The sequence below is a fragment of the Zea mays genome, chromosome 1 (genome assembly GCF_902167145.1).
Source record: "Zea mays cultivar B73 chromosome 1, Zm-B73-REFERENCE-NAM-5.0, whole genome shotgun sequence".
NCBI classification, from domain to species: Eukaryota; Viridiplantae; Streptophyta; class Magnoliopsida; order Poales; family Poaceae; genus Zea; species Zea mays.
Window position 1 is genome coordinate 81,722,113 of NC_050096.1, and position 72,089 is coordinate 81,794,201.

Here is a 72,089-nt window from a genome sequence, read left to right on the forward strand (position 1 = left end):
CCTCTACATCTACTGTTGAGCATGTTTCTATTTGCACTAGATGTAGAGATGTTGATATTGATGCTATTCATGATCATGTGGCTTTAATTAAACAACAAAATGATCATATAGCAAAATTAGATGCTAAAATTGCCGAGCATAACTTAGAAAATGAAAAGTTTAAATTTGCTAGAAGTATGCTCTATAATGGGAGACGCCCTGGCATCAAGGATGGCATTGGCTTCCAAAGGGGAGACAATGTCAAACTTAGTGCCCCTCCTAAAAGATTGTCTAATTTTGTTAAGGGCAAGGCTCCCATGCCTCAGGATAACGAGGGTTACATTTTGTACCCTGTCGGTTATCCCGAGAGCAAGATTAGGAGAATTCACTCTAGGAAGTCTCACTCTGGCCCTAACCATGCTTTTATGTATAAGGGTGAGACATCTAGCTCTAGGAAACCAACCCGTGCTAAGTTGCCTAAGAAGAGAACTCCTAATGCATCAAATGATCATGACATTTCATTCAAAACTTTTGATGCATCTTATGTTTTGACTAACAAATCCGGCAAGGTAGTTGCCAAGATTGTTGGGGGCAAACACAGGGGGTCAAAAACTTGTGTTTGGGTACCCAAAGTTCTTGTTTCTAATGCCAAAGGACCCAAAACCGTTTGGGTACCTAAAGTCAAGAACTAAACTTGTTTTGTAGGTTTATGCATCCGGGGGCTCAAGTTGGATCATCGATAGCGGGTGCACAAACCATATGACGGGGGAGAAGAAGATGTTCTCCTCCTACGAGAAAAACCAAGATCCCCAACGAGCTATCACATTCGGGGATGGAAACCAAGGTTTGGTCAAAGGTTTGGGTAAAATAGCTATATCTCTTGACCATTCTATTTCCAATGTTTTTCTTGTTGATTCATTAGATTACAATTTGCTTTCCGTTTCACAATTATGTCAAATGGGCTACAACTGTCTATTCACTGATATAGGTGTCACTGTCTTTAGAAGAAGTGATGATTCAATAGCATTTAAGGGAGTGTTAGAGGGTCAACTATACTTGGTAGATTTTGATAGAGCTGAACTCGACACTTGCTTAATTGCTAAGACTAACATGGGTTGGCTCTGGCACCGCCGACTAGCCCATGTTGGAATGAAGAATCTTCATAAGCTTCTAAAGGGAGAGCACATTTTAGGATTAACAAATGTACATTTTGAGAAAGACAGGATTTGTAGCGCATGCCAAGCCGGGAAGCAAGTTGGCACTCATCATCCACACAAGAACATCATGACGACTGACAGGCTACTGGAGCTCCTACACATCGATTTATTCGTCCCGATCGCTTACATGAGCATCGCCGGGAGTAAGTACTGTCTAGTTATTGTGGATGATTATTCTCGCTTCACTTGGGTATTCTTTTTGCAGGAAAAATCCCATACCCAAGAGACCTTAAAGGGATTCTTGAGACGGGCTCAAAATGAGTTCGGCTTAAGGATCAAGAAAATTAGAAGCGACAACGGAACGGAGTTCAAGAATTCACAAATTGAAGGCTTCCTTGAGGAGGAGGGCATCAAGCATGAGTTTTCTTCTCCCTACACGCCACAACAAAATGGTGTAGTGGAGAGGAAGAATCGAACTCTATTGGACATGGCAAGAACCATGCTTGATGAATACAAGACACCGGATCGGTTTTGGGCCGAAGCGGTTAACACCACTTGCTACGCCATCAACCGATTATATCTACATCGAATCCTCAAGAAGACATCCTATAAACTCCTAACCGGTAAAAAACCCAATATTTCATATTTTAGAGTTTTTGGTAGCAAATGCTTTATTCTTGTTAAAAGAGGTAGAAAATCTAAATTTGCTCCTAAAACTGTAGAAGGCTTTTTACTAGGATATGACTCAAACACAAGGGCATATAGAGTCTTTAACAAGTCCTCAGGACTTGTTGAAGTTTCTTGTGACGTTGTGTTTGATGAGACTAACGGCTCACAAGTAGAGCAAGTTGATCTTGATGAGATAGGTGAAGAAGAGGCTCCGTGCATCACTCTAAGGAACATGTCCATTGGGGATGTGTGTCCTAAGGAATCCGAAGAGCCTCCTAATGCATAAGATCAACCATCCTCCTCCACGCAAGCATCTCCACCAACTCAAAATGAGGATGAGGCTCAAGTTGATGAAGGAGAAGATCAAAGAGATGAGCCACCTCAAGATGACGACAATGATCAAGGGGGAGATACAAATGACCAAGACAAGGAGGATGAGGAACCAAGGCCGCCATACCCAAGAGTCCACCAAGCAATCCAACGAGATCACCCCGTCGACACCATCCTCGGCGACATTCGTAAAGGGGTAACCACTAGATCTCGTGTTGCACATTTTTGTGAACATTACTCTTTTGTTTCCTCTATCGAGCCACACAGGGTAGAGGAAGCACTCCAAGATTCAGATTAGGTGATGGCGATGCAAGAGGAGCTCAACAATTTCACTAGGAACGAGGTATGGCATTTAGTTCCACGTCCTAACCAAAATGTTGTAGGAACCAAGTGGGTCTTCCGCAACAAGCAAGATGAGCATGGTGTGGTGACAAGGAACAAAGCTCGACTTGTGGCCAAGGGATACTCTCAAGTCGAAGGTTTGGATTTTGGTGAAACCTATGCACCCGTAGCTAGGCTTGAGTCCATTCGCATATTATTAGCCTATGCTACTTACCATGGCTTCAAGCTTTACCAAATGGACGTGAAGAGTGCCTTCCTCAATGGACCAATCAAGGAAGAGGTCTATGTTGAGCAACCTCCCGGCTTTGAAGACAGTGAGTACCCTAACCACGTCTATAGGCTCTCTAAGGCGCTTTATGGGCTCAAGCAAGCCCCAAGAGCATGATATGAATGCCTAAGAGATTTCTTTATTGCTAATGGCTTCAAAGTCGAAAAAGCCGATCCCACTTTATTCACTAAAACTCTTGACAATGATTTGTTTGTATGCCAAATTTATGTTGATGATATTATATTTGGGTCTACTAACGAATCTACATGTGAGGAATTTAGTAGGATCATGACACAAAAATTCGAGATGTCAATGATGGGGGAGTTGAAGTATTTCTTAGGATTTCAAGTAAAGCAACTCCAAGAGGGCACCTTCATTTGCCAAATGAAGTACACTCAAGACATTCTAAACAAGTTTGGAATGAAGGATGCCAAGCCCATCAAGACACCCATGGGAACAAATGGGCATCTCGACCTCGACACGGGAGGTAAGTCCGTGGATCAAAAGGTATACCGGTCGATGATAGGTTCATTACTCTATTTATGTGCATCTCGACCGGACATTATGCTTTCCGTATGCATGTGTGCAAGATTCCAAGCCGACCCTAAGGAATCACACCTTACGGCCGTAAAACGAATCTTGAGATATTTGGCTTATACTCCTAAGTTTGGGCTTTGGTACCCTCGGGGATCCACATTTGATTTGATTGGTTATTCGGATGCCGATTGGGCGGGGTGTAAGATTAATAGAAAGAGCACATCGGGGACTTGCCAGTTCTTGGGAAGATCCTTGGTGTCTTGGGCTTCAAAGAAGCAAAATTCGGTCGCTCTTTCTACCGCCGAAGCCGAGTACATTGCCGCAGGCCATTGTTGCGCGCAATTGCTTTGGATGAGGCAAACCCTGCAGGACTATGGTTACAAATTAACCAAAGTTCCTCTTCTATGTGATAATGAGAGTGCAATCCGCATGGCGGATAATCCCGTTGAGCATAGCCGCACTAAACACATAGCCATTCGGTATCATTTTCTTAGGGATCACCAACAAAAGGGGGATATCGAGATTGCATACATTAATACTAAAGATCAATTAGCCGATATCTTTACCAAGCCACTAGATGAACAAACTTTTACCAAACTTAGGCATGAGCTCAATATTCTTGATTCTAGGAATTTCTTTTGCTAATTTGCACACATAGCTTATAAGTATACCTTTGATCATGTCTCTTTTATATATGCTATGACTAATGTGTTTTTAAGTGTATTTCAAACCAAGTCATAGGTATATTGAAAGGGAATTGGAGTCTTCGGCGAAGACAAAGGCTTCCACTCCACTCTACTACTCATCCTTCGTCGTCGCTCCGCATCACTCTCCGTCGTTGGTATAATCTTCACTCATATGTTTTATTTGCCAAAGGGGAGATAGTAGTTAGACAAGGGCTTATATCTCACTCAAAGTATCTGTTTTTGGCGATTCATGCCAAAGGGGGAGAAAGTATGAGCCCAAAGCAAAAGGACCGCACCACCACCGCACCACCACTCTAATTTTAAAATGATTTTCAATTGATGAATTTTAAATTAGTATCTCTTTGTGTTCTAAAGGGGGAGAAAGTAGTACTTTCAAAATTGATATCTTAAAACCTTCTTGAACACTAAGAGGAGAATTTATTTGAGGGGGAATTTTGTTTAGTCAAAGGAAAAGCATTTGAAACAAGGGGAGAAAATTTCAAACTTGAAAATGCTTTGCAAAATCTTATTCATTTACCTTTGACTATAATGCAAAAGGATTGTGAAAAGGATTTACAAAAAGAATTTGCAAAAACAAAACTTATGGTGCAAGCGTGGTCCAAAATGTTAAAAATAAAGAAATAATCCATGCATATCTAGTAAGTAATATTTATTGGCTCAATTCTAAGTAACCTTTGTACTTGCATATGCAAACTAGTTCAAATTTCTGCACTTCTATATTTGCTTTGGTTTGTGTTGGCATCAATCACAAAAAAGGGGGAGATTGAAAAGGAATTAGGCTTACACCTATTTCCTAAACTAATTTTGGTGGTTGAATTGCCCAACACAAATAATTGGACTAACTAGTTTGCCCAAGTCTATAAGATCTACAGGTACCAAAGGTTCACAATAAGCCAATAAAAAGATCAAGAGAAAGGGTTCAAACAAAGGAGCAAAGAAAGAACCGAAGGCACCCTGGTCGGGCGCACCGGACTGTCCGGTGCGCCACCGGACAGTGTCCGGTGCACCAGGGGACTTGAAGTCAAACCCCTCACCTTCGGGAAAACACAGAGTCACTCCGCTATAATTCACCGGACTGTCCGGTGTACACCGGACAGTGTCCGGTGCCCCAAGGATGAAGAGACTCTGAACTCGTCGGCTTCGGGAATTCGCAACGACTAGTCCACTATAATTCACCGGACATGTCCGGTGTACACCGGACTGTCCGGTGTGACAATGAAGTAACGGCTACTTCGGCGCTAACGGCTACCTGCAGGCGCATTGAATGCGCGCCAGTGCGCGCAGAAGGCAGGCACGCCCATGCTGGCGCACCGGACACTCTACAGTACATGTCCGGTGCGCCACCGGACATCCGGGCGGGCCCAGCAGTCAGAGCCCCAATGGTCGGAACCCTAACGGCCTGGTGACGTGGCTGTCGCACCGGACATGTCCGGTGTGCACCGGACTGTCCGGTGCACCATACGACAGACAGCCTCCACCAAACGGCTAGTTTGGTGGTTGGGGCTATAAATACCCCCAACCACCCCACATTCAAGTCATCCAAGTTTTCCACTTCTCAACCACTTAGAAGAGCTAGGCATTCAATACAAGACACACTCAAGTGATCAAATCCTCTCCAATTCCACACAAGGCCTTAGTGATTAGCGAGAGAGATTTGTCGTGTTCTTTTGAGCTCTTGCGCTTGGATTGCTTCTTTTCTTTTTTCACTTGTTCTTGTGATCAAAACTCTATTGTAACCGAGGCAAGAGACACCAATTGTGTGGTGGTCCTTGTGGGGAAGTTTTGGTTCCCGGTTTGATTTGAGAAGAGAAGCTCACTCGGTCCGAGGGACCGTTTGAGAGAGGGTAAGGGTTGAAAGAGACCCGACCTTTGTGGCCTCCTCAACGGGGAGTAGGTTTGCAAGAACCGAACCTCGGTAAAACAAATCCGCGTGTCACACTCTTCATTCGCTTGCGATTTGTTTTGCGCCCTCTCTCTCGGACTCATTTCTATTTCTAACGCTAACCCGACTTGTAGTTGCGTTTAAGTTGCTAAATTTTAGATTCGCCCTATTCACCCCCCCTCTAGGCGACTTTCAGCCAGTGACGCCTGGATCTCACTCCCGCGAGGGACCCCGTCAGGGAGGAGAGATCCTAGGTGTTGTCTAGGCTCGGTAGGCCGACCTATACTCCTCTAATCGACATAGAGTCAAAGAGAAGCGAGAAATTTGGGGATTGGAAGACTAACCTAGAACTAGACTAGAACTACTCCTAAGAATAAATGTAAATTGTATTGATTGAGGGTGCGATTGATTGATTCTAATCGGCCGTAATCCTCTATATTTATAGAGGAGGGGGGCTGGACCCGTTACAAGCTGATCTCCCGAGTTAATCCCGCGAATTTCACCAACAAACACAGCAAGAAACTCAGAACCCTAATCTGTTCTACGTGCGCGGACCGTTCGGCCCACATGCACGGACCGTCCGGACCGCGAACCATCTGGCCTCAGGGCCGGACTGTCCGGTACTCAATTTGGTTCCCAACATATGCCCCTGCCTTTTGGTGAAGCTGAGTGAACCAAAAGCAACTAACTTGATGCGATCACATCGGGTTTTTAGGCAGCTTGCCACCTATTAGGATAGTACGCAAGGGTCTTGGTCCCGATGGTTAACTCAACGGACGTGACGCGTTTAGCTTTGATCGGACTATCAGTCCCAACATCGCCGAGTGTCGTACTGGTCCTGACCAATTTGTCATCTTGCTTTCCTAATTTTCTGAGTATTCTGGCGTAGCTCCGTAGTCGACCAGGTCTTCTCCTTGCAGGTTGTCTTCCTCCATGGGTGTTGGTACGTCGTTGGAAGTGTTCTGGTGTAGTGCGAATGATCCGGCCTCAGGGGTTGTATGGTCTGCGCCCTGTATGGTTGGTCCAGTCTTTATAGCCGGACTGTCTGCCATACCTGCAAAGAACTGCATAGTTGTTGTTTTATTTTCTGTCTTTGTGGTCGTTTGATTTTCCTCTACGGTCTTTGGTCTCCATCTTTTTTGTGGTGGAGGATACTTGCGGATGCGCATTTTTTCCGCCTCCTTTTCATGGTTCTCCTTTGCTCTTAGGCGTTGTAATTTTCGCTTTTGCGACCGCGTCAATCCCGATGGGCACCATCGGGGCATGGAGTATTTTGAATCGATCGTTTTGTTGACAGTCGTATCTTCTTTTTTGTTTGTGTTGGCCGATTTACCAAAAATCATCGGCCCTTCATTATTTTGTTGTATGATGACATCTGTTGTTCCTGTTTCAATGACGTCCCCTTTTATTGTACTGTTGGAGGCCGTAGCTATATGCCCCCTGCCGGATTAGTCAGCCTTTGGGGCCGAGTGGTTCAGCAATCTTGCTGGGCCTGTGCTCGTGGATCAGTTTGAGGGGCTCTCAATCGGTCTTGTACTAGAGGCGTCAACTTGTCAAAGACAGATGATTGGGGTGCCCCCCAAGTGGAGTATTGTGGAGTCCCGAAAGGATATGGTGGCATACCCCACATCTGATTCGGGATATATGGTGGTGGTGGTATATATGCATAATGATATGACATAGGTGTGTATGGGAGTGGAGGTGTCCACGTGGGTACATTAGGTCTTAATTGAACATTATGACCTCCCGTCCTTTCTGATTGGTGAGGTGGTCCAATCGGCATAACCTGCTGTCGCTCCTGGGTGGGTAAGCGAGGTTGTTTTGGTGGCCGGTCGCTGGTACCAGCCTTCTTTTTCACATATTTAGACAATAATTGATCAAAGGTCGGGCTGGATTTTACCAACCGACCAGTTGCCTTGAACGTGTTAGTTTTCCACGTACCTATTTCTGGTCGCCGCGGTTTGAAGGTACGTGGTCGCCGTGGCTCCTTGGCGTTGTCGGACCGTCCGCCGAAACGCTCCGGATCGTCTGGCGATGTTACGGATCGTCCGCTCCTAAGCACCAGACCGTCTGCGATGCGCAGTATGGGTTCTCGCACATGCCCCCTTGTCTGCGCTTGCCCCCCAGTGCCGGAGGTTGTGATGGTCACTTTCAGTGTCTCCCCTCCATCAGGTGTCTTCTCGTCCACCACTTTCCTGCAAGAGATTTTGTCGTTTCCATCGGCCTCCTATGCGTTGCCGATGGTGACTTCTTTGTCTTTGCCCTTATTGGCTGTGCTGGGCCGAATTAGGACCCTTATGCCCTTGAAGTCGATCATATTCACTGGGAAGGGCTCTGTGTCCTCCTGAAATTTCAATCATCCCTCGTTAATGGCTGATTGGATTTGTCGTCGAACACATTACAATCATTAGTGGCATGGGAAAATGAGTTGTGCCACTTGCAATATGCGCGACGCTTTAGTTCGTCGACGGGTGGAACAGTATAATCGATATTAATGTTACCATTTTTTAGTAATTCATCGAATATCTTATCACATTTGCCGACATTAAATGTAAACTTAATCTCCTCCTGTCATTTATTTTGAACTGACTGCAAGGCGGAGCAAGCCAAAGATTTGGCCTGCTCAAACCAAACTATTTCGGCAGTGTAAACTTCCTTTGGTTCATCATCCGAACTACTTTGATTGTGTTCTACTATATGGACATTATGATGAGTCGTTTTGACTAGTTCTTTGCTTCGGCTTTCACAAGCTAAAGCTCTCTGATGTAATTGTGCTAGCATAAAGAACTAGATGCCTTCTAATTTTTCTTTTAAATAATAGCGCAATCCATCAAAGGCTATTCCCGCCAGTTGTTTATCTGTTAAATGAATTTGAAAACATCGGTTTCTCGTATCCCGGAATCTCCGGACGTAATCACTAGCTGATTCATCCTTTTCTTGTCGTAGGGCCACTAAGTCTACTAAATCTAGCTCATAATCGCCAGAGAAGAAATGTTCATGAAATTTTTGATCTAAGTCTCCCCATGACAAAATAGAATTAGGAGGGAACGTGGCATACCATGTGAATGTAGTCCCTGTTAAAGATAATGAAAATAAACGTACACAGAATGCTTCGGTGTCGGACAATTCTCCTAACTGTGCTAAGAACTGGTCTATGTGCTCACGCGTGCTCTTTCCTTGGTTACCTGAAAACTTTGCGAATTCGGGTATTCTGGTACCCTATGGGTATGGGAGATGGTCAAACTGGCTATCATAAGGTCTCTGATATGACTGTCCCCTGTGGACTATACTAACTCCGAGCTTATCTCGGAACGCCCCAGCTATTTCCTCTCTTACTATATCGATGGCAGCCGGTGGGAGACCACCGGCTCTCTGGTCCAATATGGGTGAGTTTGTTTGGATGTTGGTATGTTGTTTTCCTCCCTATTGGTTTGGGTTTTGTGGCGCATTAATATATGCCCTATGAGGCTCATAGGACTGGCCATTCCTTTCTGGCCTTCTAGGGGCCGGAAAGCACTCACTCTCACGGGTTTGGTAGATTATATTATGGTGCTGGTGTGTCGTATGGTGAAATGGGGAGTCTAGCTAGGACGAATACGGAGTTGGATATTCATCCTCCTCAAAAAACTCTGTGCCGGACCATCCGGTTAAATACGTGGACCGTCTGGTTACGTGTGCGGACTGTCCGGCCATGTGGCCGGACTGTCCGGCGTTATATTCGGACTGTCTGGCGCTATACGCGGACGGTCCGAATGGGTTATCTAGAGTTTGCACGATATGTGGCGGCTTGGGTGTAGGCCTCGGTAATTCGCTTCTAAAAATGGGACTGGTCGCTGCTGGTCTGGACGGTCCGCGCTCACGTGCGGACGGTCCGGACATGCGTAGATCGGCCAATTTATTGCCGATGTGCGTGGGAGGCTGTTGTTGCCTAGGGTACATGTCTATCGGCATCCCATAAAGGGGTTGTGACTGGTCGTGACAACCTGTAGCCGATGAATCACGTGTGTATTCCCTCAGTTCAACCTCGTGCGAAGGAAGATTTGCAATAGTAGATTTATCAAGCGCACGCACTAGCCTTTTATGATCATTTTTATATCCCCTACGATACGTTGCATTTGCTCTCGCTGTTCGTTTATGTAAGCTTTAAGAGATTGGAGCTCATTGGTGTTACTTACATTGGAGATGTCTGTAGTAGGTCGGAGCGAAGCCAGATCTGTCGCATGTTGTCAAACGACTTTGTTGTTCCTGTCCACCTTGAAATCGGCTAGGAATTTCGCCTTTGCTTCCCGGATCAGGTGCTCCTGGCACTCCTCGAACATGAGTTGTTCTTCAGCCGGCAAGGTTTCCCACGTCGGCTTGATGATATTGCTGGTGGACACTTCAGAGCTATCCTTTGAACCGGCCATTGAGGGCCGATCTCAATAGGTCTATATAAAATCGTTCCCCAGCGAAGTCACCAAAAAGTATGTTGGCGCCTTTTTGGGGTGCCAATCACTAAACAAGAACCATGGCGGTGCTCTCTGCACAAGGGCGGACGATCCGCGGCCAGGGGCCAAATGGTCCACAACCTGGCGTAGGGCTAGGGTTTTCCTGCCTGACAGCCGGACGGTCCGCGCGTGCGTAGGGGCAACGGAAGTCACCGGCGGTGCCTGGATCTTGCTCCTGGGAGGGACCCCGTCGGGGAGGAGAGATCCTAGGTGTTGTCTAGGCTCGGCAGGCCGACGTAGACTCCTCTAATCGACGTAGAGTCGAAGAGAAGCGAGGATTTTGGGGATTGGAAGACTAACCTAGAACTAAACTAGAACTACTCCTAAGAATAAATGTAAATTGTATTGATTGAGGGTGCGATTGATTGATTCTAATCAGCCGTAATCCTCTATATTTATAGAGGAGGGGGGCTGGACCCGATACAAACTGATCTCCTGAGTTAATCCCGCAAATTTCGCCAACAAACACAACAAGAAACTCGAAACCCTAATCTGTTCTGCGCGCGCGGACCGTCCGGCCCACAGGCGCAGACCGTCTGGACCGTGGACCGTCCGGCCTCAGGGCCGAACCGTCTGATGCTCAATTTGGTTCCCAACAGAAGGTATAGCATCGACCCATAGGACCCTAGGCACTGGCCAATCACCTTGGTGCGGTTAGAGTCGGAGAAGACCTTGGTACTGATTTAGGTCTGTTTGTTTTGGTTTTTGTCAGCTTCTAGCCGTTAGAATCAGCTCCTGGAAGAACCCACCCCCAAACGAACCGCACGACACTGAGCTGGGGGTCGAGCGTGGTGGAACCAGACAAGGGGCGAGCGTACCGAAGGGAAACCACTCGAGTGGATCCTACGCCTGGTTCAAGACCGACTTGTCATAAATGACTGGGCACATCAACTACGCCTGTCGCCGAGCCACATCGGATGCGTCGATCTGCCTCCCACTCATGACCTACAAACCTTTCAGGCCTTAGAGCAGTCATGACCTATAAGCCCCTTGGACTGTGGCGCATTTATGGCCCACGCGTCCCCTAGCTAGCGACACATTCATGGCCTATCGGGAATAGGCATGACTGTGCAGGTGCTGGCAGGGGGCTACACGTCGAGCCCCAGGCTACGAAGGCAAATGGTCGACATCCGTAACAAAGAACACAAGACAGCCAAGCAACCACGAGCACGCGTGGCTTTACCACATGGTAAGACACCTAGTTTTACTATCTCCCAGTGGCTCTTTCCCAAGGAAGACACCCGAGCCGACCCACTCCTTAGCCTATAAAAGGAGGAGGCTGGCTCTTGGACACAGGGAGGTCGCTCTTCGAAGACACACACCTAGAAGGATGGACTTCAAGACAAGATGACGCCCTGAACACCGACGAATAGGATGAGAAGCCAGAGGCCGGAGCCCCGCTGACAAGACAAGACTTAACTAGGACTCTACTTTGTAACCACCTCCACTACAAACAAGAGGCTTAGGAGCCTGATCTCCTCCATCTCTCGCCTGCTTGTAACCCTACGGCCATAATACGAGCTTTGATCATCAATGGTGCTAGTATCACAAGCCGTCGATGACTAGATATAGGGATGTTTTGCCTGAACCAATTTAAATCTTGCGTCCACCATGCACACCCTCCGGAGCCCGGAACGTGCACAATAAATTTACTTGTCGCAGCGAAATTCGAAACACCGATACATCTCTATTGTAAACTCTGTAGAGTTTGGAAGTCATGGTACAAATTTTTATAGTACCTTTTTTACTGGTCCAAAAATCCTTAAAGCAATCTAGATATATAGTTTGAAGTTATTTACCCACCACGCCCACAGTTATAAGAAACAATTAGACTTTGGAAGAGTTGTTGAACCAAGAGTTCAATGACCTGTTTTGATCTCTTGGGGCTAAAATAAAGTGACTAAAATCTAGAGGCTAAAATTTAGTCACCCAAATGACCTGTTTCAATCAACGAACTAAATAAAACAGTTACTATAGTAATTAATGATGACAACAAAAAAATACCCTTGCATGGGCTGCATGCACGGCAAGAGTTGCACGTCCAATCACATCCTTGTAGGCACTGCACGCCCGGCCCGAGGAGGGGTATTGTGTGGAAACGTGGGATTTTTGCCCACTTTAGCTTCACAAGATGGGTTAATGGGGCTAAACTGTTTTAGCTCCTTTTGAGCCTTTATGTTTGGTTCTTTATGTTGTAAAATTAGAGAAACAAGTGACATACTTTCTACATATTTAAATAGCTTAAATATTTTAATTCCGAATAAAACAAATATATAACTCAGATAAATGTCATATGTAATTATTGCAGCAATGAACAGTAGCAATTCTAGAACACATAAACATGTAAAATAGCTGCTCATGTCCATTCCATAATTAAACATGGCTTGCAGCTGAAGAAGGCAGATTAAACAAATAAACATGATTGTTTATCTTAAAAATGTTGCTCTCAAAATAGCAGGTTGCTGCACTAGACAACCCTCCAACGCTAAAGGGTGATAAGGATCCTTGACTAACGTGACAGTCCTATCTCACTAAATCAGGGTTTTAGATCAAATATTATGAGCCTAAAAATCAAGCATGAATACTAATAGTAAGGAGCTGTGTACTTAATAAAATAACAGAATTTAACACAGGTAAACAGCCTCAACAAATATAGATATATTTAGGCACAAATAATATCAATGCTAAAAATAACAACACACTAAAATCCAGACTGTCACGTCGTCTCACTGCACCGCTATCATCATCGAGCTATTAAATCCGCCCACAACAGTGCAATCACACCCAAGTATTTAATACTAGCAGATTGCACAAAATTAAACAGTAAATAAAGTGAGGCAACGAATAACTCACATCACGTAGATTGTCTACGTGGGAAGATCAGCTCAGCGAACACGAAGTTCTGTCCCAGAAAACCAATTCCGTCGCCCACGTCCGGGCCTACACGGCGGGAGGTTGACGGAGATACTAAAGCCGATGCCGGAGCCGAGAGAGACGTCCACGACACCAGCCCGAGAAGAGGAACACCGCGCAGTAGGGAGCCCAAGCACCAGGCCACGGTGGACAAAGATCAGAGAACAGCACCACACAGGCGTCCGAATACAGAAGAAAAGCACAAGGAACCGTTGCTTCACGTGCGCAGCACCAGCTACAGCTTTCTTCCAATCACAACCAGCAAGAATCACCACAGGAAGGCCAGAGATCGAGTCAATCGATCCAGTTCTCAATTGGAGCAGTGAACAGGGAGAGAGGAGAAGGAATATCGTGTATACTGATCCCAAGCCAGGAGATCGAACTCCCATTATAAGGAGCCGAGCAGGAGCTAGTCGCCAAGGAGAGGGCGAAAGCAACGGCCGAGCAAGCCACTGAAAACGGAGATCCGTTCAGCCGCCTCCGCCGCCCAACTCTCTGCTCCTTTTTTCTTGCCTATCGGGATACAACTCTTGCGTCTAGGGTTAAGTCACCAGCAGGGTTACTCGGCTGTAAGGCCTTCTAGCGGCCCAGTCCGGCTGACCCCCTTTCTCCTCTTTTTTTTAATAAAGGGGAAACCCCCAATTAACAGCAATCCCCACCATTTTCACTCTTATTTTCTGATTAATGTCATTGAGCTCCCGTACTGTTTATATACTACTTTCGACAGAGGTACTTGTTAGGTTTGAACCAAAGCCTATCCTAGTGTACTCCAACCCTGCACGAGTAAGCGGAGGACTACGCCTTGATCCACAAACCCTAGTGTGAGAATCTTTGCACAAAAGGCACATAGTACTAGGCAGATTATCTGCTTCTCTTACGGGGCAGGGCGTTACGGTCATGCCCTTTAATATCTATTCATGAGCTCACTAGAGAGAAAACCCCATTCTCTCCCGGACTGCGACCCCACAGTCAGCTCATATAGGTGAAATCGTTAAGGAAATTCTGTAGGACAACTTCCCTGCTTATAGCATTGACTTCATTAAGAGCATATCGCTCAACCTGCCATACAGACAGGGCACAACAGCTAATGAGACTCTTTGTCTTTTGTGCTCTTGGTTTCACAGTGCTTCGTTTCCTGGAGCCTGGATCTCGGGACCTCCGGTCACACAGGACAATTATCCGCAGTTGAAACCGCTAACAGGGTACGAGTCCCATTCCCATGCACGCTGCTTGGATTGGCTTTTGAGCCAGTCCTTTGGTGAAAGGATCAGCAAGGTTCCTTTCGGACTTGATGTAATCTACTGTTATTACACCCGTCTCTCTAGCATGCCGACATGAATCAAGTCGTCTTCTGATATGCCTCAAAGATTTTTGGTTGTCCTTTCTACTGTTCACTTTCAGCAACACAGAAGTGTTGTCACAGTATACTAGGACAGCCGGTATCGGCTTTGCTAGCATTGGAAGGTCTGACAACAAGTCTCTCAACCATTCAGCCTCCAATGCTGCTGAATCAAGTGCAACTAATTCAGCCTCCTTGGTGGAACGTGTCGACACTGATTGTTTAGACGATCTCCATGACACGGCCCCACCAGCTAAAGTGAACACATAGCCACTTGTAGACTTCATTTGATCCGAGTCAGAGATCCAATTTGCATCACTGAATCCTTCAAGTACTGACGAAAATCCGGTATATTTAATACCAAGATTCATCGCTCCCTTCAAATACCGAAGCACTCTGTACAAGGCTACCCAGTGTCTATCTCCTGGACTGGCCGAATAACGAGCCAGTCTGCATACTGCATATGAGATATCTGGTCTAGTTGCACTACTCAAGTACATGAGAGATCCGATGATCTTCGAATATAGTAGCTGGTTCACAGGCTCGCCTTCATATTTACTGAGCGTGTAGGATGGATCATAGGGCGTGGTGACTGGTTTACAGTCCATATGTCCAAAGCGAGTCAGGACCTTTTCCACATAATGGGATTGTGACAAAGTAATCCCATCCTCACCCTTTATCAGCTTGATGTTCAGTATAACATCAGCTTCACCCAAGTCCTTCATATCAAAGTTCTTGGAGAGGAATACTTTTGTCTCCATGATAGCCTCCAAATCGGTCCCAAATATCAATATGTCATCAACGTATAAACACATGATGACACCTTTGCCCCCAGAGAAGCGATAATACACACACTTGTCGGCTTCGTTTACACAAAACCCGACAGTGGTCAGAGTATTATTAAACTTCTCATGCCATTGTCTGGGAGCTTGCTTAAGACCGTATAAGGATTTAATCAAGCGACACACTTTGCTCTCTTGACCTTTAACCACAAATCCTTCTGGTTGCTGCATATAAATTTCCTCTTCCAGCTCTCCATTTAGGAATGCTGTCTTTACGTCCATTTGATGAACAAGAAGTTTATAAGCAGCTGCCAGTGCTAAAAGCACACGGATTGTGGGCAATCGAGCCACCGGAGAATATGTATCAAAATAATCCCCCTCTTTCTTTTGAGTAAAACCCTTAGCCACAAGACGAGCCTTGTACTTTTCAATAGTACCATCGGGTCTCCTCTTCCTCCTAAAGATCCATTTGCAGCCCACAGGCTTGCAACCAGCTAGGAGATCAGTTATCTCCTAAGTTCCGTTCGAGATGATGGAATCCATCTCGCTACGGACAGCCTCCCTCCAGTACTCTGCATTCGGAGATGTATATGCCTCCGTGAGGGAGCGTGGTTCTTCATCCACTAGATAAATAATATAATCATCACCCAGAGACTTTTCAGTCCTTTGTCACTTACTCCTCTTTAACTCCAAATCTGGAGTTTGGTCATTGACACTCGAGGGCAGAGAATATGTCTGAGATGGACCATCTGGGGCTACTACTTCCTTATCCCGCATAGGGAAGATGCTCTCAAAGAATGTCACATCCCGAGACTCCATTATTACGTTTACAGCGACTTCGCTCGTCTCGGAACGGACCACTAGAAATCTATAAGCTACACTGTTATGTGCATAAGCCAGGAAGACACAGTCTACGGTCTTAGGGCCTAGCTTTCTCTTCTTCGGCAATGGGACATTCACCTTTGCAAGGCAACCCCAAGTCCGAAGATGCGAAAGATCTAGCTTCCTTCCTTTAAATCCTTCATAGGGTGTGGCCTCACGGTTGCGAGGCGGCACCCTGTTCAGGACATAGCATACTGTGAGTACTGCCTCGCCCCACCAGATGTCAGGCATCCCCGAACTTTGCAACAAAGCATTAGCTAAGTCACACACTGTTCGGTTCTTCCTTTCAGCTACCCCATTTGATTGAGGTGAATATGGGGCGGTGGTTTCATGAATGATTCCACACTCTTTGCAGTACTCATCAAAAAGGTTGGAAAGGTATTCACCTCCTCTATCAGACCGTAGCCTTTTAATTTTCTTGTCTAACTGGTTTTCAACTTCAGTCTTATAGATCTTAAAGTGTTCTAGTGCCTCATCTTTAGTTCTGAGCAAGTAAATATAACAGAACCTGGTAGCATCATCTATCAAGGTAAGAAAATATCTTTTACCGCCTTTTGTGATTATACCATTCATCTCACAGATATCTGAGTGAATTAATTCTAAAGGAGTGGTACTTCTGCCTTCAACCGTATGAAACGGTTTTCTAGGCTGCTTAGCTTGCACACAAATACCACATTTTACACCGTTAACATGTTTATATTCAGGAATTAAAGTCATGTCACTTAATCTCTTAATGGTTTCAAAATTCACATGACACAAACGGGAATGCCATATATCATTAATGGAATCGTTATTACAGACCACATTAACATGGTAAGAAGAATGATAGTTCAAAACAGAAAGACGGAACAAACCGCCTGACTCATATGACTTTCCAACAAAAGTACCAAACTTAGACAGGACCACTTTATTAGACTCAAACACTAATTTGAGACCCTGTCGACATAGCAGTGACACTGATATGAGGTTCCGACTCATCGAGGGCACATAGAGTACGTCCTTCAGCACGAGCGTCTTTCCTAAAGTTAACTTCAGGTAGACCTGTCCAGTACCTCGGATTGCTGCCGGAACACCATTTCCCATCAAGACTGGTGCGCTGCTGAATCCCTAGAATGAAGAGAACATGAATCGATCAGCACAAATATGAACAGTAGCACCAGAATCCATCCACCAGTCATCTGATGGACTTGCCATAAAGGCCTGAGGTGCATACCCTGGGGTGGAGTTAACCACCACGTTCCCTTCTTTGCTCTGAGGTGGAGGACCTTTTCCCTTCCTAAGTTTGCATCTCCGAGCTGTATGCCCGGAGACACCACAAACGTAGCAGATAAAGTCCTCCTTTTTCTTCTTCATCTTTTTGGATTTAGGTTGGTTTAGATTCTTCTGTGGAGAGTTCTTCTTCTTCTTCTGGAATTTTCTATCTCCACCCTTCTCAACAACGTGAGCCTGGAGTTGCTGGGATGGCTTGTTACTGGACCTTGCACGCTCTTCCACATTAATCGCAGCTGACAACTCAGTGAGAGTCATTTGCTTCTTCATGTGGCGGCGTGAAGTCACAAAGTCTCGCCAAGAAGGCGGGAGCTTTGCCAGTATTGCATTCACCTGAAAACTGTCTGGTAGGACGCAGCCATATTGGACCAAGTCCCTAACAAGGAGTTGAATCTCCTGTAGCTGCTCCATAACAGACCTTCCCTCAGCCATTTTATAGTTGAGGTAGTTTTCCGTTGTGAATGACTCATTGCCATTGTCAACTTCAGAGAACTCGTTCTCAAGTCCAGTCCACAGACCCTTAGCGGAGGTAAAACTAGAGTACACGTCAAATAAGCGGTTCGACAAGACGTTCAGCAGATGAGACAAGCATGCCTCATTGACTTCGTCCCACTTGGCCTTCTCTGCTAGTGCGGCGGCCTTCGCTGCATCATCAGCATTATCTGATGTAGCCTCGGGAACAGCCGACATCACTACCCAAAATAATTTTAGGTCAGTGAGCCACATGCGAGTCTTAATCTGCCAGCGCTTAAAGCTTGCGCCGTCGAACGCTTCAGGCTTAATGACATCAGAACTGGAGGCCATTATACGAATTGGTTTTCTGGATTGTTGTAAAATTAGAGAAATAAGTGACATGCTTTCTACATATTTAAATAGCTTAAATATTTTAATTCCGAATAAAACAAGCATATAACTCAGATAAATGTCATATGTAATTATTGCAGCAATGAACAGTAGCAATTCTAGAACATATAAACATATAAAATAGCTGCTCATGTCCATTCCATAATTAAACATGGCTTGCAGATGAAGAAGGCAGATTAAACAAATAAACATGATTGTTTATCTTAAAAATGTTGCTCTCAAAATAGCGGGTTGCTGCACTAGACAACCCTCCAACGCTAAAGGGTGATCGAGGATCCTTGACTAACGTGACAGTCCTATCTCACCAAATCAGGGTTTTAGATCAAATATTATGAGCCTAAAAATCAAGCATGAATACTAATAGTAAGGAGCTGTGTACTTAATAAAATAACAGAATTTAACACAGGTAAACAACCTCAACAAATATAGATATATTTAGGCACAAATAATATCAATGCTAAAAATAACAACACACTAAAACCTAAACTGTCACGTCGTCTCACTACACCGCTATCATCATCGAGCAATTAAATCCGCCCACAACAGTGCAATCACACTCAAGTATTTAATACTAGCAGATTGCACAAAATTAAACAGTAAATAAAGTGAGGCAACGAATAACTCACAGCACATAGATTGTCTACGTGGGAAGATCAGCTCAGCGAACACGAAGTTCTGTTCCAGAAAACCAATTCCGCCGCCCACGTCCGGGCCTGCATGGCGGGAGGTTGACAGAGATACTAGAGCCGCTGCCGGAGCCGAGAGAGACGTCCACGGCACCAGCCCGAGAAGAGGAACACCGCGCAGTAGGGAGCCCAAGCACCAGGTCACGGTGGACAAAGATCAGAGAACAGCACCACACAGGCGTCCGAGTACAGAAGAAAAGCACAAGAAACCGTTGCTGCACGTGCGCAGCACCAGCTACAGCTTTCTTCCAATCACAACCAACAAGAATCACCACATGAAGGCCAGAGATCGAGTCAATCGATCCAGTTCTCAACTGGAGCAGTGAACAGGGAGAGAGGAGAAGGAATATCGCGTATACCGATCCCAAGCTAGGAGATTGAACTCCCATTATAAGGAGCCGAGCAGGAGCTAGTCGCGCAAGGAGAGGGCGAAAGCAATGGCCGAGCAAGCCACCGAAAACGGAGATCCGTTCAGCCGCCTCCACCGCCCAGCTCTCTGCTCCTTTTTTCTTGCCTATCGGGATACAGCTCTTGCGTCTAGGGTTAAGTCACCAGCTGGGTTGCTCGGCTGTAAGGCCTTCTAGCGGCCCAGTCCGGCTGACCCCCTTTCTCCTCTTTTTTTTAATAAAGGGAAAACCGCCAATTAACATCACTTTAGTCCTTAAACTGACTAAACTTTAGCTATTTTACTTTAGCGTAGAGAAACAAGGAAGCCCTTAGAGATGTTCTGAAATGGAGCAAAGTTGTTAAGTATTAGTTGTCTTGGATGGATCTAGGTTTAGGTGTACTCGTTTCGTTTTCTAGAAGTCCATTGTTTAAAGTATACAACTAATACCGTCCAAAAAAACATTAATATTTAAAGTATATACTACCTCTTTTTATAAACATATGACACCGTTGATTTTTTTATAAATAAACCTAGTTACACTTAAAATAAAAAAGTTTGACTAGTATAAACACCATGGCGATATTTATTTTAGAAACTAGGGAGTAGAGTTGGACTGGATACCCCGTACTACTTCGAAGGATTGGACTGAATAGGATTTGTAGTTTTTGGATTCTGGCAATTGAATTTGGATGTCTAAGGCTGTCTCCAGCAACGTCCTCTAAATTCCATCCCCTAAAAGAATATTCTTTGTCCTTTACAGCACACTCTAAAAGATTATGTTCTCTATATCTTCTCAGTCTCCAGCAACATCCTCTAAATTCGGTCCTCTAAAGCTACAGTATTAACAGAATACATAAACTATCATATATTTTAAATTGGTTCTAATGTACGGCATTAAAAATGATGAAATTAATATTTTTCAATACTACAAATATTTGAATGTATAAATATTATGAAAAACAACGTACGACACGGATTATAAATTAATAGAATTTAGTCATTTTATGATTAAACAACGGCAATAGTTTTATGTGCGCTGGCTTGAACATTTCCTCATGCATGTTGTGTGCATCCTATGGTGACTGTAGCAACCATCACCTTCACGTATGCACGCGAGAGAGCAAACAACATCCACCTGCAACTCGAGTCCTAGGCGTAGCCCGTTCCTAGCCATGGTCAAGGAGAGGACAGAGATGGTTTAGCGAGCGCACAGGAAGACTCTACGTTTGGCGGACGTCTGTAGCATCCGGTAGGATAGAGGAGCTTTTAGCGAACGTTGCTGGACGAATAAAGTAGTCATCCACACGCTATATCTAGCGGACAGAACAATTTACAGTTCCTTGTTGGAGAGAGTCTAATTCTCAGGTCCCAGCATCGCCGGGTCGTGCGGTGCCATGCGGAAAGCTTGAGGAGTCAGTGAGACACCAGACATGCATGGGAGTTTTCCTGACCACGCCCAGTCCCAGGCTCTCAGCCAATCTGACGACGAGCAATAACTGAGTTGGTTCAGTTCAGCGAGGTATAATTTGGCGAGGCGACGCGTCGGGCTGAGGGAGGTGCGTCGAGCGAGAGGCGGCTCGCCGGCGCCACCTGCCGTTTGCCGTGACCCGTGGCGGACGCGTGCGTGTCTTGGGTTCGCACGAGCTCTAGAACACGGACGCGATGGACATTGGCTGTCTGTCTCGCAAGTCGCATGCATGAGTCGCCGCGCGGCCGCGGCCAAGGCAGCCGGCAGGCAGAGCGGCCAGGCTCTCCGCGGCCGCGGCAGTCGGTGAGCAACAGCGAAATGGTGCAGTGGTGGTAAGGTTCTGTTTCGATGGCCGCAAACGTCAGCAATGAGTACCACCAGACCCAGATCAGCTGCTTTCTTGGACTTTTGGAGGATCGTGTCGGTTCTGACTGTCGGGATGAAGTTGAAGCACTCACTAGCCTTTTTTCTGCAGGCGCAGCTAGGGGTGGGCGTTCGGGTTACCCGAAATTTTCGGGTCGGGTAATTCGGGTTTTAAAAATTTCGGGTTTTGAGAATCGATACCCGAAATTACAACGGGTTTTTCAATACCCGAAAATTCGGGTACCCGGAATTTCGGGTTCGGGTTCGGGTATTCCCGAACTACCCGAACTATTGTGTTGGCTTCATAAAAACACATACACCCTATTAAATTAGTATAAAAATATAGTTTGAATAATCATATACATGGACATATAAAACACAAGTAATCTACAATTACAAGTTATGCACACTTACACATAATTATAGATGTACAAATTAATAATTAAGCATGACATGAGTACATGACACATGAAAGTTCGGGTAATTCGGGTATTTCGGGTACCCGATTGTGATACCCGAATTACCCGAAATAATTTCGGGTTTTGCAAGTTGCTACCCGAAATTCCCAAACAAAATTCGGGTTTCGGGTATTTCGGGTTCGGGTTCGGGTATTCCGGGTTCGGGTTTCGGGTTACGGGTTTTTTGCCCAGCCCTAGGCGCAGCGACAAGCAGTAGGTTCACGAACGTTGCGTTGGATGACATGGAATCACGTTCCACAGTCGAGTGCCGCCCGTGGGATCTGCGGCGCTTTCCGACGCACTCGCACAAGTATAGTTCTATTTTTTTCTCCCCTTTTTCTTTTCCTTTTGAATAAGATTTAAAAAAACACTCGGAACAGCTTAAACACATGTGTGCTTGCTTGGCTATGAGTTGTGACGTGCCTCTGTACTGCTCTTTTCATCTTTTGCTGCCACACGTTCTAACTTCTAAGTAAGACCATCGAGAAAAAGGGAAAAAGTATGCATGCTGATGAATTATTGGTGCTACTCTTCGTCTCGATCTGTTCATGTTTTGCTCCATCGCACCACGAAACCATCTCATGTCAGTGTCTTAGTCTTAGCTTGGCCCCCTCCCACCTGCAACGGCAGCCCACTCTCCCGTGAGTCTCCCTGGCCGGCCTCGTCTATATAAACCAGCCACTACCCGTTGGCTACTCCACCAGTCCAGACTCCAGACACACACTTACACAGTTACACTTGAAGCTCTCATTGGTCCTCCCTCCTCCGTCCTCCTCTCCTACCACTCTACCAGCGACGATGGCCGCGCAGCGGCGTTGGTCGGGGGCGGCGGACGTGGCGTCGTGGTGCGCCCTGCTGGCGCTCGTGATGGTTGTCGGATCGCTCGCCGGGTCGGGGAAGGAGGAGCCGGAGCAGTACAGCAGAGCCGGGCTGGTGGTGGTGCGCGGGCCGCGGCTGGCCGCGCGGCCGTGCGACGAGCTGTACGTGGTGGCGGAGGGGGAGACGCTGCACAGCATCAGCGCCAGTTGCGGCGACCCCTACATCCTGGAGCGGAACCCGCACGTCCACGACCCCGACGACGTCTTCCCCGGCCTCGTCATCAAGATCACGCCGCACGCCGGCGGCAGCCCCAACTCCGGCGACGCTAACTAGTAAAACAGAGATCGCGCGCGCAATCATACCTGCATGTGTGTCGCCCCGGAACCTCCTGCCGGGTTGAACGCGGCGCCGACGTGAGCGGTCGGGGCGTCGGGCACGGGCAGGAGCGCAGAGCGCTCTCTCGTTGAGTTCCAGTCGTGTCGTCCTGTACATACTGCATGTGGGAAAGGGCTCGAGACTACGAGCAGAAATAAGAGAGGTCACAACACATTGCTGCAAATCCCTGATCGATCGACGTGTGCCCGGGCGGGACACTATCGTTCGTCCTGATTTCTTTTGTTCGGTTTCCTACCTCCTTTGTTCAGCTAAGCGACGAAGAGAGGAAGTGGAACGCGGGAGGACGATAGGTGGCTGCGCACCCGCGCCTGCCATGAACGCCACTTCGCATACGGCAGCTGTGCCATGGCTAGGTGTCGATCGACATCACTACGGGAGAGACAAACTTTGTCTAGCCCTAAATATTTTACCAATTGCAAATTCACGGGCACTAGACAAAGATCTTCTTTACCGAGTGTTACGCTGGATAAAGCAAGACATTAGGCAAATCAATCGAACGTCCGTCGCTAGGCAAAGCAAAGCCAAATCGAAAGTTTGTCTAGTGACAGACACTAGGCAAAAAAAAAAACGCTCGGCAAATCGGAAGTTTACCTAGTGCCAGACACTAGACAAAGAAAAACATTTGATAAACTGTCATCTTCAGCTAACACCATCCACCAACCGTTAACTTTGCCGAGTATCTGACATCGACACTCGGCAAAGAAGGTCTCTTTGTCTAGTGTCAGACTAGACACTAGGCAAAGAGGCATTTTACCTAGTGTCTTATTTTGAAGTTTTTATAGCACCTAGAACTACATGTCAAGTTTTGGTAATTTTTTTGAAGTTTTTGCTATATTTACTAAATTTATTTCATTTAATTGAATTTTTTTGATAATTCAAATTTGAATTGCAAGTCATTGGCATGATGGAAAAATGATATTCATGTTATTTATTATAATTTGAGGCCTTATCCGGTAACAGACTATAAATTTTAAACATTATGTTCACGAAACATGACCACAAACTTACGGTCCAGTTGTTTTTTAATTGTATAAAAATCAAACAAAGTCAGAAAATCATTAGACTTATCGAGATGTCATGATATCATATGTGGAGGTTGTGATAAAAAGTTAACAAGGTTTTATACAAGTTTGACACGAACCATAGTTACCACCTAGTCGGTCTCTACATTAAATCATTAAACTTATCTCTCAATTATTTGGTTTGTAAGCATTGTACATAAAAACGTTTATGAAATATTGTCAATTTTTTATCATAGCCTCCACATATGGTATCATGACATCTCGACAAGTTTCATGATTTTCTGGCTTCATTTACTTTTTATGCAATTTAAAAACAACTAGACCGCAAGTTTGTGGTCAAGTTTCGTGAACATGATGTTCGAAATCTCTGGTATGCTACCGGGTAAGGCCTCAAATTATACTAAATAATATGAATATAATTTTTTCATCCATTTTTCCATTATGTGAATGACTTGCAGTTCAAATTTAAATTAACAGACGAAATTCAATTAAATGAAATACATTTACTAAATATAGCTAAACATTTAAAAATTTATCAAAACTTGACATGTAGTTCTAGGTGCTATAGAAACATATCATAAAAAGTTTGGAAACAAAAAGAAAAGAAATAGAATATTTTACCGAGTGTTAAAAAAAGACACTAGGTAAAATGCCTCTTTGCCTAGTATCCTGAACTGACACAAGGTAAAGAGTCTCTTTGCCTAGTTCCTGAACTGACACTAGGCAAAGTAAAAATGGGTATTTTCCTCATATGCTTCCAGTACGACAATGTGCGCCGAGTGCCGCCACACTGCACACTCGGTAAAAGTTTTAAAAACTTGGAGCTTGTTTTGACAAGTGGGGTCACGTGCACCAAAAGCAAGTGACTAGTTGGCCAAGCACACCGCCTCCATTTCGCATCCAGTGACAAGTGGGGTCATGAAGCTTGGACTTGGGTCTTGGAGCCTTGGACCGGTCCAACCCTAGCGTGGCGGCGACGGCTTCAGATCCAGCCTATGCGCTAGCCGCCAGCGATCTTCTGGCGGCATGCTCAGCTCCCACCTTCGGTTCTCCTGCTCCGTACAGTACCTGAGTGAGTCCCTGCACTCCTAGTATCCTTCGTCGTTCCTGCTCTCCCTGGCTTCTCCTCCTCCTCTGGCCGACCGGCGTGCTCTCCCCAGGCCCTTCTATCCTATGCGAGTTGCCCGACCGGTCGACAAACTCAGCCATGCATGGAGGTGGCAACTAGCTGGTCAGAATGACATTAGACTGATAGACAACGACATGAGAACCTGCTGATACATCGCAGCTACTGATGATTGTCTATCAACCATTCAACGTTGCACTTCACTTGCATGATCCTCTGTTTTCAATTCTAAACATGATCGATGACATGCTACTGATTCTTCTATCATCTATGTTCTACCATAAATATTTCTTGTCCCATATATACTTTTATTGACCATTAGTAGAGATAATTGTAGGTGTATAATATTTCTTTTTAGTATTACAACCCACATTATTATAGTATATATATTAACTTAGCCATACCTAAATTTAATTTTGTCCTCTGCCACTGCCTAGCTCCTACTGCGTCCGACCAGCCAGCCAGCTCTCTCTCCTCCGGCCTGCTCTCCACAGCTCCCCCTCCTCCAGCCTGAGCAGTGGAGCGCGACAGGGACCTCGCCCACACTAGGCCAGCCAGCTCCCTCTCAGTCTCACGCGCACAGCTGCAGCGGCCAGCGGCGTAGTCTCGCCCCGCCGGATGCCCGCAAACAAGGTGAACCTCTCCCTCTCAGTCTCACGCGCACAGCTGCAGCGGCCAGCCGGCTCCCTCTCAGTCTCATGCGCACAGCTGCAGCGGCCAGCCGGCTCCCTCTCAGTCTCACGCGTACAGCTGCAGCGACCAGCTAATTGCAAGTGTCACCAATAACATTTACCGGATGTTCATTAGGAATTTAGGTGGCAACTGGCGAAACTAATTCTATTGTTTTATTTGTGGGGCCCATTTTAGCACTCATTTGCATCACTAGTACTAACAGTCAACGGTAACCTTCACTGAGTGCCAACAGCCTCTTCACGTGACATGTTTATTTAGTTCTATAAAGGCTTTTATGTGTGCTCGGTTCATCATCCTTTCCTGAGAGGAGCATCTCTTCATTGCAATATTCTAGATTGGATTGGATTGCACGTGACATGTTTGTGCAGGATTGGATTGCAGTAATTAAATGATAAATTTTACTTGGTTCTTTTTACTGGAGTGGAGCTAGAGTATATTACTAGTATTGTTTTATATTGTTTTTACTAGTTGGTCCCTACATATTCTCTTACAAGCATTTAGAGAGTAGGAACGTTGTGTAGATGCAATTGTTGTTTATGTTACTCTCTACTATATATGTTAGGCGATGGAGGACCGTGAGTGGATGTACATGGGCCGCTCAAGTCAGGGTCAGATCACCAATGAATGGATCAACAAGACTGATGCTTTCTTGGAACGAGCATTTGGTGAGGCTGCTAAAGGAGCGAGTAGAATTTGTTGTCCCTCCAGTAAATGTGCAAACAGGAAAAGACAAACAAAGAAGGTCATGGGGGAGCCTCCTCTGCATAGTGCTGCACTCGGCAAAGGAGCCGCCTCTGCCTAGCGCTGCACTAGGCAAAGCCTCCGTTACCGTGCCTCCCATCGTCATGGAAACTTTTCTTCGCCGAGTGACATGTGACACTAGGCAAAGTTTTTGCTAGGTGCCCGAGAAATAGCACTCAGCAAAGACACTTTGCCGATCCCTTCGTTGCTGTGATGGAACCTCCCAAGGTATTAGGCACACCTACAGTTGTCCTTGTCCTAAGGACCTTGGACAGCCCTGTAGATGCACATAATCACTCGACAAGTTCGGTACTGTATCTTCATCATTCCGCCCAAGAGCGTTTCACCCGTAACGCAAATATTACATCACATCGGATAAAACAATAAGCAGAAGCAAATTACAATAACTTAATTTACATTCATCCAATATATATAGAGCGTATTATTATTATTACAATACCAGGGTACTATGAGTGCATAAGGTATTATTATTACAGAAAAGGAAGATATTAAAAGCATATAGGAAGAAAATAAGACTTGCCCTCTAAAAGATTACTCCCCCTAAAAGAGTGTTCTTCCCCTTAGAAATAATATTCTCCCCCTTTGTCATAGACGAAGATATACTCCCCCTGTCGGAGATCCACCAGTTAGGAAAATCACATGAGAAAGAGAGGTACAAGATATGATTTGAATAGGATAACTCACCATATGCATTGGTAAAAGATATATTTTAACAACATATGCATTTATAGCAACATGGGAAACACATGATATGAAATATATAGTCTAATCAAAATCTAGAGACCACATGTAAATGATACCAATTTTGGAATGAAACCACTTGTGGAATCAATTGAAGATTTTGAAAATTCTTGTAGATTGGCAGTGGAAGCTCTTTGTCTTTCTTCGGAGGCTCCATTTTCCTTCAATGAGACTTACTACACATAACTTGGAGAGGTCTAAAATGTGATGTATTCAGTGTGGTCCGAAGAGATTGTACTGCGGACCGTCCAAGCCTTGGCGCTAGACCGTCCTCAGTCATGTCCAGAGATGTATCCGTTTTGCACATGTCCTTGTGTGCTAGTGCGGACAACCCGGCTAAGATGGGCGGACCGTCTAAAGGTGCCAAAATAGAATTGGACAGGGACTGTGTGGTTTTTGACATTTGAACTATGGACTGTCCGAGAGCTTTGCTTGGACAGTATTGACTCCAAGTCGTGGACCGTCTAGCCTTGGAGGGCGAACAATCCGCCTGTGTAATGTCACTTGGTCAGTGCTCGAGTGCTTTAAGTTGCTAGGTCTTGGACCGTCCAGCCAGGGTCGGCAGACCATCTGAATCGACCTTTTTCTAACAGCTCTGACAGAATTCAAATGACATTTATAGTCGTTACTGGTACGACAGACCGTCTGGCCAGAGGGCGCGTACCGTTCGCGTGTGCGCAGAAAGTGTACCATTTGCACATAACGACTAGTGTTGTTTGGGTGCTATAAATAGAAGTGGTGCTCGTGTGTGAGAGCTCTTTTGGCCATTCCAAGCACACATTGAGCACATTTATGATCCTCCAACTCACTCACACACACATTGCTTGAGATTGCATCCTAGTGGGTGATTGATTGTTCTTGTTCCTAGTGCATTTGCATCATTTGGTGATCTTGAGGCACTAGTAGCACACCGAGCAAGCATTGTCGACTTGTTACTCTTAGAGGTTGTCGCCTCCTAGACGACTTGGTGGTGTCTCCATCATGGTCTCTGTGAAGATTGTGGATGAGCCGCGGTGGCAATTGTGAGGGGTTCGCGCCTACCTCGCCTAAGCGGTAAAGAAAGACGATGCTAGTAGAACCGAGGTATTGAGTGATTCCTTATCCTTTGGCTCAAAGATCAAGCCACGTCTTGATAGAGGAGCAAGTGTAAACTTCGAGTCCACCTCAACATAGATTAGGGGGTGATCGGCAAATCATTGATACCACGAGAAAAAAATCTGGTGTCTCTCTATTTCCCTATCACATGTCTTCCTTGCAATAGTTTGTGATTAGTGATTTAGTATTCATTTCTAGCATTGCTATTAGGGCTGGGCATTCAATCTATTAGGGTAATTCAGTTCGGTATATTCGAGTTTGTGAAATTTCGGGTTCTAGAAAATGAGAACCGAAATTTTCAAAATAATTTTAGGAACCAAACCCGAATAGACTCACAATTTCGGTTCGGTCTGTTTGGTCACACAATAGATCCGAATAGTAGAGAGACTAGTATCTTTTGTTAAAATATATACAATGAATAATTAATTGGAAGTACTATTATTACAACAAGTGACTATAAAAAATAGCATATATATATATATATATATACTATCTTTAAGATGATATCATAATTTTTAGCTAATAAGTTCATAAATCATAAAATAATACCATCACATATTAAGAGCTTTTTTATATTTAGGGTTATTCGGTCTATTCGGGATTGAAAGGTTTGGGATCAAACCCGAATCTGTACCCTGAATTATAACACATATAGGAACCGAACCCGAACCCAAACCCGAATAGACTGACAATTAAAACTTATGAGGACGTGCCCCAATGCAATGGGGTTTATATAAAGCAACGCACTGGTTAGAAGAGTTCAAAAAAAATATACAGTTATAACTGATTCTAGATAAGGTTGGAGCCTCTTTAAACCAGACTTAACAATAAGGTTCAGAATATGACAAGCTCACCTTTGATGTAAAAACATATCTCTGACATAACAAAAAAAGAAGATGGAGTTTAACCATAGCAATTGTATTAGCAGAAGCATTATCCAAAGTAATAGAGAAGGTTTTATCATCAGGACAATACTCTTTTAACACAACAAATTTACACTCAGATATGTTGTCACCACTGTGTGAGACATCAATAAGCCATAGGCCTATGATCCTCTTTTCCAATTCCTAGGAAGCATTAACAGAACAAACAACAACACTCAAATAATATTCTTTAGCATTCCTAAACCATATATTAGATGTAACAGCAATAGAAGAAACACATGGTTTAAATGTGTCAACAAGCGTAACACGTGCATCATTATAGTGTTTTTTAAAATCCCTAGTTGTTGTTTGTCTAGATATAGCAGAAAATCTAGGATTATGAGCTTTTTTAATATATTATGCAAAAGCAGATGATCCAGCAAAGCAAATAGGCAAATCAAGCCTACGTATCAAGTGACACATATCAGAACGAGCAACATCAACATTATACTCCCACAATGTAGCACTATCATCAAGATTCAATTGGAGCAGGGACTAAGCAAAGGTAGTTCTGCCATGCTTCAGTTTACATGTAGTTCATGCCGATTAAGAAGACCAATGCCACCAGATGATTTAGAAGACAGTACGCACTTGCAAACCTTGCACTTAGCTTGACACCTTACCCTCACACATCGGTCAATTACCTTGTAGATCTTATCAAAGTCGTTCAGTAGATCTTGTAAAAGTCGTTCCACACATCAGATGTGGAAGCTCTATTTCTTACTAGAGCGCTAGTCGGTGTGTCTGTCAACTGTGTTGTCCCCTCAGCCTTGGTCTCATCGACGTCAGGGTCAAGGTTGATAGGTTCGGATGATGGAACCTCACTGCCACTGGTGTGCCTGGCCCCGACCATAGTATCATCGTTGGCCATCAATATCCACCGGTCCCTCACAACTTCAAACATAGAGACGACAGACAAATCAAGATTCAGAAGCACGAGCACAAGCATGGGATGAACCAATATTCAGAAGTGTGATAATAAGCACAAGATGCACAAGCACCATTTTACCGAAGCTGGCGCACCAGAGTCAATCTTAACAGCTCGATAGACATGGTTAGGGCCTTAGGGGAATGGGAAAGCATGGTTAGGCACCGATGTAGGTAGAGGATCAGAGGAAGAATAATAGAGGTTGGAGAATCAGACATGACGAGATCCAAAAGAACAACAAAAGAAACTTAGGGTTAAGAACTAGAATCTACCACAACTAGATCTAGAAGTGATAAGAGCACAACAAGTCCATAACAAACAACTTATCGTCTTATTCTTATTGGGGTCAAGTGTCAACCTTGTTGGACATCGGCTAGAAGAAGAAGATAGAACACCTAAGCTCTTATTGTCTTACTGAAGCTATGATCGAGGTGAGGGGATGCCGGGAGGGGAACATGAGGTGGAGGACCCTACCAAAGACTAGAGGGAAATGAGCGATGACAACGATGGAGTGGAATCGGCGGAGGGCGGCAAGGATCTAGATCGCCCCAAATCGCCAGAGGCGGAGAGGTCGAGAGGGTTCGAGAAGCTGAGAGAGAGCGAGATTGAGACACTAGCAACGTGGGGCCAAGGGTGACAGAATACAATGTTCATTTACCCATGGCTAACCATGCTTTTCGGCTGATCAGGTCGTTCTCGTCCAACGTGCTCAAGAGGTGGCCTAGACACAACAGTAGCCAACAGGCCATGTCGGCACGGGCCGGGCCATGGACTGGCCCGATTAGTCTAGAACTGTTGGCCATCTATAGCTCTAGTGCATTCAAATAGGGCCATAGAACTCACAATATTTTTTATCTTTTGTTTTACTTCTAGGAGAAAAAATAAAACTGAACAAATGAAACCATATGGACATAGACCAAATTGAACAGCTGATTATCAAATTGAAGTCATAACCAATGGGGCAAGTGAAGAACACCTTGTCAGGTTTTGCATTGTATGAAACGTTAGCTCTATCAACTTCTTCCATCCATAATCGGGGCAGAAGATCAATGGCAGGCCTGACCGCTTGCGTTGGCGCCCTGATGAACTCATCGTGCTTGAAGCTAAGGGTACTGATGCAGTTGCCTCCATGCCAGAGAGATGAGAGACCAGATATAGAAAGGGGATATGAGAGGCAGGGGTTCTTGCCACATAAAAAAGCTCACCTGCTCACACGCTCGTCAATGAAAAAAATAGCGCCATATACATTGGCAGCCACATCAATGATAAGGCATTTGGAGCAGATTAGTATACTAAGGTTGGTGCCAATGGGGACGGCAACGCGAGTGAGAGGGAGCTGCTGCCGCTCAGACACGAGAGAGGCGGGCGACGCAGCTCGCTCCCGGCGAGAGTGGGTGGTATCGCCTCGCTCTCGTCCGCACTGGAGCGCGCACGGATGGGAGGTGGGCGAGAGGGAGGCGATGCGCTGGACGGGCGGGTGCGTGGGCGAGAGCGTGGGGCAAGAGCGAGCTAGCACGATCTGATTGGTCCACGTGGCACCACGTGTGCTAGCCATTGCAACTAGCCTTTTTTACAGTTTGGAGTCCAAAAAATTCAAAAAATGCAAAAAATCACAAAATTCATCCCCAATCCCTGTATAAATACCCCTACCGTGGTGGAGCTCATTACACAGACCATTTTATCTCATTTTCTCTTCCAAACTCCCCTCTCTTCACACAATGTTGGGTTGGTCCCCAGATTTGAACACCTTCACGGATCTCTTGCAATCCGATGGGTCACCTACAACCCTTCCGTTTGATGAGTCTTCTTTACTACATCACCACTCCGATGTTTCAGCCCCAGTCCCCCATGCACTAGTTCCGGCTGCGCGTCCACCATCATACCCTTATCCCTACCATTTCTATTAATATCCATTGTCTTCATATGGTCAACCTCCAACTTCCCAAGATGGAATTCAAGCTTCATTCCCAGTACGTCCGTATACCCCTCCCCCACCTGCTGTGGATGGAAGTCAAGCTTCTTTTCAGGTACCTATGTATGCCCTCCTCCATATGCTCCACCTTTGTATGGAGTACCTCCTTATGTTCCATATGCTCCATCTCCGTATGGAGCACCTCATCCATATGCTCCACCTTCGTATGGAGCACCTCCTCCAGTTGCACCTTTATCTGTTGGATCCAAAAACCAAGCTGAGGAAAATCCTGTGCCGAAGGAAAAGTGCCCCAAAAGGCTAGATTGGACGACTACCGACGAGAAAAAGTTGGTGAGTGAATCATTTCTCATTTATTTAATCTTGATTTTTTTAGTTTACTTACATTATAGGTTTTATTATAGGCCAATGCTCGGATTATGCATTCTAATGATCCCATCTCCGGCAACAATAAGAGTGAATCAAGTTTCTGGGGTCAAATAGCGGTAGCATATAACTCCATCTCCGACCCTCTCCGTCGTCAAACCGGCAAGCAACTTAAAGATCATTGGGTCACCTACAACCGGGAGGTGACCAAGTTCAATGGATACTACCTCAAAGAAGAAAGGTTGCGTCAGAGCGGAACAAACGATGCAATGGTCATGGAGGCAGCAGTGGCGAGGTTCGAGGGTAAAATGGGGCATCCATTTAAGCACCATCACTGGTGGCAAGTTGTTCGCCACGAGCCCAAGTGGTCAGCAAAGCATAGTCTTGGTAGTGGATTTGACACGACTGTGAATAAGAGAACCCGAGTCGGAGTATCTGGTGAATATAGTTCTGGAGGCACTGAAGACACCGAGGAGGAAGTGCCTCGACCAGTGAGGCGTTATAGTGCAAAGGCAGCTACGCGAAAGACAAAGACGAAGGGGAAAAGGAAGGAACCCACGAGCAGCGGATCAACAAGTGAAGCATTCAAAATGAAGAACATGTGGGGTGGATTAGTGAAGGCCAAACTTTTGAAGCAATGGAACATCCTAAAGGGCCGATCAACCAGGGATATGAACCCGGCTGAAAGACGTATCCATGCCGGAGCTGTAAAGATGGTCGAAAAAGAATTTGGTTTGGTAGATGACAAAGAAGAGAAATCGGAAGCAGGACGTGAATAGGAGGAAGATGAGGATGAGATCGAGGAGTTCGATTAGAGTTATGTAATTTTATTTTGATTATAATATAATTTTGTTTAATTATTATGCACTTTGTAATTTTTAAGTCAATAAAAATATTGTGTTGTGTGATTTCTGAGTGTTGAAATAAATCTGCGTGAATTACTTAATTTTGAAATATAAAAGCTGATGTGGCTATAGGCTGAGGTTATAGCCTCCTACAGTTTGTGCACTGAAATAGCTGGAACGAGAGTGGAGTCGAGAGGTGACGTGGGAGGGGGCGAGAGTGAGGCTATCCAGGATTAAGGTGCAGCCTGCAGGGATGCAAATCCTAGATACCAGGACCAGAACTTCTTAACGACCGCCGGTAAAATTTACTCAGGTTATTCTCGTCTAAAAAGAATTAAGTAGGATTTTAACTTGTTTATGATTTAATCTCACTCAATCTGCTCTAATCTACATGGTTTGGGTATAAAACGAACATGCCCTAAATAAATTAGAAACACTACATACATATACATCTCCATGTATTAAAGGCATGCGCTTGCTACTGCTACCTGCGAAATATTATCAAGAATGGCAAGTAAACTCCCCTGCTTGGTGCTCACAGCAAATTCGTCTCACGCATATTCGTCATCCAGCTCCGTTTAAAATGCGTGCTCATTATCCCTCAAGCATGCATATACTATATATGATGCAGATCATATATGACCTTTATACAATTATCACCACCTCGATTCCTCGCGGCACATCTTTGCACCGCAGAACGACCGTGCAGTATTTTATACAAACATCTACTCTCGATCTACCCATGAGCTAACTCCCAATATATAAGCGAGCCGAACTTTTCTCCTATCTGAGCACTGCTGCTGCTGAAAATGGCGCCTGGGCTTGCGAACTGGGTCGCGCTGGTTCTGACCGTCCTCCTTGGTCTCTCGTGCCTCGTCGTCGCGCTCTCGGAGGATGGTTTGTGCCGGACTTGTCACGCGCTCTTTGGTATTTCTGCAGTTCTGCAAACGTGTGAATTGGCATGGACATGTGCAGAAACACTGGACAAGCTGCGGTTCGTGCGCCACGCACAGGACGCGCCCCTGGTGTCGCAGTACAACTACATCGTGATCGGCGGCGGCACGGCGGGGTGCCCGCTGGCGGCGACGCTGTCGGAGCACTCGCGCGTGCTGCTCCTGGAGCGCGGGGGCCTCCCGTCCCGCAACATGTCCGACCAGCAGCACTTCACGGACGCGCTGGCGGACACGTCCCCGGCGTCGCCCGCGCAGCGGTTCGTGTCCGAGGACGGCGTGGTGAACGCGCGGGCCCGGGTGCTGGGCGGGGGCAGCTGCCTCAACGCCGGGTTCTACACGCGGGCCAGCACCGACTACGTGCGCGCCGCCGGCTGGGACGCCCGCCTCGTCAACTCGTCCTACCGCTGGGTGGAGCGCGCGCTCGTGTTCCGCCCCGCCGTGCCCCCGTGGCAGGCCGCGCTCCGCGACGCGCTGCTCGAGGCCGGCGTCACGCCCGACAACGGCTTCACCTTCGACCACGTCACGGGCACCAAGATCGGGGGCACCATCTTCGACAGCAGCGGCCAGCGCCACACCGCCGCCGACTTCCTCCGCCACGCGCGCCCCAGGGGGCTCACCGTGTTCCTCTACGCTACCGTCTCCAGGATCCTCTTCAGACAGCAAGGTACGTACGTGCGTGCACGGCTTCCGCATTTTTTTTTCGACAGTGCGGGCTGGCACGATCGCGCTCTGAAGCGGAGAATCGTGCGCTGTCGACAGAGGGCGTGCCGTACCCGGTGGCGTACGGTGTGGTGTTCACGGACCCGCTCGGGGTGCAGCACCGGGTGTACCTCCGGGACGGCGCCAAGAACGAGGTGATCCTGTCGGCGGGGACGCTGGGGAGCCCGCAGCTGCTGATGCTGAGCGGCGTCGGCCCGCAGGCGCACCTGGAGGCGCACGGCGTCCAGGTGCTGGTGGACCAGCCCATGGTCGGGCAGGGCGTGGCTGACAACCCGATGAACTCGGTGTTCATCCCGTCGCCGGTGCCCGTCACGCTGTCGCTCGTGCAGGTCGTCGGGATCACCCGGTCCGGCAGCTTCATCGAGGGCGTGAGCGGCTCCGAGTTCGGCATCCCCGTCTCCGAGGGCGCCCGTCGCCTGGCTCGCAGCTTCGGCCTCTTCTCTCCGCAGACGGGGCAGCTGGGCACGTTGCCGCCGAAGCAGAGAACCCCAGAGGCCCTGGAGCGCGCGGCGGAGGCGATGCGGCGGCTGGACAGGCGGGCGTTCCGGGGCGGATTCATCCTGGAGAAGATCCTGGGCCCCGTCTCCTCGGGCCACGTCGAGCTGCGGTCCGCCGACCCGCGCGCGAACCCGGCGGTGACGTTCAACTACTTCCAGGAGTCGGAGGACCTGCAGCGGTGCGTGCGCGGCATCCAGACGATCGAGCGCGTGATCCAGTCCCGGGCCTTCGCCAACTTCACCTACGCCAACGCTTCCACGGAGTCCATCTTCACCGACTCCGCCAACTTCCCCGTCAACCTCCTGCCGCGGCACGTCAACGACTCCCGGACGCCCGAGCAGTACTGCAGGGACACCGTCATGACCATCTGGCATTACCACGGCGGGTGCCAGGTCGGCGCCGTCGTGGACGACGATTACCGGGTGTTCGGCGTGCAGCGACTGAGGGTGATCGACAGCTCCACGTTCAAGTACTCCCCCGGCACCAACCCGCAGGCCACCGTCATGATGCTCGGAAGGTATATGGGTGTGAAAATTCAGGCCGAGAGATGGAGGAAATGATCGAGATTTCAAGTTTCAGCATGGTCTAGGGACTAGGCCTCTAGCTGTGATAATGAATATCAATCAACACATCTGTAACTGGGTAACTGCTCTAGCCTCTAGAGTAGGTTTTATTTTTCTCTAGATATTTTTTTAATCTCCTCTAGACATACTCCTAGCTTCCGCATGTTGTTGGTTCCATTTCACCACACCCCTAGATGCATTGTTCAGCATTTCGCGGGAATAATGAGAATTATGCTGAAAAGGCATGATCGCTCCTCCTGCCTATTCTACAGAAAATTAAATAAAGAACCGCCATTTCATCAAATAAACCAAAGGCCGTGTTCTGTGGATTGGAAGGGATCGAGGAAGATTAAATCGTTTCTATTTAATTTTCCCTTAATTTTAACTAGTTAATCTCATGGAGTTCCTTCTAATCTACTTCTAACTGAACAAGACCAAGCCCAAAAGGGAAAAACACTTGAAAATATTCTGCAGGATCAATTTACATTCTGAACATTTACCAGTACTTTCCAGGATCTACATTGGAATACCTTGGTCCAAATGTGATATTCCTGAACCTCTTTAATTTTTCTATACATGTACCCAATAAAGGTATAAATTGATTGGCTACTTATATATGTACTGAACGAATCCAGAAAAAAAGGTCAAGGGGAGAAAGCCCATATTACCATTTCCCCTGCTTGCCTGCAACCTGTAGCTATTGCAAAATTTTCACCCTATCTACGCTCTCAAGAAAGAGGATAAGCTAGTGCTAGGGTCCCCCTGGGCAGAGGCCACCAGACATTATGTAAGTTGCACAGCTAAAGTTTATATTGTGAGGTTTTCCTGGATGGCCACAAACGAGCCACAGATGTTCCCACCCATATCTGGGAATGTTGTGCATCCGGGTAGCGGTTTCACCTTGCCTTTACGGTCAACGCTTACTGGATACTTCATGAGGTGGCCTCTCATCTCCGTCACCTCATCGGCAACAAACTGCTTCCAGTTCTCTTCCCCAAGATGACGTACACGCCTCATGCACTCCAGGCTCTCCGGATAGTTGAAGTCTTCCTCAATGCTTCCAATATGCTCAGCCCATAAGGACATTCTGTAGCCATAAATCTACAAGGTAAAAATCAATATATTAAACTTAAGAGTATGGCACACTCTGAAATCAATGGCACCCTTAACATAACAAACAGCTGGAACAAATGTATAGCCTCAGGAAAGCAGTAGCAATGAGGACATGAAAGTATAAATAATTCCAAGTCTAATCACATAATAGGAGCTTAGGGGAACAGACTGGCTTTGTATGTCTCGATAAATATGGTACACCAGATACTTGTCAGCTATTACCTGTCCACGTGGGGCAGAAAGCTTATTAGCCCATGTATATTGTGGCTGATACGCTCCCATCGCAATCTCAGTGTCTCTTATTCCTTCCATGGATCTCTGGTTAATATTAGCTGATCCAATGATAACATACTCATCATCCACAATCATGCCTTTTGAATGTACATAGACCATGAATCTCCTATTTTTCCTAGCTTGTTCCTGAACATTAAATGCAAAATAAGCTTGCATACACGCCATATTCAGGAGAAGAACACAGCATGAAGACATTCAGTTCCAACACTGATTATATGAGGGCAAGTAATGTTTAGGTAATGATTACAAGTTCAATATCCACAAGTAGCTACTTTTTGTAGAGCTAGTTCAGTATCCACAAGACACGATTTTTTTGTCAAGCATCCACATGAGTAAGTTAAATCACATCAGCCATTGACCAAGTTCTTTTCAAACAAAAACCTATTCCCTTTAGCCTTTAAGAATCGTCATGATATATTGGAAGTCCCAATAAAATTCAGTGGCAGAAATAGACAATCCAATTAATGTTTTCACACTTCCACGTACAGTCCAAAGGAACAATATCAGTGTTTGCCAAGAAAAAGGAGAACTGCTGCGAGAAGGCCACCTAAAGGTCACATAACTCATATCTTTACCTACACTATTTAATAATTAACTGAAATATGTTTTGCTGCAACAAATTAAATTTTCTAAGTCAGCATAATTTGTTGAACGATAACAAGTAGTCACCTGAGGATTATTTGCTGTATTCGAAGCGTTTGAAGTGCTAGTGCTGTCAGCAACTTCACGGTTGCCAAGACAGAAGAAGTTTAAATAATCCTGAGGCTCATACATATCATCCAGGCCTTCTTCTTTCAAGGTCCTGTATATTGTCTCGTACATCATTTGCATGGTTTTATTCTGCAGCGTAAATATAAAAGGACGTGATTAAGCCATATGAAAACGTATCATCTACATCAACACATGAAACAAGAAATGAGCTATGACAGAACTGTGAATCTAACCTGCCAGTAAAGAATTCGTTGTGTTGCAGCCCCAGTTGGATTACCCTCAGGCCACATAGGTACCACTATGTATGCAGAAAACCTTTCATTTGCCTTAATCTTATTTGCAATTTTGAGAGCAATTTCAATTGGAATTAAATTGTTAGCCCCTGACATGTAGGAAAAGTTTTCAAGTGAGATGTGTAGTAAAAAGAGGTAAGAGGTAAAGGACTAGAGTATTTTTCTGGAAGAAGCACTATGCATTGTACTATTCAGAAGAATGCAAAGCAAAAGTTAACACTAATTATTTACCTAAGTCCTTGTTTGAATCCCAATTAAATGAAGAACCAATGAAGTACTGATTCTCAATATAAATATAATGTTGGGCTGACCGGATAGCATGGACATAAGCCGTATGTATGCTCATGTCAATAAGTACGTTCTTTCCACAAACAAGATTCTGTTGGCCAAAGCAGAAGTGTTAGTTAACATCAAAATGGAAAATACTTCAAATATAGCATTGCTTGATTGCAGATAACAGTTACCTTCATGGTTGCTGCTCGTGGATCCTTTGGAAATCCCTTGGCAGAGTTTGAATCAATAGACCGAAACACCTGAATTCCAAAGTAAAAGAAAAATCAGTGCTTGCAAGGCAAAATAGCACAAAAGAGTACAAGTTGGTTTTCCTTTTCAACTTTACAAGAATGCTATAAGCACCTGAACATGCCATGTCTCTGGATCATTGTCACTAAAATATATTGCATCATTTATGTTTATAATCTCTGGTATTCTTTCAATAGTGAGCAGAGCATCGTCATAGGATTTTGCCAACTTTTTAATCCCATGTCGTTTGGCCGCTTTTAACCAACGCTCCTGAAAGTTCTGTAGAACATCATAAGCAGCTGGACCATCGATCTTAGAATGCAAGTCATGCCATGGTTCCCTTGGACCACGAGCATCAACTGTCTGCAAAATAATGAGAAGAATTGTTTTCAACAAAATAAAGAAAATTAGGCAAGTGCTAATATTTTTTCCTATACTAGAAAATGGCAAAAAAGAATTATGTCCAGTATTGCCACAAAGAAAAGACAAAGAATAGGCAATGTTAATATTTGTTTTTCCTATGCAAAACTATTTTCCTTTTGCTGAACTAAGAACAAAATATCATAAAAGGTTAAAAGTTTCCTACATTTTCAGTATTAAGAAAATTCTAGGAATCATCAAATAAGAAACTGAAAACAAATGAGACTTACATTAAAGTTTGGATTGTAATAATCCTCTTTGTGTTCATTCTGAAGAGTCCGAAACAGAGGATGCCAAGGTGTATCATATCGTCCGCCACATAAATCTAGGCCTCCAACAAAAGCAACTATCTTTCTCCTATAGTTGCCAGCATCAGCATCCACAATAACTGTTTTCTGATGATGGGTAAAAATGGTTCCTGTTTCCTGGTACACACAAACTTCTTACATAAATAGATGGCACTCAAGAAACACAACGCGAGCAGGGGCAGCGGTGGAACGGGGACAAGGGGTCGCTGGCACGTGTACACAAGTGCTATACATGTACGGTAAAGATTTATGTAATACTTTGTGATTCAAAAACAAATATGAACCATCATGAATGGTAAATTTTGTACAACATCATTGTCACATTTGACATTTAAGAATAAAGATAACCTGCTGTTTCACCCAGCTGTGGCGTTTCCCAGCAGATCGTGGGCAGAGCAACACTTGGACTGAAGAATGCTTGAAAAATCTGCGTGTCTCCTCATCTCTTGTGCCCATGAAACCATCCTACAAGTGACACTTTGATAAACTTGATGCACTCAATTCTTAAACATCATGAAATATTTGAAAAGCATGTTACCAAATGCCTACCTAATAAGCTACCAAACTAACCACGGAGGAGGGCAGACCCAACAGCACAGGCTCCCACATGAGTGGGGTCTGGGGAAGGGATAAATTGTGCCCCCCCCACCCACCCACCCACACACAAATGCGGAGAGGCTTCTTCGAACCCGTGAACTGGTGACTTAGTGAGACAGCTCTCACCGCTGCATGAGGCATGCCCTTCTACCAAACTACCCATGGAGAATTTAGCAAAACTATTATGATGTTATAGATGTTAGCGCATTTTCTATAAACTTAGTTAAAGTTATAGACATTTGACTTAGGGCAAAGCTAAAGTGAACTATAATGGATAGAGTATATCATAGGGAAGCTCAACACTACATTGATGAATATCCACTTAATACTATACAGTATGAATGACAGCTAGTATTTCTGCACATCATTCACTTGAACACCAGAGAAACAAATACAAAGGTTACATCATAGTTTGCCCAATGTCATAAAGTTTAATCATAAAATTGGTGTACGGTGTACCAATTCCAATAACAGAGAAATATCATTGGTGCTACCATGGAGCTAATTTGAAAAAGAACCTAATAAATATTATAACATTGATAGCATTAAAGTTTGGAGACACAAAATTATGTCTCTTGGAGCGTGAAAACCTTAAAACAGCATATTTTCAACTTGATAGATTACATACCATCTTATATCCAAGAATGCTCCTCGATGTAGGATCATCCCAAACAAGCAGCAACACACGCACCCCTTCCTGTGACTTCATCTTCAACAGGTCCCCAAGTGATGGAGCTTGAGTGCCATCTCTCACGAGGTGGATTGTGTGGAAAACAGACCACCCCACAATGTAAATTAACTTCCTTGCCTGGCATATGGCATCATAGATGTCACGCCAACACTGCCCGTGCTGGTAGCGCAGCCCATTGCTAAGCCATATGTCTGGGAGACAACCATCAGGCACATGGGCGTCTTGATACAGGGTCACTCTCATGCCACGCCTAAGTGGGAAGTAAGTATGAGGCACTCCATGACTGTCTGGACCAGCAATGACGCCATGGTGGTACATTGTGAGCTGAGCAACGGGGATCAACTGTATTGACAAATGCAGTACAGCTCCAGGAGCACAAGGCTTGCCATTGGGCTCAAGGACGGGGAAGACACCCTGAATCCTGTCCCCTGTCAGAAGCTTCTCGGCGGGAATGGACACAACACCGATGATTTGAGCACCGAAGACATCACTGTCCTTGACAACAAACTGGACTTCGGCAGCCTCATGCCCGACGGGCACCATGAAGTTCTGCGACCAGACTGGATTCTCACAGTTGGGGATGACATAGGTCCGCGCGACGGTGGCATAGGAGACCTGTACGGTGACATAGGGGTCGCTGGTCATGGACGCGCTGGACATCTTGCTGCCAACAGCGCTGGTGATGCGTGGGCCAAGGAGCTCGCCGACCCTCTTGGAGAACATATCCTTGTTAGGCAAGTGTCGCGCGTCGTGCACCCAGATGTCGAGGCTGCCGTGGAGCAGCACCACCTTAAGCGATGCCCTGAAGCTGCCGCCGTGCTGCGACCCTCCCGCGGCCGCACCATAGGGCACCACCTGCATCCCGCCTCCGTGCTGCGACCCTCCGGCGGCCGTGCCATAGGGCACCAGCTGCATCCCGCCGCCGTGGCTGCTCCCATCGCCCAAGAAGGGGGTCGAGGGCGGGGTCACTGAGGGCGACGACGCGTAATCGTGACGGCCGGAGAGGCGCATGCTGGCAAGGACATCCTCGATGGGATAGGACGGCGCGGAGGGTGCGGAGGGCGCGGGCGACGGGGGTTCGGGCGCGGAGGCGTGCTGGTGGTGGAAGCTGGAGCTGGGCGAGAGCCCCGGGCTGGGGCTGGGGCTAGGGTTGGTGCTCGGGTAGGAGAAATACGGGGATGGGTAGGGGTCGTACCCGTGGCCGTAAGGCGATGGATGCGGCGGCGGCGGGTAGGCGTGGTACTGCGGCGGGGGCGGGTACGCCTGGAGCGGGCCGGAGTGAAACTGCTGCGGCGGATGCGGGGCGGGGGCATAGCTCGGGAAGGATGGAGACGGAGAGAGGTATGGCCCCGCCGGCGCGGCAGACGGCGACGGCGACGGCGGCGCAGGCGGGTACTGGTACCCGTAAGGATACAGTTGCGCCTGCGCCTGCGGATACGGGTATTGGTACGGCGGGTAGTGCGGCGGATTGCCGCCGTTGTTGCCGTTCTCCATCACCGCCCGGGCGCCTGGTTCCTCGGTTGCTCTCAACACGGCTCCGCTTTCGATTGATCTTTCCCTGTGGTCGGAGCCCGAGATTGAATTGGGCAGAGAGGCCGGAGGTGGAAGAGTCGTGGGTGGCGACCACGACCACGACGGCGTACGAATGAAAAGGATGGATGTTGAACTCTGGAATCGAATGGGATCGGAAGAAGCAGGACGGTGGTTGGCGGGACCTGGCCATCGATTCTACTTCTACCCGCCAGCCCTGCGGCCGTGTGGATTTGGACGCTGACCACCTCGTCGGATCACCGCCTCGATCTTAACGTGGAAGGCACCTGGACGTCGTGGGGCCCGCGTGTAAGTCTTCTTTCTGACAGGTTGAAACAATGAAACGCACGCGTGGAAGGTACCAGGCACAGGCAGACACGCTGAAGATGACACATGACCGAGATATACAGATACTCTAGATTTTCTTTATGATGAAAAGGCAGAATCTTTATCTATCCGTATCGCGAACTGAAGGCCTTTTATTTTTCTATACAGTATCGGGTATCCTATACGGGATTTTATTTTTCTGAATCTCGGATCTACCAGGAACCTGCTTGCGGGACAACGATTCCTGCGAGATGGAGAAGCACACCCACACGGACACGGCACGAAGCCACGAATAGCTCGATCCGTTCACCGCGTAGATTGATGTGTACTATACTACTATACGGCATACGCTACCGGCAATTTTGGCATGAACGTGGCAGGTAGGTAGACGTGGTAATAGGGTTTAAATTTTATACGTGTTGACGCTTTTTCGGAGCGCCAATCACTCAAGAAGAACCGGCAACGGTGCCCTCTGCACAGGGGCGGACGGTCCGCGCGCAGGGGCCGGACGGTCCGCGGCCTGGTGCGAGGCGGCGGCGCTCTCTGGTCAGACGCGGACGGTCCGCGGCACAGGGCCGGACGGTCCGCGACCTGGTGCAGGAGCTCGAGTTCCCTGCCTGACGGCCGGACGGTCCGCGCCCTAGGGCCGGACGGTCCGCGCGTGCGCAGGGGCGGCGGTAGATCGCCGGCAGCGCCTGGATCTCGCTCCCGGGAGGGACCCCGTCGGGGAGGAGAGATCATAGGAGTTGTCTAGGCTCGGGCAGGCCGACCTAGACTCCTCTAATCGACGTAGAGTCGAGGAGAGGCGGAGAATTTGGGGATTGGAATACTAAACTAGGGCTAAACTAGAACTAGACTAGAACTACTCCTAATGCATAAGGTAAAAACGAGTAATAGACTTGATTTGTTCGATTGTTGGGGGGTTCAATCGGCCGTAGCCCTTCATCTATATAAAGGGGAGGTCTGGATCCGCTTCCAACTGATTTCCGAGTTAATCCCGCGATTTTAGGTAACAAATCCCGCGAGAAACTAGGAACCCTAACTGACTCTGCGCACGCGCGGACCGTCCGCGCCACCACCGCGGACGGTCCGGACCGCGGACCGTCCGGCCTCCGGGCCGGACCGTCCGCACGGTCATTTTGGGTTCGAACATATGCCCCCCTGCCTTTTGGTGAAGGTTGACAAACCAAAAGCATATGAACTAAACCTGATGTAAGTCACCGGCTTTTCGATATGGAGATTATTCAATAAAGCACCAATATAAAGGCCGTTTCAGATTGTATCTTTCTCGGCCATGACCATTTGATCAATGGATCAAAAGGAATAGAATGGAGGTGCCCCCTGTCTGGATAGTCGAAGGGATTATACATGTACCATGGATTCATCATCGTGCCATTCCATGTTTGAACAGGATAATATACCGACGATGAGTAAATAGGTGGAAAGTACCCTGGTCTCATAGAATGAATATGCGACGCTTGTTGTGTCGCCTTTTGGGCCGTTTTGTTTAACCGTTTTGTTTTAGCAGGTGGCCAGGGTTTCTTTGTTGACCGATCACGTGGAACAGTCTTTTTGCTAGCATTTTTGGAGAGCAACTGATCAAAAGTAGGATCGGCTTTGATCAGCCGATTATATGTGCTTTGACCTTGCGTCTTTTTTCTTGCTTTATGTAGAAGTTGACGCCTTTGGTCATAGGGGGACTGTCCGGCTGAGTTAGCCGGACCGTTTGTCTGAGCACCGGATCGTCCGCACGTAGGTGCCGGACCATCTACGATGTTCGGGCTAGGCTGATGTGTTTGGTTCATTAACTGTGTCTGCCCCCCAGTGTCTTCGGACTTTTTAGCCTTCTCGTCCGAAGCCTTTCGAGCAATCTCCTTTTGTGATATATCTGACATGCGGGGATCGCCAATGACGATACCCTTGCCTTTGCCTTTATCGGCCATTTCGGGCCGAACCAAGACCTTTTTGCATGTGAGTTCTATTGTATTAACAGGAAAGGGTTGTGTGTCTACTTGCATCTCCTGAAAAGCCAATCGACCCTCATTTATGGCCGATTGTATCTGTCGACGAAAAACATTACAATCATTGGTGGCATGAGAAAAGGAATTATGCCACTTACAATAAGCACGCCTCTTTAATTCATCAGGAGGAGGAATAGTATGAGTTAATTTAATGTTGCCGTTTTTCAGTAACTCGTCAAATATTTTATCGCATTTGGCAACATTAAACGTAAACTTAACTTCTTCTTGTCGATTCTTTCGAATCGACTGTAAAGCAGAACATGGTGAAGGTTTAGCCTGCCCTGGCCAAACCAGTTCGGCGGTGTATACATCCGTGGATTCATCGTCCGAGTTATCGTATCCCACTAGATGCATCTTATGGCTAGCCGATTTTGATGTTTCCTTACTTCGGCTTTCACATGTCATAGCCCGCTGGTGCAAGTGCACTAGCGAAAAGAATTGAGTGCCATCTAATTTTTCTTTTAAGTAGGGTCGCAACCCATTGAAAGCTAGCCCTGTTAGTTGTTTTTCTGCGACATGAATCTGAAAGCATCGGTTTCTAGTGTCCCGGAATCTCCGGATATAGTCATTAACCGATTCTTCAGGCCCCTGTCGGACTGAAGCTAAGTCAGCCAATTCTAACTCATGTTCTCCTGAGAAGAAGTGCTCATGAAATTTCTGCTCTAATTCTTCCCAAGAGTTAATAGAATTTGGTGGCAAAGCAGCGTACCATGCAAATGCAGTATCAGTAAGGGACAACGAGAATAAACGAACGCGGTAGGCTTCCCCATCAGCCAATTCTCCCAAGTGTGCTATGAATTGGCTTATATGTTCGTGTGTGCTTTTCCCACTTTCACCAGAAAACTTAGAGAAGTCTGGTATTCTAGTTCCCTGTGGGTATGGCACGGTGTCGAATCGGTGGCTATAAGGCTTCCGATATGATTGCCCTGTACCTGACACACTAACACCGAGTTTGTCCCTGAACATCCCGGCTACCTCGTCTCTGACCCTCTCTGCCATGTCTGGCGACCATCCATTGAGTTTGTGGGTGGAGATTTCAGGTTGCCTGACATTACTCTATCGGCTTTCCTCCCAGGTATGTTTGAGGTGTGTGTTAGGTGTCCTATTAATGTCACCAGCTCCTGCCCTATACCCCTCAGGCTCTCTTGTGGCCGAATAGTATTCAGCCCTATGTCCATGAGGTGGTATGGCATGATTATAATGTGTTGCTGGTGGGGCACCATAATGTTGCTGCGATGAATGTGGGAACTGTGCGTATTGCGCAGCTCTCGGCTTTGCGTATGCATATCCGGACGATCCGGCGTAAGAGGTCGAATGGTCCGCGACCTGGCCAAATGGTCTGAAGGTATATCCAGATTGTCCAGCCGTATATGGTGCTACGTGGGTAGTCTCGTACCCAGACCGTCTGTCGTAAAGAACTGGACGGTCCGCGATCGGGCCGAATGGTCCAGGGCTGTACCCGGATGGATCGGCCATATATGGCGTGACTTGGGCAGTCTGCGCATGGACCCGTGTAGAGTCGGATGGTCCAGCGTAATACGTCGGCCGGTTCATGCCATATCCGGACGGTCCGGCGTAAGATGGCGGACGGTCCGCAACATATCCGGACGGTCCGGCGTGATGCACCGGACGGTCCGTGATGGGGCCGAAGTGTTCAGGGTTGTATCCTGATGGTCCGGCCATGTACGGTGCGACCTGAGTGTTTTGTGTGCGGGCCTGCATCTGGTCGGACGGTCCGGCGAAATACGCCGGACGGTCCGCGGTATAACCAGACTGTCTGAGATGATGTTCGGACGGTCCGACCGCGTCCAGTACTTGCCGTGTGCCTAGTGGTTGTGGCTGTGGTGGTGGCGCGAAAGCGTGCATCGGCATACCATATGATGGCTGGGTCAAGGGTGACCCATTTATAGCCGATGTGTTTGACGCGGGTGGCACTGTATTAGACTCTCGCGATGGAAAATTAGGAGCAGCTGATTTCTCGTATGCACGTAAATGCATTTTAATAGATTCATCTACATATCGCTTTAACTGATCTCCTCGTTGATCCATGAAAGTCGTAAGAGATATATCTGGAGTACTTACAGCGGGACCCTGCAGTGGAGGTAGGAGAGATTCCATATCGATCTCCCCTTGACGGACGATCTTCTGGTGGCGATCCACCGTGAAGTGTGACAAGTACTTGTCCGCCGCCTCCTTGCGCCGTTCGGAGAGTTTATGCAGCAGTTCCGCCTCTTCCTTGTCGCGTTGTTCGTTCCATTGCCGCATCACCTCCTTCTCATCGTGCATTACGAGGTCTTCAAAGGGCTTTTGGTCATCAGCCGGGAGTGCCTCCATGGCCGGCTTGATGATGTTGGTAGTGGAGATCTTGGTGTGATCCTTAGAACCGGCCATTTATGGGCCGATTTTTAGCAGATCTAGACACCTGTTCCCCAGCGGAGTCGCCAAAAGTATGTTGACGCTTTTTCGGAGCGCCAATCACTCAAGAAGAACCGGCAACGGTGCCCTCTGCACAGGGGCGGACGGTCCGCGCGCAGGGGCCGGACGGTCCGCGGCCTGGTGCGAGGCGGCGGCGCTCTCTGGTCAGACGCGGACGGTCCGCGACACAGGGCCGGACGGTCCGCGACCTGGTGCAGGAGCTCGAGTTCCCTGCCTGACGGCCGGACGGTCCGCGCCCTAGGGCCGGACGGTCCGCGCGTGCGCAGGGGCGGCGGTAGATCGCCAGCAGCGCCTGGATCTCGCTCCCGGGAGGGACCCCGTCGGGGAGGAGAGATCCTAGGAGTTGTCTAGGCTCGGGCAGGCCGACCTAGACTCCTCTAATCGACGTAGAGTCGAGGAGAGGCGGAGAATTTGGGGATTGGAATACTAAACTAGGGCTAAACTAGAACTAGACTAGAACTACTCGTAATGCATAAGGTAAAAACGAGTAATAGACTTGATTTGTTCGATTGTTGGGGGGTTCAATCGGCCGTAGCCCTTCATCTATATAAAGGGGGAGGTCTGGATCCGCTTCCAACTGATTTCCGAGTTAATCCCGCGATTTTAGGTAACAAATCCCGCGAGAAACTAGGAACCCTAACTGACTCTGCGCACGCGCGGACCGTCCGCGCCACCACCGCGGACGGTCCGGACCGCGGACCGTCCGGCCTCCGGGCCGGACCGTCCGCACGGTCATTTTGGGTTCGAACAATACGATAAACTGATAAAATTTAAAAATCATATCTGATGAGGGTCGAACTCTATTTTTATTTATTTTTAAACTAAAATTAATTAGGATTGAAACAAATTTTGAGGAAATATTTGGATTATGATCCATAACAACCTCTATAGGTAGGTGCTTGCTCAATTCGATAAAGGATGCAATTATATATATACTAGTATAATACCCATGTTAACACTACGGTCTTGGAGAGGGGAGAGGCCAGCAATAACAACGTAAGTGAAAGTCGCCTAGAGAGGGGTGAATAGGCAAATCTGAAATTTATAAACTTTAAGCACAACTACAAGCCGAGATTAGCGTTAGAAATAAAGTCGAGTCCAAAAGAGAGGACGAAAACAAATCAATCAAAAAAATAGAGCGAATGACACGGTGATTTGTTTTACCGAGGTTCGGTTCTTGCAAATCTACTCCCCGTTGAGGTGGTCACAAAGACCGGGTCTCTTTCAACCCTTTCCCTCTCTCAAACGGTCACCTAGACCGAGTGAGCTTTTCTCCTCAATCAAATGGGTCACTTAGACCCCGCAAGGACCACCACACAATTGGTGTCTCTTGCTTTGATTACAAATGTCTTGGGAACAAGAATGGGGAAGAAGAAAAGCGATCCAAGCGACAAGAACTCAAATGAACACGAAAATCTCTCTCTCACTAGTCACTAAGTGTTTGGAGTGATTTTGGACTTGGGAGAGGATTTGATCTCTTGTTTGTGTCTTGGAGTGAAGTCTAGACCTCTTGTATTGAATGCAATTGCTGGAAAACTTGGATGCCTTGAATGGTGGTGGTTGGGGGTATTTATAGCCCCAACCACCAAAACAGTCGTTAGGGAGGGCTACTGTCGATGGGTCCGGTGCGCCAGCCACGTCACCCAACCGTTAGGGTTCTGACGGTTTCGACCGTTGGAGCTCTGACGTCTTGGGGCACCGGACAATCCGGTGCCGCACCGGGCAGTTACTGTTCACTGTCTGGTGCGCCTTCTGGCGCTGCTCTGACTCTGCGCGAACTATCCGCGCACTGTGCACCTGTCAGTCGACCGTTGGAGTCGACCGTTGCGCTGGCGAGTTGTTGCTCCGCTGGCACACCAGACAGTCCGGTGACCCACCGGACAGTCCGGTGAACTATAGCGGAGCGCGGACTCAGAAACCCGAAGGTGAAGAGTTTGAAGTCGATCCACCCTGGTGCACCGGACACTGCCCAGTGGTGCACCGGATAGTCCGGTGCACCAGACCAGAGTTCTCTTCGGTTTCTTTTGCTCCTTTCTTTTGAACCCTAACTTTAATCTTTTTATTGGTTTGTGCTGAACCTTTGGCACATGTAGAACATATATTCTAGAGCAAACTAGTTAGTCCAATTATTTGTGTTGGGCATTTCAACCACCAAAATCATTTAGGAAAAGGTTTGAGCCTATTTCCCTTTCAATCTCCCCCTTTTTGGTGATTGATGCCAACACAAACCAAAGCAAATATATAAGTGCATAATTGAACTGGTTTGCATAAGGTAAGTGCAAAGGTTGCTAGGAATTAAACCAATTTTACTTATACTAGATATGCATGGATTGCTTTCTTTCATTTTAACATTTTGGACCATGCTTACACCACTTGTTTTGTTTTGCAAGTTCTTTTGGAAAATCTTTTTAAAGTACTTTTACAAATAGTCAAAGGTATATGAATAAGATTGCAAGAAGCATTTTCAAGATTTGAAATTTTCTCCCCCTGTTTCAAATGCTTTTCCTTGGACTAAAACAAAAACTCCCCCTGGATGAAATTCTCCTCTTAGTGCTGAAGAGGGTTTTACCAATTGAAAGAAGATTTACTATACCAATTTGAAAAATACTAACCTATTGAAAAATCCTCTTTTAAATATTTCATCATAAGATACCAATTGAAAAACTTTAGTTTAAACTTTTGAAATTGGTGGTGGTGCGGTCCTTTTGCTTTAGGCTAATACTCTCTCCCCCTTTGGCATTAATCGCCAAAAAAGAAGTCTTTAGAGCCCTCTTTACTTTCTCCCCAATGGTATAAATAAATATGAGTGAAGATTATACCAAAGTGGAGAGCGGTGCGGAGTGACGGCGAAGGATAAATAATACCAATAGAGTGGAGTGGAAGCCTTGTCTTCGCCGAGGACTCCTATTTCCCTTTCAATCTACGACTTAGCAAGGAATACACTTGAAAACACATTAGTCATAGACATAAAAGAGATATGATCAAAGGTATATGAATGAGCTATGTGTGCAAAGTATCAATCAAAGTTCCGAGAATCAAGAATGTTTAGCTCATTCCTAAGTTTGGTAAAGATTTTCTCATCTAGTGGTTTGGTAAAGATATCAGCTAATTGTTCTTTGGTGTTAACATAAGCAATCTCGATATCCCCCCGTTGTTGGTGATCCCTCAAAAATGATACCGAATGCCTATGTGCTTAGTGCGGCTGTGTTCAATGGGATTATCCGCCATGTGGATTGCACTCTCATTATCACATAGGAGAGGGACTTTGCTAAATTTATAGCCATAGTCCCTGAGGGTTTGCCTCATCCAAAGCAATTGCGCGCAACAATGACCTGCGGAAATATACTCGGCTTCGGCGGTAGAAAGAGCTACTGAATTTTGCTTCTTTGAAGCCCAAGACACCAGGGATCTTCCCAAAAACTGACAAGTCCCTGATGTGCTCTTCCTATCAATTTTACACCCTTCCCAATCAGCATCTGAATAACCTATTAAATCAAAGGTGGATCCTGTTGGGGGTATGCTTCGTAGCCAAAGATCCTAAAGAAATAAACACCTTCGGCAGATTCTCTCCAAAGCAGCGCTGAAGCTATCGACTATGAAGCTTCGGCACAGTGACATGTCTCAAGACGAAGGGGTGAACCGACTTAAAGATGAAATGACTCAAAGACCCATGATATTCTGTGTCATTATTGTAGTTCATTGTAAAGGGCAAAAATGTAATTATACACAGGCTGCGCCTTGTGCCTATAAATAGGTGAACAGTACCCCTGCACTGTTCACGCGTTCCTGTAATTACGCATTGGGCATTTGCTTTTGCTTCACACTGGTATTTTTACTTTCGTTCAAGTCGAAGGTACATTTGTAATTTGTCATTATTTTTATAATGAAATAGAAATGAAATAATAATAATCATGTGTTTAAATTATTATTCATATTTTATATGAATCCTTCTTCATTATTTGTTATGCTTATGAAGGTATGACCTTCATAACCTTCGTCCGGAGTCCATTATATCCTAAGGGAAATAATGCTTCGAAGGACGAAGGACTATAACATTTAACAATTTCTGTGTTGCCTTGTTCTTAATTCGTAGCAGTTAAGAACAAGTCCCCAACATTGGTGCCCACCTCCGGTGAACTCACATCCACTTGCTGACCTGATGGCTTCGTTCCAAGCTGGAGTTGCTTCGGCTTCGAAGTTTGTGCTCCCGATAACAGGCGGTTCATGCTCAGAGCCGGCTAACAAGAAACAGAAGAAGGAGGCACAGAGAAGGGTACAACATGTAGGGGTACATGGACCCTTCATCAAGTCAAGATGGTCTCACATCCCAATTACCTTCTCTCAAGAGGATCTTCAGCTCAAGGATTACCCACACAATGATGCTATGGTTATTTCTTGTGTGATCAAAGGATTTCTGGTCCACAATGGTTTGGTTGATACAGGCAGTGCAGCGGACATTATATTTGCTAAAGCCTTCAGACAAATGCAAGAGCCCGAAGACAAGATCCATGATGCCACACATCCCCTTTGTGGCTTCGGAGGAAGGCAGATTGTAGCACTTGGCAAGATCACAATGCCAGTAACCTTCGGATTTATCAACAACACAAGGACTGAACAAGTTGTGTTTGATATTGTTGACATGGAATACCCTTACAATGCAATCATTGGTCGTGGTACTCTCAATACTTTTGAAGCAATTCTTCATCCAACATACCTTTGCATGAAGATACCTTCGGACCAAGGGTCCATTGCTATTCATGGAAGTCAGGAAGCTGCCAGAAGGGCCGAAGGAAACTGGACAGACTCAAAAGCAATCCATAACATAGATGGAGCTGAAGCTTGTGAGCAATACAAGTACAGAAGGGAGAAAGCTGCTTCGGCCGATCAGCCGAAGCCCATGCTCTTATGCGAAGACATAGCAGAGCAGAAGGTGCTATTGGGATCTCAACTGTCCGAGGAACAGGAGAAAACCTTGATAAGGTTTCTGTTCAACAACAAAGATGTTTTTGCATGGTCAGCTAATGATCTTTGCAGAGTCAACAGGGATGTTATTGAACACTCGCTCAATATTGATCCATCCTTCAGACCCAGAAAGCAGAGGCTTCGGAAGATGTCTGATGACAAGGCCGAAGGTGCTCGGAATGAAGTGAAAAGACTCCTCAGCGCCGGAGTTATCAGAGAAGTAAAATACCCAGAATGGCTAGCCAACACTGTTATGGTAAAAAAGGCCAATGGCAAATGGAGGATGTGTATTGATTTTACTGATCTCAACAAGGCTTGTCCGAAAGAAGAGTTTCCATTACCAAGGATAGATTCCCTAGTTGATGCAGCAGCTTCATCAGAGCTTATGAATCTGCTGGATTGTTATTTAGGCTATCATCAAATTTGGATGAAGAAGGAGGATGAGCCAAAAACCAGCTTCATAACCCCTAGCGGAACATATTGTTACCTTCGGATGTCTGAGGGGCTCAAGAATGCTGGAGGAAGCTTCAGCAGAATGACAGCGAAGGTTCTTCACTCTCAGATAGGCAGAAATGTGCTAACTTATGTTGATGATATCATTGTAAAAAGCATGAAGCAAGAAAACCACATTGCTGATCTGCAGGAGACTTTCGCTAATTTTAGACAGGCTGGTCTAAAACTGAATCCAGAAAAGTGTGTTTTCGGAGTAAAGAAGGGGAAATTCCTTGGCTGCCTAGTTTCAACAAAAGGGATTGAGGCTAATCCAAATAAAATCGAAGCTATTCTTCGAATGGAACCACCTAGCACAAAGAAAGGGGCTCAACGATTGACGGGAAGACTTGCATCTCTAAACCGATTCATATCTAGATCACCAGAGAGAAATCTACCATTTTTTTAAGTGTTGAAGTCAGCCGAAGTTTTTCAATGGGGGCCAGTTCAGCAGAAAGCCTTCGATGAGCTGAAGCAGTATTTGATAGACTTAACGACATTAACTCCACCAACGCCAGGGGCTCCTCTGTTGTTATATGTGGCAGCTTCGCACTCAGCGGTAAGTGCGGCACTTGTCCAAGAGAAGCTTGAGGGGCAAGTCAAAAAGCAAGCCCCAATATACTTCGTCTCCGAGGTCCTTAGTTTATCAAAGAAAAATTATACAGAATTGGAGAAGGTGCTGTATGCTGTTTTGATGGCCTCCAGGAAGCTTCGTCGCTATTTTCAGGCATACAATATAATTGTCCCTTCCTCACAACCATTGAAGAATATTATGAGAAATAGAGAAGCTACTGGAAGGGTTGGAAAATGGGCTGCGGAACTCAATGAGTTTTGCATTGATTATGTGCATAGGTCTTCGATTCAGTCCCAGGCGTTAGCAGACTTCATTGCTGACTGGACGCCAGGGGCTCAGGAAGAAGAAGAAGCGAGTAAAATTTCCGAAGCTTGGACTGTATTCTGCGATGGTTCTTGGGGAACCTTCGGGGCAGGAGCAGCCGCTGTGTTAGTTGCACCCTCCAAAGTTAAAACTTGCTACGCAGCAAGACTTGATTTTAGCTGCACAAATAACATTGCTGAGTACGAAGCTTTGCTTTTGGGCCTTCGGAAGTTAAAGGCAATGGGAATTAGAAGGGCGGTTCTTAAAACTGATTCCCAGGTTATTTCTGGTCATATTGACAAGAGTTGTAAAGCAAGAGACCCGAAGCTTGAGAAATATTTAGACACGGTCCGAAGAATTGAAGCTTCCTTTGAAGGGTTTTCTGTCAAAAATATTCCTCGAGGAGAAAATGAACATGCTGATTTGCTAGCCAAGTTAGCAGCACAGGGGCTGCCCTTACCTTCGGAAATATTTTTCGAAACAATAAAAGCACCTTCGGTTAAACTTCTTGAGAGAGCGGTCCTCAATATATCTCCTGTTTATAGTGAAGACTGGAGAACTGAAATCATCTCTTTCCTTCAGGGTAATTTTCTTTCAGATGACGAAGCTTATAACAAGAGAATAGAGGCAAGAGCTCGACCATATGTTATAATAGAAGGGGAGCTGTACAAGCATGGAGTCTGTTCTCCACTACTCAAATGCTTATCCAGAGTCGAAGGTATAGAATTGATGAAGGAAATACACACAGACCTGTGTGGATCTCACATTGGATCTAGGCCTTTGCTGGGAAAAGTTTTTCGTCAAGGATTTTATTGGCCAAAAGCAGCTTCGGATGCAGCGGAATTAGTCCAAAAGTGCGAAGGCTGTCAGAAATGTGCAAGAGATCAAAAACAACCTTCGTCTTTAACTCAGTTAATACAACCCACTTGGCCATTGCAAAGGTGGGGCCTTGATTTGTTAGGCCCGCTACCACCAGCACAAGGGAACTTAAAATATGTCGTAGTGGCAGTGGAATATTTTTCTAAATGGATAAAGGCAAAACCTTTAGCCACAATAACTTCGGTTACTGTTCAAAAGTTTTTCTGGCAAAATATTGTCTGTCGTTTCGGAGTGCCGAAGGCCATTACTGTGGACAATGGAACGCAGTTTGATTCCGAAGCTTTCAGAGAATTTTGTGAACAAATTGGCACGAAGATCCATTTTGCATCAGTTTGGTATCCGGAGTCATATGGACTTGTTTGAAAGGGCTAATGGCATCATAATGACAGGAATAATGAAGTTAATCTTCAACCAGCCCAGGGGGAAGTGGCCGGATGAATTAATTAAAGTGGTGTGGAGTCACAACACAACAATATCAAGATCAACAGGTTTTACACCATTCAAACTGCTGTTTGGTGACGAAGCAATAACCCCAGAAGAAGCTAAAGCGGGATCAATAAGAACAATGGCTTCGGCAGAAGCCGAAGCTGATTATTCTGTGGCAAAAGATGCTATAGAAGGGATCAGGCTTCAAGCTGTAGAAAATATCAACAAATATCAAGCCGAAACAATAAAATGGCGTGACAGAAAGGTTCGGCTAAAAAATATTAAGCCTGGACATTTGGTACTTCGGAGAGTCGCCAACCCAGACACAGTAGGCAAGCTACAGCTGAAGTGGGAAGGACCTTTTCTGGTAGTATCTTCGTCAAGACCCGGTTCTTACAGATTGAAGGATATGGACGGCAACGACATTCCTAGATCATGGAATGCGGATGAGCTTCGGCGATATTATGTCTAGCTTGATGTAATTTTTTATATTCTTTTTCATGGCACCCTTTTCCTTTCCAAAGGGGGAGAAAGGTTTTTAATGGGGCCATAGCATGTAATTTCTCTTTTTTTATTTTCAGCTCTATAAGAGCAAAATCCCCCAAAGATGTAAATGTAAAAGCTGAGAACGCACCATCGAGTGCAAAGAAAAAAGAAAAGGAATCACGGAGAAGCTCAAAAGTCGTTCCCAAGGGAATGCAGAGCTTACAGCGAAAAGTCAACGCTGATTCCGCCGAAGTAAAAGGCGAAGAAGCTCCTAAGGGAGGCTTACAGCGAAAAGTCAACGCTGATTCTGCCGAAGTAAAAGGCGAAGAAGCTCCTAAGGGAGGCTTACAGCGAAAAGTCAGCGCTGATACACCGAAAAATAAACGGTGAAGCCGAAAAATAAGCGGCAAAGAAGATTTGAGTCATTCCCAAGGGAATATGGCTTCGAATATGTATTTGAACATTCATTTGCACGATACATTACATCATGACATTTGCATTCATAAACATTCACTTAGACATGCATAGGATCATCATCAGCATAACATACAAACTTGCTTCGGTTCCGAAAGGAAGGCAATTCTATGCTTCGTTGTGTACGCAAAGAAGGGAAGGTGTTTTTCGCCTATGGCTCAAAAGTATTAATTTCGTCCACACCAAAGCATTTCATACATGGACGGAAAAGTGAGATTATATTACAGAGTAAGACTCAGATTACATCATACTTTATACAAGTTACTACAGAAGTTTTTTGAGCTACTTTTACAGATTATTCAAGCTTCGATACTATCTCTGGAGCTTCGTTCTTCTACTCTACAGCTTCAGCTTGGTCAATCTGCACGAAGGTATTATAAGCTAAATTCAAAAATTCAAAGGAAAAGGTAAGCATAAGGTATGATTTTGTTACCAGCTTGAGGTGGCTCCGAGCTTCGTCACCAGCTTTGCTCCGACCACCCTTTGTCCATACTAACTTTATAAATCTATTTGCAATACTCCGAGCCAGATTGGGAACATTATCTAGGTCTGCTGGTGACAGGCTGAAGTTGGGTCTATTAATAATCTTGCCGTGTTCACAGCCAGACTTCAAAAAGGCAACAACTGTGCCCCGAGAAGCTGCCAGGGCACAGAAGTCGCTATGCCCAGCTATAACTTTGTCAAGATCAATAATTTCACCTTCAATGTGCTCGAAGGCACCAGGCAGGTCTTCAGCCGAAGGAGTAAACTCTTCACTACTGGCTCCAACAAAATGAAATACTTTCTTTAACTGATGAATGCATCGAGTGCTGAACTCCAAACACTTATTCTGAAGATTTTTCAAAGATTCTTTCAGTTCCGAGTTTCTTTGAGCTTTGGCTTCAAGCTTTGCATCAAGCTTCAGCTTTTCTTGTTCAAAATTTTTTGTTTGGGAAAGAAGCTTCGAATTTAATTCTGTTATTTTTGCTTCAGCATCCACTAGTAAGCCTTCAGCTGTTTGTAGCTCGAGGTCCTTCTTCTCGATGGCAGCAGATTGCTCCTTTATTTTGTTTTCTAAATTTTCAATTATAACTTCTTGCCTTTTATCCTCTAAGTCTTGCTGCATTTTTAGTGCCTTGCTCAAAAGTATACTCTGTGGGCAAATAGCCTTCGTTAGAAAATATTTTCATTACCACAAATAATAAGAGTTAGACACAAGATGTTTACCTTAAAATTAGAATAGAACAAGCTGCCGACAATGTGCTGTCGTCGGTAGCGGCTTATATCTGCTTCGAGCTTCGGGAAGCCAATACTCTTTGATAGAGTACCGACAACTTTAGCACCGGTTTGATCTCGTATGCAGCCTAACCCTTCATCATCAATACCACCGAAGAGAAGCGCCCCCGGCTGGTACCCGCAAGATATAGCATACTCTTTTAATTCCTCTTTTTCAACTTCTGTTAGCTTCTGGCCAATTAAGTTTCGGAAATCAAAAGTTTCATCTTCCGAAATATCTTTGGTTATTCCTTCTTTCTCGGGTTTCGCGACCGTGGTCTCTTCGGTGGCCGCATCAGTTTCTTCAGCGGCCATGTTTAGCAGCATTTTATCTATATCAGCAGCTATGCTCTCTAAATTAATATCTTCGTAGTTGGCATTTTCGGCTCTGGCTTCTTCTGCGACAACCTCCGAAGGTACAGCTTCGGTAGCTGTTGTTCCTTCAATCGTCAGCACCTTCGGAGTTGGAGCTCTTGGTGGTGTTGTTTCAATCACTTCTTTCACGGTAACAATCCTTTGCCTTTTTGGCCTAGATGCCTTTGTCTTTGTAGGCTCCTTTTTCATATGAAAAAGCTTCGTCAGATGAAGCCCCAATGGACTTAGTTTGACAGGCAAAGTTTCAGTCATTATGTCACACCCGGTTTTAGAAGGCAAACCGAATGCGAACCATGTACGTGCCAGGATCAGTTATTCACGTACACAGCAGTTACATAACATGGACATCATCACACAGTGCTCAAAATAGTATTAAGAAGGGAAATAGTCGATTACATCATACGTCTGAGACGTCCATATAGTCCTTACAATAAATCAAAGTGCGGAAAAGAAACGTAGATAACCGCGGCCTTCACAGGCAGCCGACTGGGGGTTGCCGCTAACCCACACCTAGAACTCGTCGTAGTCTTGGAACTCCTGGAAGTCTCCTTCCACAGCTTCATCTTCGCCTGAGCAGTGGTTGCAATGCTGACAACCTGGGGATGGGGGGGTTTGGTGTGTAGAGCAAGGGTGAGTACACATCAACATACTCAGCAAGTATCCTGTTTGGCTGTAGTGGACTAGCTTTATGTGGGGATAAGTCAAGCAGTTGCTTTTAGTTGGTCAGATTATTATTTACTAATAGAAAGACAGGTTTTAGCATTAACCCAAGTTATTAGCCCGATGTACCCTTTCCAAACGGAAAGAATACCACTTACCAGCATCATAGTCATAACCAAAACCATCGATCTCATAGCCACCTGTACCAAAGTATCTCTGATCAAGTACCACTAATCACTGGAGCTCCCTTGACCGCTCATAACCGCGAGCACGGCTGATATATCAGTTTTCAAACACTCTGCAGAGGTTGTGCACTTTACCCACAAGTCGTGATTCCCTCTTGCCTCGGGTCGATCAAACCCTTAAACACTACCAAGGTGAATAGGCAGGGTCTCACTACGTAGCCTTTACAAAGATTCCCCGGGGCTGTAGCCGCCCGTTAGGTTTCCTAAATGTACCGCACTCCTCCCCAAGGGACAAATCAACCTTGGCAGAGCGAGCCGCATACACCGAGCCCCATTGACGGCACGACGGCGAAGCGAACTACACCCTAGATCCTCTAATTATTCAGCTAAGGGCACCCCATTCCACCCTCATGGTTGCACTGTTTTCCCGGGCGGTCATCCATAGAACAGGTCCTTACGGAGAGGTACTCGAGAAACCGCTCGAGCCCCCTTGATGACCACAATTATAACATCATAATAAGAAGAGAGAAAACAGCGTATCATAGATAATCTCATCATGTTCATTGATTATAGTTGAGCAATAGCATAAAGCTAAACAATAATAATCCAACCCAAATAGGTAGACAAGGACATGGATAACAAAAGCTAGTCAAACCTTAGGTATAAATATGTAAAGCGGGAGGTGAATTAAATAATGAATAGGACAGAGATAGGTCAAAGGACACTTGCCTCCACCAACCGACTGCTGCTCAGGGGCTTCTCCTGCGGGTTCTTCGGGCTCTTCGACCGGATCGATCTCTATGCGAGCGCAAACATACATACATCCACATATTTAATACAAAAGAACAGTACACCATTCAATAGAATGCAATAAGTAAACAGACGTTTCACGCGGGCTCGCGAGTACGGTTAAGAGAGAAAGAGGAAAAGACAGTCGAGAAACGATCACGTTGCATGATTATAAATTAACCACTCGCTTGATGGACGGAAATTTAATGTAGACACTATGTTTAGCGTAAAGTAAAGTCATGTTTCATGTCTAATCATTATAAGCAGGTGGAGATAAATAAAAAGGATGGTCGCGCGGCGAGACGCGCGACATAGCACTCTAAAACAAATTAAGAAGTTAACGACTCGTCGCGCGACCGAGCACGCAACGAGACACTTCGCCTTAGTTATGAGGAGACGTTAAGCGTCGCGCGACGAAACGCACGACGGCATACGTCGACTAAACTGAGTCCAAAGTGGAACGTCGCGTGAATACACACGCGGCGTTACACCTTAAACAGCCTGAAATTAAAATGGATCGTCGCGCGACGAAGCGCACGACGCAACACACAGATGGAATCTGAAATTAGACAAATCCGTCGCGCGGCGAAGCGCACGACGCAACACGCTAATTAACAAATAATCACCGCGAGTGCGAGCGAGCGGGGACACGGTCGGGCGAGGCCGGGACGAGGGCGGGGCGACCGGGCCGGGGCCGGGGCGGTTGAACCGGCCAGGGGGGGGTTGAACCGGCCAGGGGCGGCCGAGCTCGCCGGGAGGCGGGCGCGCGCGGGCGAGCAGGGAGCCGCCGGGGCCGCGCCGGGCGGGCAGGGGCCACCGGGGCCGCGCCGGGCCACGCCGGGGGCGCGCCGGGGCCGCTCCGCCGCGCACGGGCCGGGCGGGGGAGCGCCGCCGCGCGGGGAGGGGCAGGGGGCGGGGCCGCGCGAGGGGAGGCCGGGGACGGGCCGAGGGTCGCTGGGGAGGGAGGCCGGGCGGGGGGCCGAGCGCCGCCGGGGCCGGGGCGGGGCGCGGGCAGGGGAAAAGGGAGGGCGCGCGCGGGGGGAAGAAGAGGAGGGAGAGGGAGAGGGAGAAGGGAAGGGGAGGGGAGGGGATCTCACCTCGGGGTCCAAAATCCGGTGATCGCCGTCTCCAAATCCTAGGGCACCACGGGGAGAGAGAGGTGGAAGAGGGAGAGGAGAGGTTGTTGCGCGGGAGATCCAAATGAGCGAGAGAGGAGAGGGGGGGCGCATGGGGGGGGGGGGGGTTGGGCGCCAGGGGCGCGCAGGGCCGGGCCGGACCGGGCCGGGCAGGGCTGGGCTAGGCTGGGCTAGGCTGGGTCGAGCCACTTCGCGGATTGAAAACCCACGACGAGCGCAGACCACTAAATGGAATTAAATCGCGAATCGAAATCCGGAATGGAATGAGACGAACACTCAACATCAGACAAAGAAAAGTGCTTCGGCATGATGCAACACCCATGACACTTAGGTTTTGGTTTATACATGACACGGACACCTGCCGCTATACTGGTTTGAAATTGGGAAGAAGGAGCAAAACGGGGAAAGAGAAAAGAGAGTAACGCCCGAATTTGGTGAGAGAAAAGAAGAAAAAATTCTACCCCCAAATTCAGGGCGTTACAAACCTATCCCCCTTAAAAGAATCTCGCCCTCGAGATTCAGGGTTGGCTAGCAAAGAGCTCAGGGTATCTAGCCATCAGATCATCTTCACGCTCCTAGGTTGCTTCTTCTTCAGAGTGGTGATCCCATCTGACTTTGCACATTCTGATGGTCTTCCTTCGGGTGACTCTGTCTGCAACCTCAAGGATTTGCACTCGCTTCTCAACGTAGGTCAAGTCCTCCTGGACTTCAAGACCTTCCACTGGCAACTGCTCTTCTGGCACACGCAAGCACTTCTTCAACTGAGACACATGAAAGACATCATGCACCGCTGACAAATTCTCTGGCAAACTGAGCTGATAGGCCACTTCTCCATGTCTTGCAAGAATCTGATACGGACCAATGTAGCGGGGTGCTAGCTTGCCTTTCACTCCGAACCTTCTGACTCCTCTGATCGGTGACACTTTCAGATAGACAAAGTCTCCGACTTCGAAACTCAGCTCTCTTCTCCTTGTGTCTGCATAGCTTCGCTGTCTTGATTGCGCTATCTTCAGATTCTCTCGGACCATCTTGATGTTCTCTTCGGCTTCAAGCAAAATGTCTGGCCCAAACACTTGCTTTTCTCCAGGCTGATCCCATTGCAACGGAGTTCTGCAACTCCTTCCATAGAGCGCCTGAAATGGTGACATCTTCAAACTGGCCTGGTAACTGTTGTTATAGGAAAACTCTGCATAAGGCAATCGCTTGTCCCATCCGGACTGATCTTGCAACGCACAGGCTCTCAACATGTCTTCAAGAATTTGGTTGGTCCTTTCGGTCTGGCCATCTGTCTGCGGATGATAAGCTGAACTGAAATTCAGATGCATGCCCAAAGCTTCATGCAACTGCTGCCAGAAATGAGAGGTGAAATGCGTTCCTCTATCCGATACTATCTTCTTTGGCACACCATGAAGACAAACGATCCGAGACATATACAATTCTGCCAATACTGCACTGCTGTAGTTGGTCTTGACAGGTATGAAGTGGGCTGACTTGGTCAAACGGTCCACTACTACCCAGATGGAATCGTAGCCGGCTCGAGTGCGAGGCAATCCGACTATGAAATCCATACCAATTTCATCCCATTTCCACTGAGGGATCTGCAACGGTTGCAACAATCCAGCTGGTCTCTGGTGCTCTGCCTTAATTCTTCGGCAACTATCGCACGTAGCCACATGCTCTGCGATTTCCCTCTTCATTCCGTACCACCAGAATTTCTTCTTCAGATCCTGATACATCTTCTCACTGCCAGGGTGAATCGAATAGGCCGTCTCATGAGCTTCCTTGAGAATCAACTCCCGAATGGACTGGACATTGGGAACACACAAGCGGTCTTTGAACCATATCACGCCTTCTGCATCTTCTCGAAAATCTTTGCCTCTGCCATCTAGAATCAGTCGCCGGATCTCACTGATTTTCTCATCATTCTTCTGCGCTTCTTTGATTTCCCGCTCTAGGGTAGGTTCCAACTCAACTGTAACTCCTCGCGAATTGTTCAGAAATCCGAGACTCAACCTGTCGAACTCTTTGGCCAACTCATAAGGCATCGGACGAGCGACCATCAGATTGACTTGACTCTTTCTGCTCAAAGCATCTGCCACTACGTTCGCTTTGCCTGGATGGTAATGAATCTCCAACTCATAGTCTTTGATCAACTCTAACCATCTTCGTTGCCTCATATTCAACTCTGACTGAGTGAATATGTACTTCAGACTCTTGTGGTCTGTGTAAACATCGCATTTCTGTCCATACAAATAGTGCCTCCATGTCTTCAGTGCGTGAACCACTGCTGCCAACTCTAGATCATGGATTGGGTAATTCTTCTCATGAACCTTCAGCTGTCGGGACGAGTAAGCCACAACTCTTCCCTCTTGCATCAACACGCATCCCAAACCAGTGTAACAAGCATCACAATACACCGAGAAGGGCTTGTGCACATCAGGCAAGACTAGGACAGGCGCTGTAGTCAACTTCTCTTTCAGCGCTTCAAAGGCCTCTTGACACTTCTGGGTCCACTTGAACTCAACTTTTTTGCCTAGCAACGCTGTCATTGGTTTCGCAATCTTCGAAAATCCTTCAATGAATCGCCGATAATATCCGGCCATTCCAATGAAACTCTTGATTCCTCGAGCATCTGTCGGCGCTTTCCAGTTCAGAATGTCTGCCACTTTCTTCGGATCTACAGCCAATCCTTCTTTGTTGATTATGTGACCCAAGAACAGGACTTCATTGATCCAGAATTCACACTTGCTCAACTTTGCATACAACTGGTGCTCTCGCAATCTCTGCAACACCATCTTCAAATGATCTGCATGCTCTTCTTCGCTTTGAGAATAAACCAGAATATCATCGATGAATACCACCACAAACTTATCAAGGTAATCCATGAATACACTGTTCATCAAGTTCATGAAGAACGCCGGCGCATTGGTCAAACCAAAAGACATCACTGTGAACTCATACAACCCATACTTGGTAATGAATGTCGTCTTCGGAATGTCCGAAGGTCGGATCCTGAGCTGATGATAACCTGACCTCAGATCAATCTTGGAGAACACACTGGCTCCTCTCAACTGGTCGAACAGATCTTCAATTCTGGGCAAAGGGTACTTGTTCTTGATCGTGACCTCATTCAAAGCTCGATAATCAATACACATCCTCTTGGTGCCATCTTTCTTCTCCACAAATAGGACAGGGGCGGCCCAAGGCGAGGTGCTTGGCCGGATGTAACCTTTCTCTGACAGCTCATCAATCTGCTTCTTAAGCTCAACCAACTCTGGTCCAGATATTCTGTAAGCTCTCTTGAAGATAGGGGCGGTTCCAGGAAGAAGCTCTATAGCAAACTCAACTTTCCGCTCTGGTGGCATACCCGGTAAATCCTTTGGAAACACATCCGGGAACTCGGACACAACCTTGATACTCTCAATTGGGCCTGCTTCACTGCTATCGATAGCTATCTGATAACAACTTCCTTTCTTTGGCTCAGGCGGGACTAACTCAGTCACCACTTCCTCTCCTAGTGGGGACACCAACTTGATTGTCCTCTTATCACAACTGATAACTGCCTGATACTTATCTAGCCAATTCATCCCTAGGATGACATATATTCCCTGAGTACCCATTACTATAAGGTTGGCGGGAAACGCTATCCCCCTTATTTCCACACTTATATTCAAACAAATGCTATCGGCTCGAATTCTACCACCGGCTGAGTCAATTTGAATGGGGGTTGACATGGTAGTAATTGGAAGATTATGTGATTCTACCCATGATGCAGTAATGAAAGAATGTGTTGCTCCAGTATCAAATAACACTTCTGCAATATGGGAGTCAACTGGGAACATACCTACTATCATGCCGGGGGTCTCCTGAACTGCTTCAGCCTCCAAGTGGTTCAGTCTTCCATGATTGTAGTGTGGCTGAGAGCGGTTGCCTGCTCCAGGCTGAGGCACATTCTGCTTTGCTGGGGCATTGGGGCCTGACTGCTGCTGGGCTGCCTTCTTCGGACATTGCATCACCCAGTGGCCTTGCTCTCCACAGTGGAAACATGCTCTGTTTCCAACCTGAGCTGGTGCTGCCTGACTGCTCTGCTGGGCTGCTGGGGCAGGAAGGCGAGGTGCCTGCTGATTCTGCCTCTAAAACTGACCTCCTGACTGATTGCTCTGACGGTTCTGGTACTGGTGCTGAGGATACTGCCTTTGGAACTGCTGATACTGCTGAGGTGGACGCTGGTTCTGCCTGAACTGCTGAGGTTGATTGCCTGAGAAACGAGGACGATTGCTGCTTCCAGGCTGGGGTCCACTGATCTTGCGCTTACGATCCTCCATCTCCTTACGCTTCCTCTCTGTCATGATTGCTCTGTCAATCAGGTGCTGAAATGTCGGGAAGGTGTGATTCATCAGCTAATACTGAAGAGGGTCAACCAAGCCTCTCAGGAAACGATACTGTCGCTTGGCGTCGGTGTTGACATCTTCAGGAGCATAGCGAGACAATTGCAGAAACCTGTCTCGGTACTCGCTGACAGATGATGACCCTTGCTTGAGGGCCAGGAACTCCTTCTTTACTGTCATCAGACCTGCAGGCACATGGTACTGACGAAAGCTACCTCTGAACTCTTCCCAGGTGATGGCGTCAGGGTGGGCATGGGTGGCGAGGTAAGACTCCCACCATGACTGGGCTGCTCCTCTCAACAGACGGGGACCATACAGGACTTTCTCCCTGTCATCGCACTAAGCGGTATGCAACTCCCGCTCCACAGTGCGCAGCCAGTCTTCAGCATCCATGGGGTCAGAAGAATGAGCGAACGTTGGTGGATGACCTCTCATGAATTCAGCACGCTTGTCTCTAGGCATCTGAGGCATCTGAGGCTGAGGTGGGGCCTGCTGCTGCTGCTGAATGGCGGCCAAAGTCTGACCGATGGCTTGAACTGCCTGAGTCTGCATCAGAAACATCTGCTCGATGGACATCGGGGGCGGGGGCGGCAGGTGCTGCTGCTGGGGCACCTCCTCCTGTTGAGCGGCTCGCTCCTGCTGAGCACGCCTTCCTCCTCTGCGCCTGTTCTCTGACATCTGCAGAATGCAACCACACATCAGAACTGATCTGGCAAATCTTGCAGCATAAGAAAAGAGTATAGAATTCTTCAACAGCACTGAACAGATGAGCATCTTCACTGATCTCCAACACAGACCACACAACTTCTCAGATAAAGAGGAAAGTGGAATAAAAGGTTTCCCAACTATATAACTAACTTTATTAACATAATAGGTAAACCAAAATGCAGGAGATACCCACACTCTGGTGACAGTCATTACAAAGATCCAAACCAAGCATAGTTCATCATAACAAGCATAAATGCACAGGATATAGCAAACTACCCTGTCTAACTAAGACTAACTAAAAGCGAGACTAACGCTAAGACTGTAGCTTCTACGTATATATATTTTGTATTAATTACAAGATCCAACTCTAACGAGCTATGGTTCTAGATTTATCTTGGTCTTGCAGTCGGGGTTGCCATAAGACTGGTGTCCACGCCGAGGTGAGCGGTACGGGTGCTGAGTCCCGACGGGAGCGAGGGAACCATCATCCAGGTGACGACGTTCCGCGCGCTCAGCCCGCAACAGGGCGATCTCAGCACGAGCCCTACTCAGCTCGTCTAATGCATGGTCCAGCTCCGTGTTTAGCACGACGGCTAGGTTGACTGTGCTGCTCAACCTAGGATTGCCCTCACCGACAGGTGAGACAATCACGCCTCCTGTGCTGCCAGATGGACGGCGGGGGTAATACTTCAGGTCAAGGCCGTCAGCTACCCCACCGAAAACCGAGCAGTAGTGCAAAAGCGCACGCCGTGCAGCATCTTGCATGGCTGCCTCAGCTGAGTCCCGCTCAGAGATAGAATAGTGCTCTGAGCAGGCCTCCGCACCCTGGAGACTGTTCTCCGGGTGGCGCACCAAGCAGGTTGCCTCCCAGCGGTCCGGGTAGACCCCGCGACTATGCTGGTAGACCACACAGCGATACTCGATGGACCAGGTACGCCGGTTAAGTGCCCGACGTAGCAGGGTGTCGAGCGCATCGTGGAAGTGACACCCGCGAGCAGCGTCGCGAGTGATGGGTCGAGCAACCCATCCTTCCGGCTCAGGGTTAGCAGAAAGGTCGGTGTCGTGGCTCGAGCTGTCGTCGCCACCTCCGTCGTCTGGGTCTCCTCCAGCAGCTACTCCAGAAGCTGGGGCGCCCAGTGGTGGTGCAGGGGGCGCCTCCAGAGGAAGCACAGGGGAGCAGCTCCTCACGAACTCTATCTCATGTTGGAGCGAGAAGGAAGAGCCCTGCTGCTCCTGTCATCGACGTTCCTGCTCCTCATGCAGGCGGTGGTGTAGTCTCTCCAAGTGGCTGGACTGTCCGGCCATGGGACGGCGAAGCAGACGCTCAGCAAGGCGGGAGGGTAAGAAGGGGATGACGGACTTTCGTGCAGTGTGTCTAAGTCGAGCCATCTACAAAAGACATCGCAAGCAAAAGGGTGAGAATAGAATCAATATGACCAGCAAATAATGAATCATAAGTAAATGAAAGATTAGAATAAAACATGATTTTCAGCAAGGTATATTATATAGTAGAACATAGGTTTGGCCGGTATGACCAACTTTTGAAGGGATATCAAAGTCAAGGCAGGGACAGAGGTCTATAGTCCTTAGAACGACCATTCTATTCTAGGTTAGCGGTCCTACAGTCAGCACGGCTCTGATACCACTTATGTCACACCCGGTTTTAGAAGGCAAACCGAATGCGAACCATGTACGTGCCAGGATCAGTTATTCACGTACACAGCAGTTACATAACATGGACATCATCACACAGTGCTCAAAATAGTATTAAGAAGGGAAATAGTCGATTACATCATACGTCTGAGACGTCCATATAGTCCTTACAATAAATCAAAGTGCGGAAAAGAAACATAGATAACCGCGGCCTTCACAGGCAGCCGACTGGGGGTTGCCGCTAACCCACACCTAGAACTCGTCGTAGTCTTGGAACTCCTGGAAGTCTCCTTCCACAGCTTCATCTTCGCCTGAGCAGTGGTTGCAATGCTGACAACCTGGGGATGGGGGGGGTTTGGTGTGTAGAGCAAGGGTGAGTACACATCAACATACTCAGCAAGTATCCTGTTTGGCTGTAGTGGACTAGCTTTATGTGGGGATAAGTCAAGCAGTTGCTTTTAGTTGGTCAGATTATTATTTACTAATAGAAAGACAGGTTTTAGCATTAACCCAAGTTATTAGCCCGATGTACCCTTTCCAAACGGAAAGAATACCACTTACCAGCATCATAGTCATAACCAAAACCATCGATCTCATAGCCACCTGTACCAAAGTATCTCTGATCAAGTACCACTAATCACTGGAGCTCCCTTGGCCGCTCATAACCGCGAGCACGGCTGATATATCAGTTTTCAAACACTCTGCAGAGGTTGTGCACTTTACCCACAAGCCGTGATTCCCTCTTGCCTCGGGTCGATCAAACCCTTAAACACTACCAAGGTGAATAGGCAAGGTCTCACTACGTAGCCTTTACAAAGATTCCCCGGGGCTGTAGCCGCCCGTTAGGTTTCCTAAATGTACCGCACTCCTCACCAAGGGACAAATCAACCTTGGCAGAGCGAGCCGCATACACCGAGCCCCATTGACAGCACGACGGCGAAGCGAACTACACCCCAGATCCTCTAATTATTCAGCTAAGGGCACCCCATTCCACCCTCATGGTTGCACTGTTTTCCCGGGCGGTCATCCATAGAACAGGTCCTTATGGAGAGGCACTCGAGAAACCGCTCGAGCCCCCTTGATGACCACAATTATAACATCATAATAAGAAGAGGGAAAACAGCGTATCATAGATAATCTCATCATGTTCATTGATTATAGTTGAGCAATAGCATAAAGCTAAACAATAATAATCCAACCCAAATAGGTAGACAAGGACATGGATAACAAAAGCTAGTCAAACCTTAGGTATAAATATGTAAAGCGGGAGGTGAATTAAATAATGAATAGGACAGAGATAGGTCAAAGGACACTTGCCTCCACCAACCGACTGCTGCTCAGGGGCTTCTCCTGCGGGTTCTTCGGGCTCTTCGACCGGATCGATCTCTATGCGAGCGCAAACATACATACATCCACATATTTAATACAAAAGAATAGTACACCATTCAATAGAATGCAATAAGTAAACAGACGTTTCACGCGGGCTCGCGAGTACGGTTAAGAGAGAAAGAGGAAAAGACAGTCGAGAAACGATCACGTTGCATGATTATAAATTAACCACTCGCTTGATGGACGGAAATTTAATGTAGACACTATGTTTAGCGTAAAGTAAAGTCATGTTTCATGTCTAATCATTATAAGCAGGTGGAGATAAATAAAAAGGATGGTCGCGCGGCGAGACGCGCGACATAGCACTCTAAAACAAATTAAGAAGTTAACGACTCGTCGCGCGACCGAGCACGCAACGAGACACTTCGCCTTAGTTATGAGGAGACGTTAAGCGTCGCGCGACGAAACGCACGACGGCATACGTCGACTAAACTGAGTCCAAAGTGGAACGTCGCGTGAATACACACGCGGCGTTACACCTTAAACAACCTGAAATTAAAATGGATCGTCGCGCGACGAAGCGCACGACGCAACACACAGATAGAATCTGAAATTAGACAAATCCGTCGCGCGGCGAAGCGCGCGACGCAGCACGCTAATTAACAAATAATCACCGCGAGCGCGAGCGAGCAGGGACACGGTCGGGCGAGGCCGGGACGAGGGCGGGGCGGTTGAACCGGCCAGGGGCGGCCGAGCTCGCCGGGGGCGGGCGCGCGCGGGCGAGCAGGGAGCCGCCGGGGCCGCGCCGGGCGGGCAGGGGCCACCGGGGCCGCGCCGCCGCGCACGGGCCGGGCGGGGGAGCGCCGCCGCGCGGGGAGGGGCAGGGGGCGGGCGCCGCCGCGCCGGGGAGGGGCAGGGGGCAGGGCCGCGCGAGGGGAGGCCGGGGACGGGCGCCGCCGCGCCGGGGAGGCCGGGGACGGGCCGAGGGTCGCCGGGGAGGGAGGCCGGGCGGGGGGCCGAGCGCCGCCGGGGCCGGGGCGGGGCGCGGGCAGGGGAAAAGGGAGGGCGCGCGCGGGGGGAAGAAGAGGAGGGAGAGGGAGAGGGAGAAGGGAAGGGGAGGGGAGGGGAGCTCACCTCGGGGTACAAAATCCGGTGATCGCCGTCTCCAAATCCTAGGGCACCACGGGGAGAGAGAGGTGGAAGAGGGAGAGGAGAGGTTGTTGCGCGGGAGATCCAAATGAGCGAGAGAGGAGAGGGGGGGCGCATGGGGGGGGGGGGGGGGGGGGGGGTTGGGCGCCAGGGGCGCGCAGGGCCGGGCCGGACCGGGCCGGGCAGGGCTGGGCTGGGCTGGGCTAGGCTGGGTCGAGCCACTTCGCGGATTGAAAACCCACGACGAGCGCGGACCACTAAATGGAATTAAATCGCGAATCGAAATCCGGAACGGAACGAGACGAACGCTCAACATCAGACAAAGAAAAGTGCTTCGGCATGATGCAACACCCATGACACTTAGGTTTTGGTTTATACATGACACGGACACCTGCCGCTATACTGGTTTGAAATTGGGAAGAAGGAGCAAAACGGGGAAAGAGAAAAGAGAGTAACGCCCGAATTTGGTGAGAGAAAAGAAGAAAAAATTCTACCCCCAAATTCAGGGCGTTACACATTACCTTTAGAATTTCCTCTATTTCAGCATCAGAAGATGTTGCAGAAGCCTTCTCTTCTTCATCAATTGATTTTTGCTCTGGGATCGAGTCCTTTCTTTTCTTCGAAGCTAATACTTTTGCTTCAGGCTTTTGTTTCTTCTTTGATTGATCTTCGTCGTCTTTGTTCAAAGCGCCAACCACCCTTTTTCTTTTCTGCCCTTCGGCACCCTTGTCGAGTCGTTCATAATCAGGATATTCAAAGCCTATAGCATCCAGCACTCTATTTAGCCTTCGTTTCAGACGGGTGCCGAAGGCTGCTGTCATCAATTGATCTTCTTTTTTAGAATAATTCCCAAGAATTTCGGTGCACATTACTTCGATTGTTTCCAGCCATTCTTGGCAGGGTGCTTTGAAATATTTCTTGAACTTGTAGTGGTAGGGCAGTCGGACAAGTTCCCCTTCTTTCTTCTCTCCTTTAAGCTTCGGCATAGCCCATTCCTTCATAGTTGGAAATATTTTGAAAGCCAAAAATTCCTGCACTAAGTCCCTAGTGCCAATATGCTCTGCGATAATCCTGAATTCAGCCAACGCAGTTTGGGTTGGACCTTCTGGTGTCATATTGCATTGGGGTCTGGTTCCTCCGAAGATCAATTCTAGCGGACTCTGCACCAGCTTCTCCTTGTCATAGTCAATTTTGACGTAGATCCATTCCAATTTCCAGCCTGCCGGCCACTTGCTTCGGTAGCTTATCACAGGAAATTTTGTAGTCTTCCGGTAAGCAAAATTATAACAACCAAAATTTTCATGTAATCCATCCTTTCTGGCCTTGGTTTGGTAATGTAGCTCATGCACCCGGCAGAAACCTTCGGCAAACGGTTCCACCCCTGGCTTCGGAGAGCCCAAATATAAACACTAAGCCTAAAGATAGCGTTAGGAGTTAGTTGATGAAAGTGGATCCCAAACTTCTTTAGCACATCGGCAATCATCCTATTTAAAGGGAATCTCAAACCAGCTTTGAGGAAACTCTTGAAAACTACTATTTCATCTTTTTCTGGCTTCGGAGTAGTTTCTTCTCCACCTAAGCGAATCAGCTCTTTCTTATCTTCGCTAAAATAGCCCAGCTTCACCATCTTAGGAAAATCAGCTTCGGAGATGGTGGACTTTCCGAAGTTCTGGTGGCTAGGCTTGCTCGACACTGCGATGTTGTAATCATCTTCAGAATCGGTCTCTTCAATACCAGCTTGCTCTATTTCAGCAGCAGGGGCGTCTTCTGGTGTTACCAACCCAGATCGCTTCATTGCTTCCGAAATAGGAACAGTTTCAACAGCTTCGGTCTCGTCTCCCTCACGATCGACTCTTACAGTAGAGTGAACTCTGGCCATTTGATTATGACTTATTTGAAATTTTTGGTGTTGGTTTTTTTGTCTTTCCCGAAGCTCTTACACTTGTGCCGAAGCAAATTCAGAAACGAGGTCTCGTCTGAGTACGATGATCAAGCTTCGGCTATGACTAAAAATTTGGCAGCAAAACAGTACAATAGCAATGAATGCTGTGGTAACTTCACAACTACCCGTCTGTTTATATAGTGCTGCAGGTGGGAAGGTGAATCGGCAAGGTCTCCAGCACCGAACAAACAGCCACCAGCACTCGCTGAATGGTGGACCACACAGTTCGAGAAGGTGAATCGCTGGCGAGCGCGTAATTGGTGCAAAATGGGTCGCGCGTGCGACGATTATTTTAATCGTTTCTCGCCAACGAGCTCAGGGAAGGTGTTTTTTGGATCTTCGGCATCCCGAAGCCTAGAAGATTTTTCACGGATCAAGCTCGTTACGAAAAACGATCTAGCACCGCGAAGGGGCTACTGTTGGAGGTATGCTTCGTAGCCGAAGATCCTAAAGAAATAAACACCTTCGGCAGATTCTCTCCAAAGCAGCGTCGAAGCTATCGACTATGAAGCTTC

The 72,089-nt window shown here is 47.0% G+C and overlaps 3 protein-coding genes across 3 annotated transcripts; 2 read left to right on the forward strand and 1 right to left on the reverse strand.

The window, feature by feature from the left end:
* Window positions 1-22,367: 22,367 nt before the first annotated feature.
* LOC103637226 (peptidoglycan-binding LysM domain-containing protein) lies at window positions 22,368-23,148 on the forward strand. The gene has a single exon (XM_008659469.4). The coding sequence runs from the start codon at window positions 22,569-22,571 to the stop codon at window positions 22,920-22,922; it is 354 nt and encodes a 117-aa protein (XP_008657691.1). The 5' UTR covers window positions 22,368-22,568; the 3' UTR covers window positions 22,923-23,148.
* A 10,931-nt stretch (window positions 23,149-34,079) lies between these two features.
* On the forward strand, window positions 34,080-36,405 carry LOC100382402 (uncharacterized). Its single transcript, NM_001175147.2, has 3 exons — window positions 34,080-34,313; window positions 34,392-35,033; window positions 35,129-36,405. The coding sequence occupies exons 1-3, from the start codon at window positions 34,226-34,228 to the stop codon at window positions 36,145-36,147; spliced, it is 1,749 nt and encodes a 582-aa protein (NP_001168618.2). The 5' UTR covers window positions 34,080-34,225; the 3' UTR covers window positions 36,148-36,405.
* A 212-nt stretch (window positions 36,406-36,617) lies between these two features.
* LOC100501678 (phospholipase D family protein) lies at window positions 36,618-42,855 on the reverse strand. Its single transcript, NM_001323283.1, has 10 exons — window positions 41,037-42,855; window positions 40,160-40,276; window positions 39,734-39,928; window positions 39,198-39,446; window positions 39,026-39,094; window positions 38,793-38,940; window positions 38,502-38,650; window positions 38,227-38,397; window positions 37,486-37,683; window positions 36,618-37,251 (listed from the first exon to the last, which is right to left on the reverse strand). Exons 1-10 carry the CDS (start codon window positions 42,591-42,593, stop codon window positions 36,958-36,960), a joined length of 3,147 nt encoding a protein of 1,048 aa, NP_001310212.1. The 5' UTR covers window positions 42,594-42,855; the 3' UTR covers window positions 36,618-36,957.
* Between the last annotated feature and the right edge of the window lie 29,234 nt (window positions 42,856-72,089).

Coding starts and splice junctions, on each gene's coding strand:
- LOC100501678 (NM_001323283.1), bottom strand. CDS start 42,593: ATGGAGAACGGCAACAACGGCGGCAATCCGCCGCACTACCCGCCGTAC. Junction 38,651..38,792: donor GGATTCAAACAAGGACTTAG/GTAAATAATTAG, acceptor CCTACATGTCAG/GGGCTAACAATTTAATTCCA. Junction 37,252..37,485: donor TTTCTGCCCCACGTGGACAG/GTAATAGCTGAC, acceptor TTTACCTTGTAG/ATTTATGGCTACAGAATGTC.
- LOC103637226 (XM_008659469.4), top strand. CDS start 22,569: ATGGCCGCGCAGCGGCGTTGGTCGGGGGCGGCGGACGTGGCGTCGTGG.
- LOC100382402 (NM_001175147.2), top strand. CDS start 34,226: ATGGCGCCTGGGCTTGCGAACTGGGTCGCGCTGGTTCTGACCGTCCTC. Junction 34,314..34,391: donor CGTCGCGCTCTCGGAGGATG/GTTTGTGCCGGA, acceptor GGACATGTGCAG/AAACACTGGACAAGCTGCGG. Junction 35,034..35,128: donor GATCCTCTTCAGACAGCAAG/GTACGTACGTGC, acceptor CGCTGTCGACAG/AGGGCGTGCCGTACCCGGTG.